This window comes from Lygodium microphyllum, chromosome 20 (genome assembly GCF_053477565.2).
Source record: "Lygodium microphyllum isolate KBCC chromosome 20, Lygodium_microphyllum_v1.1.10, whole genome shotgun sequence".
Taxonomy (NCBI): Eukaryota; Viridiplantae; Streptophyta; class Polypodiopsida; order Schizaeales; family Lygodiaceae; genus Lygodium; species Lygodium microphyllum.
This window is the reverse complement of record NC_141154.1, coordinates 64,257,681-64,329,769: the sequence shown is the minus strand read 5'-3', so window position 1 is coordinate 64,329,769 and position 72,089 is coordinate 64,257,681.

Here is a 72,089-nt window from a genome sequence, read left to right as displayed (position 1 = left end):
TACATTGATAATGATGATGAATTTATATTAATGAAATTCTATTAACAAGTAATTTTCAAATGTACAAGAGTAAATGTTTATTTTATCCATAAATATTCTAGAAAAGTAGCTCCAAGTTGCTACCTACATCTATACAAAAGAAGAAGGTTAGAACCTTGCAACTATATTATAGGGTGTCAATGAAGGAAGGCAATTCTTGTACATGCCACTTCTGCTAAGAACCTAGCAAACTCAATCTAAAGTACATAAATTAAAGTATCTTAAGTTACTAAAGCTCTATCATGAGTATATGCTATTAATAATCCACCATAACACACAAATTGATAACTCTCTCTTCACAAGATTGAAATTGCATGAACACAAGAAAATGCAAAAAGCAAGGCACTGCACGAATTGGGTACAATGCTTCCCCCATGCATTGGGAAGGCTCTCTCCAATGTATGTATTTATATATTTTTATTGATCTTGTGCCCAAAATAGCATGTTGCATCCATGATTTATTCTATTTTTGTGAATGGCAACCCTTTTGCTAATACCTAAAGAATATCTAAAATCCTATATAATATATTTGGGCTAAAAGATAATAACAATGCCCAACTTTAGAAGCATACAATAAAATTGCACTCCAAGTGCACAAGTAATAAATTTTTGTAAAAATTCCAAGAATAATTATCCATTTTCCATCCAATGCTTCATAACTTTCTCCAATTCTTGAATTAAATATGTCCACCACCAACACAAAACAATAGACCTTTACTCAACTAGGAAAGGGTTACTGATATCAAAGCATCAAGTCTATCATTCATATATAAGAACATCTAGGGTCTAAGCTCAATCCATATGTATGTTATTTCTTTAATAATTTCTAAAAAACAATGTTAGTTGATTGATAATCAAAAGACCAAATTGTTATGATATTAATATGGTTTTTCTAATGGAAACAAGCTAGAGTTTAATGGATTTATTTATGTGGATTATATTGCTAATTTACTATTCATTGCTACAAGATCTTGATTCTTTGTACATGTTTAGGTTCATCATTAGTCACATGATCATAGATGGAGAGATTAGATTTAATATGTATGTGTTTTTGGTGAGCAGGTTCATAATAGCAAGAGGAGTATAATTATATTGATTTTTACTTTTACCAGTTTGGGACTATCAATGTGTGAATTATTAATTATTAATATGCTTGTCACTTTGAAGATTAGGACTAATTATTTGTAACCTTTATATACATTATTCTTAGACCATGGCTTTTTGGCAAGACAAATATCTTGTAATGTTAGACACATGTTTTAGACCTTAAAATTATTAGAGAAAGTAAGACATACAAGCCAAAAAAAGAAAAAAAGGCCAAAATGGATGCAAATTGCCATTTTGAACACAAAAGCAATAATACAACACAGTAAATCCATGCATGAGGGAGGTGCTTGCTCATGCATGGGGGGACATTGTAAATCTTGTGATATGCCTTCTTATCTATTTTGCCTTTTGTGAGATCATTCAAATTTTAATTCATTATTATTAAGTTATGGTGAAAGAGGTTAAAAAAAGTAAGCTTATCTAATAAAAGATCACATAGAAGGAGAATACTACAATCTTAATGTCAAGAGTTAGCTCATCAAAGTTAGAAGATCACTAAGTTGAGAAGTTAAGAAGCATCCACAAGGACACTGTAATGATACCAAAAAATCTACATAAGTGGAAGAATTATAAAGACTAATTAAGCAGTGTGGTAAGAGAGCATGGACTAAAAGCCACAATTAAGTTTTAAGGTTAAAAAAATGAAGTGCAAAAAGAAGATATTTACCAAAGAATACAATCCTAGCAATGGGGTTTCTCGTAAATATTAATTAGTTATATAAGATAGCATTTTTGAGTGATTGACAAAGGTTTTACTACATTGATGAAAATAATAACTAGCATAATTTAACATCAAGGGGATTGTACACTACTCATTAATAATTAGGATTTTCAAGGATTAAATACAACAATTACTATGCATGTAGAGACCATCGATGACCAATCTCTAGAAGCCATTCATCTATTTGCAGAAGAGGTGGACCAAAAGTATAAACCCCTCAATATAAGATTAATATACATGGGGTACTTGGAAAGCATGTTGTCCACTTTGAATATATGTGTCTTAATGCAAGAATAGTATCTTCTGTCGATGGAAAAAAGCATTTCACATGACAAATGACCTAGTTGAAGATGAACCAAGAATGAGTTAGTATAATTGTTTGAGAAAGGATGTAAACATCACAATGGGTTGTTTTGTTAACACACTCTAGATTATTGGCGACTTGAATATTGTGAAGTCTCCCTCACATTAACCAAGTCAAAGAATCAATACCCATAACCGATAGCAAGAAGCAATAGTAAGAAATAGGCACACTATGTGAGGCTACATTATATATTGACAATAGTACCATCCTTTCTAATGCTTTAAGTATGCAGGAATGGATGGATGGATAGTATCATCCTTTCTCATGCTTATAAGTATGTAGTAATGGATGGATGGATAGGTCATGGGATCAATTGACTATATGCCAACACAAGAATAGAAAAGGAAGGGTGAAAGCTGTTATACCCTTGATTATAGTACATGGGGCTTGATAACAATGCTGATGGTCAAAATCATGATAAGAATGAGCCTAACAAAGTGGGCAAAGTTGTTGACGCCCTAACCATAGTAAAAGTGCTAACATGATGATAAAATTACCATGATAAGTGATTAGAGGGGTGATGAACGTTTGCCTATTTAATGATGTAGCTTAATGAAATTGGAAAGAAAGGACACCAAATTGGCATAATAAATAATGGATGTAAATGAGAAAGATGCCCATGATAGTGAGGATGATGCTAATAATAATTAGTGACTATGACAAGATAACATGATGATAGTGAAAATATCTTGGCAATTGACACCATAAAGAATGGGTTGTAAAACTAAAAACGAGGCTAATGATAATGAAAATCATTCTAATAAAAAATGTAAAAAACATGATAATGATGGTGAAAAACCTCAACCTACTTTTTGAGTTTAGATTGAAACATCTTTGTTATATGAATCAAAATATGTAATGCATGTATGCATTTGTGCTATTAGAACTCATAATTTAAAGCTAGATTAAGGATGAATTTTTCTTATCTAGGCTATTGTAATATCACCTAGGCTAGACACGGGGATATTCGGATGCAAAAGCCTATATTTGGATAGTATACATAAGTGAACTAATTGCCATTGAATCCAAGAGCATGACATATTTGTTCAATATTGGAGAATACATCAGTTGAAATAATTTTGTTAAGGCATCCAAAAAATATCATGCATCCAAATATAGTCTCTACTTAAACAATTTGGTCATACATGTCAATGCATCATAGCCTATATCATCATTAAGAAGAGGAGAACATAGGTCCAACACTACAAATCTAATTGAGCCTTATTATTGAAGAACATTTCTCATGCTTGCTATCACAACCAAACTCATTGTGATTGTATATGCCACAAGTATGAGGGAGTTTATGATCAACTCAATTTGCACCATCTCATCAGCTTGACTACTTATTTGAAGCTATGTTTCTCAAGATCTCACTCTTTGAGGTAGAAACATATTACATGATACTTAGAGGATGAGTTCTAACTGTAGTGAATAAATCGAGGTATTAGGCATTGCCTTTAGCCACTTTCAAAAAACCTCAATTCATTAGCTTGATTGGCACCTTGACTAACTAGTCTTTGTGCCACCTTGAAACTCACTTATGCAATCATAGTAGCATCTAAGAGACAAGGTTGACAAGTATATCCATGGAGGCATTACACGATTTTTTGAGCACAAATGGAAGGCCTTTAGCCATCACCTCCATTAACATATAACATCACCTCGAATGCTAGCTTTTATGGTCAAAAACCTAGAATTGCATGCCTTTCTGGTTGATATAATCAAGGGGAGTATTTAAAGGACAAAATTCATGCATTGCATAGTCACCAGGATCATTGCAAACTATTCAAGCACATACGAGGACTCCTATCCATCATCTCCAGTTGGGATTCACTTTGCATTTGCAAGGAAGGTCCTTCTTCTCACGAAACTCCAATGAATTGCTCTCATCATAGCTTGTAGCTAAGGTTGATTGAGGTTTAGGCTATTGATTTATTGCATTAGCATTGCTAATAGGCTCCAAGATAACTTATTGATTTATTGCATTAGCATTGCTAATAGGCTCCAAGATAACTTATTGTAGTGAGTGTGGTTGAACTCTTTCATTTTGACTACACCAAGTAGAATTTAGTGCATTTTTCTTTTCAAACCATTATTCTTTAACAAAAGAATTTATGCAATCTCTACACAAGCTCTAATATCTTCATTTATAAATGCAAAGATTGACAAGTATAATTGCAACATGTTCCCTAGCCTTAGTAGAACTCGTCTCTTGTGACTAATGGAGGGATGCCATCTATAGTTGCTATTGCCCATGGCCACTGGTTAGCATCAACCTCTTTAGTAAGAATGACGATTAGGGCTACAACATATTCTTGTTGTTGTTGTTGTTGTGACAGTCCTAGTCAAGATATGAGTAGGTGAACTCAATCTTTACCTCTAAAAGGCTTCCAAATATTTGTGTCATTGCCTCGTCATTGCTGCACCAATTTCTCAACAAATTCCACAAGTATTTTTGAATTGTTGTATTAGCCATGGTTATCAAGTCAACCTTACTTTGATGAGAGCCTCTATAATACATTGGTGTACAAACTGAGAAGCACAAGATGTTAGGTGCCTTACAAGTACTTGTTCAATCATGATTGCATCTAATATATTTTCCCTCACCATGGTAGCATAAAAAAGTATAAGTGCATATGCTAATACACCAATTAGATAAGCCATTTTAGCATTTGGCTTGCTCGAACGATTTTTGTGTGTAATACTTATGATTACAAGAGGCATATCACCAAGAATATTTGCCAAAGCACCCACTGGATTTTCTTGTAATGCTTCAACAATGTTTCCTCGGATAGATTCACATGAGGGTTCTACTATGGCACTTACCAGAAGAGGTATTCCACCATGATTCTTTTGCAGACATAGTTGGAGATATTTTAGCTATGTTGAAAACAACACAAAGTATTGGATCCATAATCATACATGTGAAAATTTTTAGATATGTTTCAAGCTAAATTTGAAATACATGAAGAGTCATATGGGGAAAAAGGGTTAAAGTTAAAATTGAGACAAAGTACAAAATAGTGGATAAAAAGGTGAAGATGGTTGTAGTACCATTGCTTTCGAGGAGTGAAGAATTAAGTTTTTGAATAGCCAAGCCTAAGAGATCCAAGAAAAAATTTCCATAAATTTAAAGAGGAATCTCTTAAAAAACTAAAGATTGGTAGTAAAGAATTTCTCTTACTTATAAAGAGATAGAGTTTTGTAAGATATTATCAAAGTATGACATGACATTCACATTTCAAGCATAAGAAATAGGTTGTGTGGATCCAAGAGTGATAGCATCCATGGTGATTTCTACCATATTATACACACCTAGAAATATATGAATTTGTTATTAAAAATAGAATTCTTTTATTATTTTGTGAGTTTTTGTATGTTATAAGGCTAACAATGTGATAAGAATCAACTTATATTGTGGGATCGTGCAATAGATATTATAAAAAACTATAATAGTAAGATGATTTTAGATCTATTTATTTGTAGATTCTCATAGTATATTTATTACATAATCATGACTTATTACATGTAAGCCTAGTGTATGATGGTGCTCACATTATGTTTGGTAGATAGATAGCAAGAAACTAATATTTTTAGTATTACAATAAGTAAATTATTAGAAAAAGTAGATAAATTAATATAAATTATATTTAGGTGAATCCATATAGTAAGCATAATATAATAAAATGCACTCATATGATATTACATTTTATAAAAAATATTAGTTATTTGTGAATTACAAGTTTTAAATTTTTGAATGGTAATTTTAAATAAATTATTTCTACCATTAAATTATCTAATTTATTATTCTTCATACAAAGAATATTAAAGAAATAGGTTTAAGATACATTTTTAATACAATAGGATTTTTTGATAGAATGCTTTTCTATTTTCTTTATCTGATTCAAGCTTTCCTAGATTTCTCTACAAAAGTAGGAGGATCACATGCAAAATAGGAGGACATGATAAAAACTTAGCTTTGTTGTTTCTCCCTTCTTTGTTGTCAAAATTTTGAGCTTTTGGAGTTGTTTTGGAGATCTTGGTACATTTTGGACATGATGATTATGTCAAAATATCATGATTCAGCACACAAATTTTTTAGTATCAATGGAAGCAAGCTGCATGGAACCTCTTAATTCATAACACTCTATACTTGGATTGATATTTGTGTTTTATTTGCAAATAGATATATGATATGAATGAAAATAGCCATGTAATCAACATTCCATACTATAGGAAGGCAAACCATGACTTTTGTCATGGGGGACTTTGGGCCTTATGGTATCTTTTCCTCTTGCTCTTTGTGAATTTGTTAACTTATTTAATTATGTTATATTTCATAATGTTGCAAGTATTCTTATTTGGGATGCTAGACTTGCCACATGGTCTTCTTTGCAACAATGGTATCAGAGCTTGGCTATGCTCCCACTTTCGATCGTTTAGCATCCTATATGAAAGCAAGTATTATAACATAATTAAGGTCTACAAGGTAGACCATTACAAGAAAAATATATGGTTGCACAAGCTATGATCATGTTTCTCATTCAATTTCATTACTTAGCTATGTTGATTGGTTTATAATTCTCATCTCTAGTTTTTGAATTTTGAATGATTATATGGGTTTTCCAAACATCAAAATCTCAAAGTTGTTATCATGACTATACTTTGGTCTAAAATCCTCTTTCGGAGCAATTTTCCAAGTACTATAACTTTCTATCTTTTTAGAATTTGAGAGTGATTTAAAGATTAAAAAGATCTATAAAAGGTATACGAGACAAGTTTTATAAAATTTGAATACTTCATGAGATGTTTCAATCTCAAAGTAATCATATTTCATAGTAGTAAGCAAAATTTTCATGTTTTGGTAAATCTTTGGCTCTATTTTCTCACCTTGATCTTATGAATGAGCAAGTCATTAATATGAGATGATTTATGAAGCTCTTTGTTATCTACAACTATTTAGTTATGATCTTGAATTGCATATGAATACTTAGAAAGTTATTTATCTTTAAAGTAGATTGAGGTAGAGTTTGCTAACTTTTTCGCTCCTCAAACCTATATAGTAACCTAGTTTCTCCTCAAAATAAGTTTTTATTTATTTTAAATTTATATGTACCATAAAAATCAAATCTATAGCTGATGAAAAGAACCATCAATTTGTATTAGAGATGGTTTTGACTGAATATGAATAGTTTTTAAGTTAATACTAGTCAAACACAATATGTCAATTTTCTACTTTTTTCTAAAAGTGTGTTGCAAACTATTAATGCCATGTAACCCTCTTTTAAATTTCGACTTTAGTTAGAATTTGGATATGATGATTTATGATCTCTTTAAGTATTTCTTTTGTCCATTGATAATCATAGTATAGATTCACCAATTTATCCATATATATTTGCTACATGAGAGAACACGAATGATTTGTGGTGTAGATTACTTGCATCAGGCATCATTCGTGTATGGTTGATCACCCACATCTATTATGGAGTTTAAAAGTGCAAATTTGTTGCATGAGGCAACATTAATATATTAAAGAAAAATTGTATTGCATCTGCTTAATCAGTGATATTTTCATTTATCAAAATATGGCACATATTCTAGTGGTGTAGGATACTAGAATGTGTAATATGTGGGCGAGAGAGTATTTGAGTTGTTTATGCTTTTGTCATGAGCATCTTAAATTTGTAGTACTTTTTGTGTGAGTATTGATTATCATTCTTATTTCTTTTAGTAGGAGTATATGCAACTGAGAATATTTCTTCTCAATAAGAGAGTGTGTTATGAAAAATAGACTTTACTTGTCACTTTGTGAGTCTTTTGTAGGTTATAAGGCTAACAATATGATATCAACTTGTAGCGTGTGATGGCACAATAGATATCATAGAAAGACTATCATCAAAAGATGATTTTAGATTTATTTATTTGTAGATATTCATTATCTATTTGCCACATTGTCATGCCACTATGTAGACACAGTGTGAAAAACCATAGACTGCATCATCATTCGACTTTCTTATTGATCTAGAGCGTCAATGCCATATTAGTCATTAGTATGAGTGTCCATAGTATGGATGGCTCAAAAATATAGGATTTTTGGATAATTTTAACCTATTTTTGATATTATTTCTTGGAAATATCCTAAAAAGGTGTAGAAAACTTCTAGAATAGGGTGACATGCAAAAAAGCAAGTGGCTTTTTAACCAACTTGAGAGATCTCATGAAAAGAGAGGGGCTTCTGAATTCGCCTAGCACGTGATCACAATTTTCAAGTAGCAAACAACACTTTGAATAAGAAGAAGAAGAAAGAGTGATCTAGGAGGATTCTGACTAGGTGTCTTGGCAAGTGTCTCAAGGTTTTATCCCCCTTTCAAAGCCAACAGAACCATCAGATTTCTTGTCTGAGTAGTGGAGAAGCCCTGGAGAAGAAGCTAATGTTTGGTACACATTTTTTGTCTACCAAGGAGCCCCAAGAGATCTAATGCTTGGAAATTGCTTCCAAGTAGTCCTAGACAAGGATTTTATTTATCCTTTTCTCTGGTTCTATCAATGCATAGTGCTTTGAATCATTGAGCTTTGTCTTTATATTGTGTAAAGGCTTTGGCAAATTTGCATCCCTTGCCTATTCTTTTTCTTCTCTTCTATCTCATATTCTCAACTTCCTTCTCTCTCTGATCTTCGATGGATACAACCTTTCGACTAAAACCCCTCTGACAATGTGATCATGAATTATTGGACATAAGCATTGTATATGACAATCGTCGCATTGTGCTTAGTAGATAGATGGTAAGGAACTAATATGTTTAGTGTTATGGTGAATAGATTATTAAGAAAAATTAGGTAAATAAATATTTATGAAGAGTTATTGAGTATAACTAATCTTTAGGTGAATCTATGTGGTAAGCATAATATTAATAATACACATTCATATGATATTGTATATTATTATAATTATTAGTTTATTTGTGAATTAAAAGTTAAAAATTTCTTGGTGGTAATTTTAAATGAATAATTAGTTTTTATAGTTTAATATAGATAATATATTTGTGATAATTTTTATTAAAATATCTTTTTAAATCCTTGCTATTTTCTTTATATGGTTCAAGCTTTCCTAGGTTTCTTTGTAAAAGCGACAATATTGTATGCAAAAGAAGAATAGAGTAAAAACTTTGTTCTGTTGTTACTCCATCATTTGAAGTTAAAATTTAAAGCTTTTAGAACCCTTTTGGAGATTTTAGCACTTTTTGGATGCAAATGTAATGTCAAAATATCATGATTTGATACATAAAATGTTATGCATCAACTATTACAAGCTACAAGAAACCTCTTAAGTCATAACACTATGTTGTTTGATTGATATTTGTATTTTATTTGCATTTAGACATATGATATGAATGCAAATAGATATATAATCAAAATTTAGTAATATAGGATGGAAAACCATGGCTTTTGTCATATGGGAGGTTGGGCCCTATCGTGTCTTTTTCTCTTACTCTTTGTAAATTTGTTCACTTATTTAATTTTTAAATGTTTCATAACATTGTTTGAATTTATATTTGGGATGCTAGGCTCACAACATGGTCTGCATGGTATTGGAGCTTAGCTTCAACTTTCAATTGTTCAACATCTTATGTGAAAGTGAGTTTTATATCATAATTAAGATCTACAAGGTAGACCATTACAAGCAAAAGCTATGGTTTTAGAAGTTATGGTCATGTTTCTAATGCTTCAAATCCTTCAATTTCATAACTTAGCTACATTGATTGGTTTACAATTATTATCTCTAGTTTTTGGAAATAGATTGAGTTTTGAATCATTATATGGGTGTCCTAAATACCAAAATCTCAAAGTCTTCATCATGGCTATATCTTAGTCCCAAATCCTCTTTTAGAGTTATTTTCCAAGTACTGTAACTTTCTATCTTTTCCAAATTGAAGGTGATACAAAAGAACACGTTTGAGAGATTAAAAAGATTTAAAATTTGTATAAGAGTTAAGTTTTATAAATTCTAAATATTTAATGAGATTTTTCAATCTTAATGTAACCGGGAATCCAATTTCCACAACAGTAAGCAAAAATTTATGTTTTGGTAAAATTTGACCTCTATTTTCTTACTTTTATCTTCTCAATTAGCAAGTCATTAAGAGAAGATGATTTATTAAACTTTTTGTTATCTTCAACTCTCTAGTTATCATCTTGAAATGAATATGAATACTTAAAAAGTTATTTACCTCTAAAGTAGACCTTTAGATGGGCATAGATCACCATATTTCTTAGCTCAAACCTATAAAGTGACCTAGTTTCTCCTCAAAATAACTTTTGATTTATTTAGAAATTCAATATACTATAAAAACCAAAGTTGTATCTTATAAAAAGAACTATAACTTGTATTAGAGATGGTTTTGACTAAATATGCATAGTTTTTAAGTCTTAGTCAAAGTCAATCCCTTAGTCTAATTTTATAATTTTGTCCAAAAGTGTGTTGCAACTTATTTATGTCATGTAACCCTCTTCTAAATTCTAACTTTAGTTAGAATAACATTACTCACTCGTGGTGCAAATTCACAACATAAGTTAGCATCAATATATTTGTCTATGGAGATCCCTTGCATGAGGTAGCACAAATGATTTGTGGTGTAGATTCGCCACATGAGATAGCACTAGTGTGTGGTTGATCAGCCATACCTAGTATAGACTATGAAAATGCATATTTGTCACATGAGGCAACATTAATATGTTAAATTTTATCAAGCCGAGTCGACTAATGATATTTTGATTTATCATAATATTGCACATATTTCATACTCTAATGGTGTCAAACATTGGAATATGTATCATGTTGGTGACAGAGTACTTAAGTTATTTTTTATTTTGTCACGAGTATCTTAAATTTGTAGTACTTTTTTTTTGAGTATTGATGGTAATTCATGTTTCTTTCAATATGAGTATATGCAACTAGAGACAATTGCTTTCAAGAGGAGGGTATGTTATGGAAACTACTCTTGACTTGTCATTTTGTGAGTTTTTTCTAGGTTACAAGGCTAATAATGTGATATGGATTAACTTTTACTACAGGATCATACAATAGATATTATAGAGAAACTATAACCATGGTGATTTTAGATTTATTTATTTTTAGATTCTCATAATCTATTTGCCACTTAATAGTGACTTATTACATGTAAGTGCTGCATGTGACATTGATCACATTGTGCTTGGTAAAAATAGATGGCAAGGAACTAATATGTTTAGTATTATAGTGAGTAGATTATTGGGCAAAATTACACAAATTAGTATTTTTGAAGAACTATTGAGTATAAATAATCTTTAAGTGAATCTATATAGTAAGCATGATATATAATAATAATATGCATTCATATGATATTTATATTATTAAAATTATAACTTTATTTATAAATTACAATTATAAGCTCTTTAAGAATAATTTTAAATGAATCATTATTTTTACTATCAATTTATTTTATTTAATATTTTATATATAAATAATGTAAGATATGTTAAAAAAAAATCTTTATGGAATGCATTGTTCTTTTCTTTATATAGTACAAGTCTTTCTCGCTTTCTTTGGAAAAGCAAGAAGATCACACCCAAAATAGGAGGACAAGGTAAAAGCTTACTTTTATTGTTTATTCCTTATCAAGAGTTCGAATTCATTGCTTTCTATGTTGTTTTGGGAGTTTTGGCACATTTCGTGGATGCAATGGTGATGTTAAAATGTCATTTAGTTTTAAAAAAATTGTATAAACTACAACAAGCTACAAGAAACCTCTTAATTCATAATTTTTTGCCGTTTGATTGATATTTTTATTTTCTTTGAATTAGAAATATAATGTGAATATTAATAGCTATATAATAAACATTTCATAATACAAGATCGCAAACCATGGCCCTTATTATGAGGGAGGTTCGGCCCTATAATGTGATTTTCTCTTGGTCTTTGTGAATTTGACTTATTAGATTCTTTTACATCTCTAACGTTGCTAGTATTTATATTTCAGATGCTAGACTCAACATGTGGTCTACTTTGCAACAAAACTATACCAGTGCTCAAGGCTCACTTGCCCAAACTCATAGATCTATTAAATGAAAGAATAAGAATGGGTATTCTAGAGCCTTCAATTGCAATATATTTTAATAGGCGGTTCACAATGCCTAAGAAGAACGATACACTTAGGTTTATATAGAATCTTTAGCCCCAATGAACAAGAATGAGCTTCTCATTCACTTTTCAACTTTATATACAAAACCCTAAATCCCTTTTGGGTGGTCATCCCCTTATCCCCCTTTTTACAAGGCATAGGCCCTTTTTCCCATTGTCCTCTTATCTTCCTAGCTTCCTTCCTGCCATCCATCTGCCTTAACAATTTGCATAGCCCAATGCTCTTAAAATAAATCATGGTGCGCCTTGCCCTCTTTTACAAAAGTATTGACTTGCACTTTTTCTTGTGCGCATCTCTCCTTGATTTAGGACTGTTGCAAACAACGGATGTGCGCGTGTAGTGAATGGAAGCAGCTCCCTCTTTCTCTCTTTTACTCATAAAATTGCATATGACTCATGAGAAATTAAAAATAGACTAAAAGAGAGGGTAAAGTAAGATGAACGACACAAGATTGGGTACAATCTCCCCCCGACATGAAGTGGGCAGCTCCATTCATACCGTATTTATAATAATATTATGAAATCTTATTTGCCCAAGATTTAGGCCCTTTACGATCACTCTTTGCATAAAGAGTTTGAGTGTATGTTAATTCACAAAGACGTTAATACTCATGTGGATAAAATGGCATCACCCATGTTCACACTTGCATCGATGCCCAAAAAGGATAGGCGTCCCTATCGACCTTCCGCCTAAGATAATTCTTAGGAACGTGCCCCGCATTGATGGAGAACCATTTAAGGCGCTCATCCCGCCAACGTACACACAAAGGAGAACCATTTAAGGCGCTCATCCCTTTGTGTAGGTGCCACCTGGCAACATACCCTCGGGGTGGGATAGCAATTGTCCTCAATTGCTATTGGCTGGATGTGGAGAAAATAAATTGGAAAAAGGTCGCAAATCACGAGTATGCATCCATTGAGCTTCCTCAACAGGGTGATTGTGGAATTTGACAAGATAACAAGGATAAGTATTTCCAGTTCTAGTGGTCATATAGTCAACATCAAATTGTTTCAGGGATTAGGATTTCAAGGTCATCTGCAATCAAGGGTGGTGAGTCATAAACAGGGTGAACAGGAAGGGAACCTTTAAAGGGACACAAAAGACTAATGTGAAAAGTGTTGTGGATTTTCCAATGATGAGGCAACTCTAATTTATAAGCAATAGGATTAATACAATGGAGAATTTTAAAAGGTCCATAGAAACGAGGAGCTAATTTTACATTCGGGTTCTTTTCTACACTATGGAGTCTACATTTTTCAATACGTAACCAAACATAATCTCCTTCTTTATAAATCATGGTTTGCCTCTTTTTATTTACTTGTTTCACATATGATTATTGGGCCTTTGCTAGCATTTGTTTAACTTGCTTATAAATACTTGAATGATTTTGAATCCAATCGTTAATAGAAGGTATTTTCTATGTTATATGAAATGTGGGAGTTGGCAATTTGTGACCATAAACAATTTCAAAAGGTGCCTTTTGCGTAGCAGTGTGAGTGGTATTATTGTAAGCAAACTGTAGAAGGTGCAAATGATTATCCCATGTGGCTGGAGAAGAAATTGTGTAAGCATGGATTAAATCCAAAATTGTGCTATTTGTGGCCTCTGTTTCACCGTTAGTCTCCGGATGAAATGCAGAGCTAAAATCAATCTTAGTTCCTAAGTTAGAAAAAAATGTAATCCAAAAATTATTACAGAATCGAGGATCTCGGTCGGACACAATAATTTTCAGCAATCCATGGTGCACAAAAATATGCTTGAGAAATAAGTTAGCGGCTTGTGCAACACTTAAGGTCTTTTTACAAGCAATGAAGTAAGCATGTTTACTAAATGTATCAACTATGGTCCATATCATATTATTCTGTGAAGAAGTTTGTGGTAAACCTGTAATGAGTCCATAGAAATCTTCTCCCAAGGTGAATTAGGGATAGGTAATGGAAGTAATAAACCATTTGACTTACCATGATGTCTTTTTATGCGTTGACATACAATGCAGTCATAAACAAAATTAGAGACATCACGTTGCATATTTGGCCAGAAAAAATCTTCGTATAAATTTCTAAGTGTGGAGATAATATCACAATGTCCCATATAAGGAGGCTCATGTACTTCTTGCATAATGAAATGATGAAAAGGATTAGTAATACATGACCTTTTTTCATAAAATAGAAAACCATCGGAAACAGAAAAGTTATTAGTAGGGATCCATTGATTGTTAGATAAATTTACCCAAACATCATGAAAATCGGGATCTTGAAGATAAGTATTTTTCATTGTGTCTAACAAAGAAGTAGAAATGACAGAAATATTGTTTAATGATGGCCTACGGTTAAGTGCATCGGCTACTACATTTTCCTTACTTGGTTGATATTGGATGAGTGGATGAAAGGATTGAATAAATGATGCCCACTATATGTGTCTATCAGATATTTGTGGTTGTGACAATAAATGTTTAATACTCTGGTGATCGGTTTTAATCATAAAATCCAAACCCATTAAATAGTGCTTCCATATGCACAATGCATGAACTATGGCTAATAATTCTTTGTCATATGTACTATATTTAACTTCAGAAGGTTTCAGTTTACAACTAGAGTATGCTATAGGGTGATTGTCTTGCATCAATACTGCATCGATGCTAGAACCACTTGCATAAGTAACCACAAGAAAGAATGGTCGATTGAAATCAGGTAGTTGCAAAACTGGTGCGTGTGTGAGTGCATGCTTAAGTATTTCAAACAATCGTTGTTGGCTGTCGCCCTAATGATAAACAAGACCTTTCTTTAACAAAAGTGTTAACGGTAAAGCAAGCAATGAAAAGTTTCTAACAAATTTTCGATAAAAGCTAGCTAGTCCTAGAAATGAACGAACTTCATGTACATTTTTAGGTGTTGGCCAAGACTTAATTGCTTCAATTTTACGTGGATCTACGTGTATGCCTTTGGCAGACACGATATGACCTACATATTCTATTTTAGATTGAAAGAAAGAATTTTTTTTAGGGTTAGCATCTAGATGGTTTTGTTTTAATAAACTAAACACTAAAGATAAATGTTCTTCGTGTTTTTTTTCATTTTGCTGAAAACAAGAATGTCATTGAAAAAGACTATTACACAATGCTAAAAATGCAAAAATATTCTATTCATCATTCTACTAAATGTAGCTGGTGTGTTAGTAAGTCCAAAGGGTTACTAAGAATTCATAAAGTCCAAATTGTGTACGAAAAGCTGTCTTAAAAATGTCAGGAGTAAGGATACGAACTTGGTGATATCCTGATTTAAATCAATTTTACTAAACACTATTGCTCCTTGTAATTTATCTAGAAGGTTGTCTACTCTAGGTATTGGATACTTATTTTTAACCATTATTTTATTAAGTGCTCTATAATCTATACACATGCGGTAAGTTTGATTTTTCTTTTTAACTAATAACACAAGAGCTCCAAAAGGCGAACTACTTGGACGAATTAATTTTCTACTTTGAAGTTCTTCAATTTGCTTCTGAATCTCTTTTTGTTCTAATTGGTTATGGCGATAGGGAGCTTTGCAAGGTGGTTGACTACCACGAAGTAAATCAATTTGGTGGTCTTCGGGTCGTGATGGAGGAAGTTGTAAAGGTAGATCATTAGAAAAACAATAAAAAAATTTAGCAATAAAATGCTGTTGCTTTGGAGTTAGTTCAGTTTTTGTAACATCAACTTCATTAATCCATACTAAGAAAGCTTTTGATTGTTTACGCAAAGCTTGCTTCGCTTGTGTATGACTAATAATTGGAAATAATTTGGTTTTTGTTAACCCTTCGAGTAAAATTTGTTTACCTTTGTGCTCAATGTGCATTGAGTGTGTGTTGTAATCTATATTGGGGTTGAATTGGTGATGCCACTGCATTCCTAGAATTACATCAGCAGATTGCAAAGGTGCTACCAAAAAAATTTGATTTTCCTTATAAGATCCAATACAAATTTTTGAATTATGAACTTCTTTAGTACCATTATATCGTTGTCCTAGAAATGCAGCCTTAATTTTATAGGCAGATGAAACAATTTTAAATTGTAATTTTCTAACTACTTTTTCTGAAACAAAATCATGAGTACTACCATCATCATGCAAAATAGTCATATCATTATTATTGATTTTACATCGCATCTTTAACAAGGCATGCATAGAAATTTTACCAGCAAGGTCTTCAGGTTCATTAGAATTTTCGCCCATAAGTGTAGCCTCATCGAAGTCGGGCATTGCTTCAAGGTCTTCGTTGGATTCTTCAGCTCCAAGAAAATTCAGATGCGCCATGGGTTTCTTCCAATCATGGGTGTTGCCCATGGGACAACGACTCGCAATATGACCAGGATGCTTACAATTATAACAAATTACATTTTTGGAAATGGCATTGGAGACACTTGGGTTAACATTTTTAGGTTCACCAGATTTAGGCAAATTTGAAGGTAGATTGGGAGGTTTAGAATTGGAAACTGATTGATCATGATTATTAAGAACATTTCGCATCCATGGCCATTGGTTAAAACGATTCCTTCCATATTGAGAATTGAAATTACGGAAAGAATTAAAATGAAAGTTGTTACCCATGTTGTTACTATTGGATGCTTGAAATTGCCTTCGGTCTTTAGATGGCTTCGTCCAGATTATTGGGCTTGAACATGTTGACTTCGACTTGGATGGACGGAATTAAGCCGGCGGACATATACTTTCTCTTGAAGGTAGACTCGGCCACCACTGGCTCCACCATTTGGAGCTGCAAGAGAGTGCTCCAAAATCTTTTTGTGTATTGAGGGATAGACTTACATTCCCATTGCATGAATAGGTCTCATTGTTGTTGCATGCGGAGCTTGAATTGTGCAGGGAGAAAATTTGCAAGAACCTTCTTGCGAAAGTCATTCCATGTGAGAGGACGATTAATGCTTTTACGCATGACATCCCACCATAATGCAGCTTTCTCAATAAAATAATGAGATGCACATTTAATTTTATTACTTTCTGAGTATTTCTCATTGTCAAAATAAGCTTTGAACTGACTTAACCATGACAGAATTTTGCGACCATATTTAAGACCATCAAAAGAATTAAATTTGAATGTACGCTTGCTTATCTTGGACTCCTTTCGACTAGCGTGGACATCCAAAGTAGCGTTGATGGCACGAACTAGGTTGTCGTTGTTGGTAGAAATTTCAGTGGCAAGACGCTTGAGGGACTTCAGTTCTTGCTCTAGTTTTGGCGTGTGAGACCAAAATTTTAAGCGGCCTTTGGACAAGAAATTATGGATGGAAGTAGGCAAGAAAGGAGGGAAATTTTGATGGGAATTTTGTGTAATTTATGAAGTTGGAAAGAATTGCACGAGAACTGCCTCTATGGAAGAGATAATCAGCTGTGACTTGTGAAGATTTGAAAAACTTGACAATTTAGGACAAGAGGACATCGTGGATGCTATTGTGGTGGCAAAAAACGCCCCCCCACAAAATCAAAATTGAGCTTAAGCTCTTGATTAAGATTAAGCAAAGCTTTTAAATAAGATTTAATTAAGCTTGCTAATCACCTTGAAGCTCCAGTTCTTCACGAAACATGGCGCCATGATATGGGAGTGGGTCTTCTTCAATGTTTGGGAAAATAATGGCATTTCTTGACTGCGATAGAGAGGTTGGGGGTTTTGAAGGCTTGGGAATCCAATCGTATAGTCGATTCGTGACGAGATGGACTGTAGAGCCCGTTTGTAGCAGAGGGCTTGCCTTCACGCCAGAGGATAGGCAACTGGAAGCCCAAGAGGTAGGCTGGGCTTTGATACCACTGTTGCGAACAATGGATGTGTGGTTTGCGTGTAGCGAATGGAAGAAGCTTCGTCTTTCTCTCTTTTACTCATAAAATTGCATACAACTCATGAGAAATTAAAAATAGACTAAAAGAGAGGGTAAAGTAAGATGAACAACACAAGATTAGGTACATTCTCCCCCCGACATGAAGTGGGTAGCTCCCTTCATACCGTATTTATAATAATATTATGAAATCTCCCCCCGACATGAAGTGGGTAGCTCCCTTCATATCGTATTTATAATAATATTATGAAATCTTCTTTGCCCAAGATTTAGGCCCTTTATAATCACTCTTTGCATAAAGAGTTTGAGTGTACTGAAAAAGAGATAGAGTAATCTGAATTAATGGATGCTAGCAGTTGTGCATCCCACAGCTCTCTAGAACCATTAATATTTTATTGGACATATCTTCTAAAAATATATTTTGCTAATAAATATTTACATAAAGGCTATGCGCACGCTTGATAAGAAATACGGTGCATCTTATACAATAATCCAATAATTGCCAAATAAAATTTTGAGGAAATAATCTTTAAAATGCTTGCGCATGGTGTGCATTTCCAATTCTCCTTGCTGCAAAAAATTCAAAAAATCATGTTAGAATAATTAACCAACTAAATAATTGCAGCTAGCCACATAAAACAATTAATTTGGAATTCCATACAATAATTAATTCACGAAGACGTTAATACTCGTGTGGATAAAATGGTATCACCCACGTTCACACTTGCATCGACGCCCGGAAAGGATAGGCGTCCCCATTAACCTTCCGCCTAAGACAATTCTTAGGAATGTGTCCCGCATTGACGGAGAACCATTTAAGGCGCTCATCCCGCCAATGTACACACAAAGGAGAACCATTTAAGGCGCTCATCCCTTTGCATAGGTGCCACCTGGCAACAATGACTTTTTTGCACTTCTTGTGTTTTCGAATTTTTCTTGGTGCACCTTCGTCTTCCGTTTCACTTTTTCCTTGGCCTTGTATTCTGCTTTAGATTTTTCGGATTCTCCACCTTGTTCATATGAGGGTTAATAATATGGGAGTAGTCCCGATGCCATTCCTACTGTGTCAAAGGAATATATGTGTTAAAAACCAGAGAATAATTGCTAAAAGCATTGATCCTATTGAGATGACAAGCTCAACACACGCGGACATTAATGATGGACCGCCTGGTTAGATGGGTCCACACATCTACACTTAGCATGTTGGTGGTCATTATGACTCTCACATAGCCACTGACTCATTACTTATTATATTCTTGTTGTTACACCTATTTACAGTTGGCATAGTTATACAACCAGCAAAACAGATTGAATCAGCAATTTGGCAATATGTAGGTTTCAGGAGGTTGTGGTAACTTTAGAGGCAGGGGAAGCTTTAGAGGAAGAGGTGGATGGCAAAACAGAGGTTCCAACAACTCTGGAATTGTGTGTCACTACTGTGGCAAAACAAGTCATATTGTAGCCCAATGTTATGCTAAGAAAGATGATATTCGTAGTGGTAAGTTGCAGCGAGGAAACTATGCATCGTCTTCACGACAGAATGAAGATAAAAATGAATGTCTGTTTTTTATGCAGCATATGCTGAATGCTGTTACAGGAAAGGAAACACATGATGATGTTTGGTATGTTGATTCAGGTGCATCCAGTCATATGACCAGCCATGCAAAATGGTTTGAAGAGATGCAGGATTTGCAAAATGCAGGTTATGTGCAGAGGGGTGATGATTCATGCCACCCAATTTCACATATTGGAAAAGTTCCCTTGTCCTTGCATGATGGTAAGATAAAGAGTCTTTTAGATGTATTTTATGTGCCATCTATTACAAAGAACTTGGTGTTAGTCGGTCAGATGGTATAAAGCAAGGGCTATAAGTCAGATTTAATGCAAAGGGCTGCTTTGTAGAAGACTTCAATGACAAGTGCAGGTTGGTAGCAAAGGGAAGTAGAGTTGGACGTATGTTTACTCTCGATGCTGGAATTCCTACTATGAATGCTAAAGGAAAATGTGTTGTTGTAGATATTGAAATTTGGCACAAACACATTGGACATGCAAATATACAAAGACTGAAATTAATGCAATCCAAAGGGTTGGTTACAGGTTTGCCTACATTTAGAGTTGCAGAATTTCATAAGGTATGCGAAGCATGTCAGTTTGGTAAGTAGGCAATATAACCCTTTTCACATGATAGAGATGTAAGCAGAAATATCCTTGATATTGTGTATACAGAAATTTGGGGGCCTACACAAAATATATCTCTTGGAGGCAGTTCATACTTTGTCACATTCATTGATGATTGTTTTAGAAAGTTATGGGTATATTTTATGAAGGAAAAGAGTGAAGCGTTTGAGCACTTTAGAACTTTCAAGGCTGCAGTTGAAAGAGAAACAGGCTTGAAAGTAAAGTGCTTGAGGTCAGATGGAGGGGGAGAGTACCTCTCGAATGAGTTCAGTGATTTTCTGAGGTCTCATGGGATAAAGAGACGGTTCACATGCAGATATACCCCACAGCAAAATGGGGTTGCAGAAAGGAAAAACAGGCATATTGCAGAAGTTGCACGTGCTTTGATGGCTGAAAAGAATATGCCTAAGCATTTTTGGTCTGAGGCTATTCATACTGCTATTTATATTATGAACAGAACTCCCATAGCTGTAGTTCATGGGATGACTCCTGAAGAATACTTTACTGACAAGAAGCCTGATGTATCGCACTTGAAGGTATTTGGATGTGTTGTATATGTTCATGTACGAGATGAGCTACGGAAGAAGTTTGATCCAAAGGCAGAAAAATCTGTTTTTATTGGATACTCTTTAGAGTAGAAAGGGCATCGTTGTTATAACCCTGTCACATATAAATTCAGAGTGAGCAGGGATGTCATCTTTGATGAAATGAGCAGTTGGTATGCATCTAGTGGTGATGCATTGGATGATGATGATGATCATGACACTCATGTGCAGGCTGAAAAGCAAGAATCACGGACTCTTAGTGGACCAAAGACATCATTTGGTAGTCCTTGGTCTAGGAGACTAAGGAGTAGCTCTACATCTTCAAGTGCATCTAGTAGCACTACAGGTAAAGACAAAGGAAAGAATAAAGTGTCAGATGGCATTGATGCAGTTCTTGATGGAGACTCCAATGGCTCAGAGAGCTTAGATGATGAGCTTGGTATTCCTTCTGTCAAGATACCAGGTGTACAGAGAGCTCATAATAATGTAAAGGCTCCATTGAGTGATCCGGTGGTACACAAATCTATCACGGTCAGATACCCTGTTGAAAGATTTGGTTTTGAAGGTTATGCAGCTCACCATTATGCTTATATAGTGAAACTAATTGAGGATGTTGAACCCACTTGTTTTGAGGATGCTGTTGGTCATACTCATTGGGATGCAACAATGGATGAGGAGATGGCTGCATTAGAGGCCAATAAGACTTGGAATCTAGTATCATTGCCGAAAGGCAAGAAAGCTATTGGATGTAAGTGGGTTTAGAAGATTAAGCACAATGCTGATGGTTCTATTAGTAGATACAAAGCTAAGCTAGTTGCAAAAGGCTATGCCCAGACATATGGCATAGATTATGAAGAAACCTTCAGTCCAGTTGCTAGGATGGCAACTGTTAGATGTGTGATTGCTTTGGCAACAGCCAAAGGTTGGAGGTTGCAACAAATGGATGTGAAGAACGCCTTCTTGCATGGTGATTTGTAGGAAGAAGTGTATATGGATCAACTAGCAGGTTATGAAGATTTAGAGCATCCCACATATGTGTGCAGGTTGAAGAAGGCGTTCTATGGGCTCAAGCAAGCACCTAGAGCATGGTCTGACAAGATCAGCGAGTATCTTGTCAATATTGGCTTTTATGTTTCTAATGCTGATCACGCACTTTATGTGAGAAAGGGAGATGCAGGTTTGGTCATCATAGTTATCTATGTGGATGACTTGATTATTACAGGTGATAGTGATAGTGGGATTGCTGAAGTCAAGGATTTTTTGAAGAAGAAGTTTGAGGTGAAGGATTTAGGTGAGCTAAGGTACTTCCTTGGCATTGAGGTGATCAGATGTGATGATGGTATATGGCTGTCCCAAAGACAGTACTGCTTGGATATGTTGTCCAAGTGTGGTATGACAGCATGCAAACCACTTTCAATCCCCTTGGAGCAGAATGTAAAGTTGAGTGTTGATGTTGGGGATGAGATAGAAGACCCTACTATGTTCAGGAGGATAGTGGGGAGTTTGATCTACATGACCATTATAAGACTAGACTTGAGCTACGCTGTTGGTCTTGTGAGTCATTTTATGCAAGTACCTAGAAAGCCACATTTGGATGTAGTCAGACGCATATTGAGATATGTGAAGTCCACATTACATTATGGAATTTTCTATGAGGCAGGTACAGATGTACATGTGTTTGGATACACAGATGTAGATTGGGCTAGTAGTATGTCTGATAGAAGATCTACTAGCGGATACATGTTCTCTCTTGGTAGTGCAGCAGTTGCTTGGAGCAGCAAAAAGCAATCCAACAGTTGCTTGTCGAGTACATAGGCTAAGTATAGAGGTGCTGCTGTTGCAGCATGTGAGGTAGTATGGCTATAAAAGTTAATGGCTGATTTGGATGTGCAGGTGGAAGGTCCAGTTGTCATTTATTGTGACAACATGAGCAGTATACAGTTGGCTAGGAACCCTGTGTTCCATGCCAGGACAAAAAATATTGAGGTACACTACCACTTTGTGAGAGAGAAAGTACTAGCAGGTGAGATTGAATTGGTGTATGTCAGCACACAGGATCAGATAGCTGACATCTTCATGAAGGCATTGGGTACAGAGAAGCTTCAAAAGTTTCGAAGCTTACTTGGAGTTGCAGAGATGCAGCTGAGCTTGAGGGGGAGTGTTGAGATGACAAGCTCAACACATGCAGACATTGATGATGGACCACCTGGTTAGATGGGTCCACACGTCTACACTTAGCACGTCAGTGGTCGTTATGACTCTCAAATGGCCACTGACTCATTACTTATTATATTCAGGTTGTTACACCTATTTACAACTGGCATAGTTATAGCGCCAGTCAACTAGTGTAGTCGGTTATGCATTGTTTGACTTAGTAGGCCACTTTCCTTTATGTTGTATCTTATCTATACTTTGTGTACATTGTAAAGAGTGTGGAAGAAGAAGAAGAAACCAGCAAGAAAACGTTTTGGTCCCCATCTCTCTTCTTGTCTCTTGAGTGAGCTTCTCCTTGTGCATTCTGTGTGTGTTCCGCGTAGCATCTTGAGCAAGTCCCCCCACCACGTGATTCTTGACATGTATATATGTTGAGATCATCGATAAATGACACATAATACATGGCACCACAAAAAGATGCATTATGGGTAGGACCCCATACATTTGAATGTATGAGTTGCAAAGGTGGAGAACTATTTTTGACATGCCACATAAACAAAAACCTTACTTGTTTCCCAAATTGACAAGCGGAATAGACATGCCCTAGATTAGTGTACTTAAACCTTTGACAGCAGACCAAGTACATCCTTCTTTTGCTGCATATTTTTTAGCCTCTAAATATTGACATGACCAATGCATTTGTGCTAGATTTCTACATCCCGAACAGTTCCATTATCATGAGCAAACAAGGCTCCTTTCAAATCAGGGATAGATGCATCCAAAGTGAACATTCTGCCATCTCTCTTGCCTTTAGCAATCAATTTGTAGCCATTTTCATATTCCTCAATAAAGCAACTATATTTTTTGAATCCAACTTGCAAATTTTGTTCTACCATCTGTCCAAACGACAATAAATTCTTAGTAATATGAGGCACATGTAGTACATAAGATAGACTCTTCTTTCTTCCATCAAACATGATTAGTGGAACCACACATATATGCTTAATATTATATTGTGTGTCATCACTACTGCATACATATTCATGGGAACCTACTGTCATCTCATCAAACCAATCACCATGCGGAGTCATATGATTAGATACTTATGAGTCTATATACCACTTAGCATCCTTGCCTTGCTTAGTTGTATACTTAGAAACAAGTTACTACATAGCAAACAACCTATATTCCTAATCATCTTGTGTACCATTGGAAGATGCATAATTTCCATGTTGTCTGCCTTTTGCTTGCATATCTGCTTGCTTTTTATGATAGTCCTTTGCTATGTGTCCATATCTTCCACAATAATGACAGTCTTTATCCCTATTAGATTGCTCATGTGATTGCTAAGAGCCACCTCTACATCTAGGTGATCTCCCCTTTCCTGCCTCTAAAGGCGCCAACAAATCCTCGCTGCATGTCCTTATGCATTTGAGCTTTGCCATGCATTCTATTGCTACGTTCCATATATATTCTGAGTGTCCCCATGACCTTGAAAAGCTCCATAAGTTTTGCCACCTCTAGCTCACTTACTAGAGTAAAATACAATATCTTTGCTACTCTGAGAGATACTTGAACCTATATTCAAGCCAAGCTTGACTTCCTCATGTAGTAGCAATGCGAGTAATTCATCCCAATCAGGGGGATTTTCTCTCATAGAAATTGAAGTGTCAAATGCTTTGTACTCCTTGCCTAATCCATTCAATGTACCTACAACCATGTAATCCTCTACTGAGACTTTAGAACCAATAGTAGCAAGCTATTTTGCTATGGTTTTTATCTCTGTCATATAAGCTTGAATGCTTTTGCCATTTCTAGACATATTATTAAACTGTTGCTTCAGCTATATCTTCCTTGAATGAGTAACATTACCATAATTCTTCATGAGAATATCCTAAGCATCTTTTGGGGACCGACAACTTGTAATTTTCATAGCCATTGCCTCAGAAAACCTAAAGAGAACCAATGTAGCACTTTGCTTGCTCTTTCCCACCAATGTCGATGAACCAATGTAGCACTTTGCTTGCTCTTTCCCACCAATGTCGATGAGCTCTCCACTGATCAGATTCCGTTCAGGTGTTCTGTTTCAACCCTTGTACACAAATCCCAGTAACCTCCTTTGTCAATCAAGAAATTTTGCATCTTGAACTTCCACAAAAGCAAAGTTTTTATTATCAAGCTTCTCTCCCGCAATTTGAGCGATATTGTCAGTGCCTTGAGCATTTGCCATATCTGGCAACCATAGTATTCAGTGCCATATACAAACTGTAAGTACTTGACTCTCTACAAACCACTCAATTGCGTATGATAGTTTCAGTCCAAGAACTTGTAGTAGTAAATATCTATAGTAACTAGTGTGTTTTAGCTTACATGCATGCCAAATACATCCCTAATCATGTAGTGGAATATCTAAATGCAATAGCATGCCAAGTAGATAGCATTTGCAGCATACAATTGTAGGTATCTTTCCAAAAATTATGACAGACAATAGTCTATGAACAACTAGCAATAAATTCTTTGCATAAATTGAAGTATTTTTAGCTCAAGTTAGCCTCAAAACATCCTAGACATACATCATAACTTCTAGGGTTCATTATTGCAGGTGCATAGGAACATAAACAATGATTCATATGAGCAATAGCAATGTCAGACACACTCTTCACAAGCTCTAAACAGGCAGCTCACTACAAAACTACTAGTTAAAAACTATCCAAATTTGAGCATTCCATGCTCACTTCAATTTATAAGCCTTTTGAAATATATGTATCAACATCCAAGCACCTATAGGTGCCAACCAATGCTCCAAGTAGCTTCATGACAACCATTAAATATGTGCTGCCCAATTTCAAGATAGATTTTAAGTGTTTATACTTCTCAGATTTAAGCATTAAGCACTCCAAAACCATGCCAAAATGTATGAGAATAAGGGTATATACATTGTCAACCATTGGTAGGCACACTAGAGTTTAATATAGTTCCCGATGAGCTATAGCCAAGTAGTTGTATGCTATTCATGTGTAACTACAACATACCTGCCCTGTTTTATAGCCAATATTTGACTCCATCATTCCACAAATGAGTTGAGAGCCTCAATACCAATGTTATGGGGTCTTCTTTAATCCCTAACAAGTTGTTTGTTAGCTAGTGGAATGTGTTGGTGGCTATCTTGAGAAGAAGTAAATGGCCAGCATGTACATGTGCAATTTAGGCTTGATCACACAGCCTCTTAATGTCTTCAAATCTAGTTTTCAACCAGCAACCACAATGTTTTAATACTTAGATAATGATTGTCTAGCCTTACATAACATTGCTCTTCATTCTTAAGCATTAAAGTATGGCGTTTGATGGTTGATGCTGCCCATTACACCCTCAAGAGAAATAGACGCAATCTGTGAGCATCACATTTTCTAATCTACTGAAAATGCTGGTCATTATTGAGTTCATTAACAAGCTCTAACACATGCCATTGATCCTGGTAGATGATGATAGCTAAGACTACAATTGTTAATATAGAGTTAGTAATGGTGATCATGAGCTTGAATCTCAACACTGCCTACATTGCTTCGACCTTGCCTCTGCCATGATTCTTGTGCTTTCTACTAGGCCAAGGCATTCGACGAAGTCCCTGACTCTTTCAAGGTTCCTCTCTTACCAGGCTGCCTTAGCCTTCTCCTCCATCTTTCCTTGACTCTGCCACCTCAGCTCTTGTTATAGCATTGTCACTAGCTCCTCTTGTTCTTTCCAGATTACCAGCATCTTCTCCTTGTCTTGTTTGTGATGATTCAACTCTTCTTTCAGTCATTCTTGCTCTTGGAGGTCCCAAGGAGTTGTTTCTCCACCTCTAGTAGCTTTTTAGTTGACTCCTTGTCCTTCTGGGCCCTAACCTCTTGGAGTTCCTTCTCAGTAGATGTTCCTTTTGCCTTCTCTCCTTATGGAACTCTGCATGGGCTTGTGTCTTCACCCTTTTTAGCTCCTCAATGAGCTCCTCTTCGAGGTTCTTTAGTTGTTCAAATTGCTCCTCCATATCCTTTTGCCCCTGTATGAGGCTTAAGAAGTCCTATTTCTAGCCCCATTTCTCCCTCTACCTTTTCCACTTGTAGCTCTTTTGCACTTTCTTCTTCCTTCTCTGCCTCCACTTTCTTTCTTGCCTCTAGTTCCTTCTTTAGGTCATTCACCTGCCTCCAATAGCCGGTTATCTACTTTGTCTTCTCTAGTTGGTAGGCAACGAACACATCCTTCTCAATATCTAACTCTGCCATAGCGGCCTTCATGTCTTCCTTCATCTTTTCAAGTTGGCCTGGGAGCTCATGCACATACTTAATTGTAGTTGGTTGTTTTGCCGGTACATGGCTAGTGAGATGGATGTTGTTGATGCTTCGACCTTGGACTTCTTTGGGTCCTTTCTAGATTTTGCATCCATGAAAGTAGGCCTCTTTGTCCTATTATTGGGGCTTTGCCCACTAGGCACTGGGCCAAGATATTTCACTGAGTTTAATAGAGGTACTGCACCCACGCCACCACATTGCTTTGGTCCACTCCCCCTTCTAGGGTCTACTGGGTGGTGGCTGGCATGGCAATCAGGGTTGATGGTAGTGGGTTCATGGGGGCCTTTCCCTTGCCTGACAGAATGGGCCCTTGAGCTCTTTCTTACCACAAGGCTAGGGCCACTTGCTCGTCTTCTTCTCCTTTTAGCATTTTCTTGTTTTCTATTTTCTTCCTTTTTCATTCCTCTTTCTCCCTTCTTGACTCCTCTTCCATCTTTCTTAATTGCTCCTCATCCTCTTCCTACTTTTTTCTTCATTCATCTTCCAATTCTCTTGACTCCTTTTGTGCGGCTTCTACTCCCTTGTCTCCTTCTACCATGGTTTTCTTCTTTTTCCCTAGGATGTTCAACTTGACTTTCCTTTTTTGGCCTTTGCTTGATGGGATTGGACCTCTCTTCCCTTCCCCATTGATGGTTCTCTCACTCAAAGCCTCTTGTTGCTGCTGGATGTCTCGGGACCTAAAATGGACCCTGACACTGGGTATAGGCACTAGTTGGGCCTCTATAACTCTCACAAGAGAACCCTACACGGCCTCGCGGCTAGGAACGTCTAAGGGACACACTGCCCTAATCGCTACTATAGATATTGCGTTTGTAGTAGAACGTAGTCCAATGATTGCCCTTCCTTACTCCTCAAAGGGAGGTCCCACACATCTTGGTAAAATATACCATGTAACACAAACATACAAGGTAACCCCTCCGGTTGAATGCCGTGGCCCCACTGCAGCTCTCCTTTATTGAGAGGATTGGCCCCTTGATGCGTTGCTCTAACACAAAGAACATATGAACAGTCTCCACTCTTATATTTTTTGAACGATCCAAGAGATAAAATTTCCTCACTTGACAATTTTCCAAAGATTCAATCTTCTAGCCTATAGCTTTGGTTTCCTCGCAACTCGGCGTAGGTCATGTAATTGGCAATCAATTGCTATGCATCTAGGAGTTACCATGTCATGCTCAATGCAAATGTAGATGATCATTGTACTCAAGCATTTTATGATAAAAAACCCAACCACGTGAGGTGCCAAACCAATCCTTTAATGATTTCCAAGCTACTCGTAATTGCAGCGTTGCTAGAGACTAGCAATGAGTTTCCTTGTGCTATTAGTCTCCTTAATTCAAACGATAATCCATCCTATATGTTATGCATAGATAAAAAGATTAGAATTGAAATCATTTTTAGCAACTAACCACTTCCACAAACCCTCGTCTCTCTACCGTTTAGGTTTTGCTTTTGTTGGGTAGGTGTAGGTTTAATTTTCATGTAATTTTCTATATAAAAATCGATAAAAATACACTATAACATAGAAACAAGGCTTGATGATTCTCATGCTCCAACCTTGTTATACACTCACGGACATAAAATGTATTTTCCCTAAATTTTTTGGTGTTAAAACTAAAATTTTCCTATTTTTTCCATTTATTTCTTCATAAAAATGTGATATTTTAGAATTATGAGTTCTCACTGATTAAGGATACTCAGCATCATTTTCATATCCATTTTCATCCCATATGACCCCAAAACACTCAACAAAATCCCAAATTCCATTATTTTCATAAAAATTGTAACTTGCGAGTTTTGTGAGAAATTATTATATCATTGTATTTTCTGATTTTCTTTCATATTTAAGAGAGAATGCAACATGGAAAATCAAGAACAAACAAAATCAAACACTTTCTCCAACCATTTTTCATAAAAGAAAGAACCTCTCACTTACTCATAGAAACTGCAGTTTCGAGGCTTGTATCTCGTAGATAGGAGGCTGCTGACACTTCTTCTTTGCTGCTGACACACTCTCTAAGCCTGATCTACATCCTCCATCACTCTAGTATCATCATTTGCTCCTGATTTGTCATCACAACCCTCCCCCTTCTCTCTTGAATTGATACATATGAATAGTCGCAAAGAGGAGAGAGGAGAGAGGAGAGAGGAGAGAGGAGAGAGGAGAGAGGAGAGAGAAATACTAGAAAATCAGATTTTTAAATCCTCCATAAAAACCAACCAAATTACAGTCATCTCCTTTCTCTCTCTGTCCTGATCGAGAATCTTCCTCTCTCTCTCTCCAAATGAGTCAAGATTGGAGTGGTACCGAGTAGATTTGGAAGGGGCGCAAATCCCCCCTCCTGTTCATCAAATTTTTGTTAGTTTTAGGCCTTTATTAAGCCTAAGGTTAAAGCTTTGAAATAATCAATTTGGTTTTTTTGTGTTCACATTGTTTCGCAAGTTGTTGATTTTGGATGGGCAAACGGATTCGGATTCGAGATTTGTCTGGACAAGCGACTTTGCAACATGGAAATCTATAAACCTGGATTTCATGGTGCACTTTTCGGCTCTCGAATCTAGTAGGCTGCTTTATAACGCCAAACCTTACGGGGATTAAATGGGGGGTCAAACGACCTTCGATCGATAAACTGAGACTTGCGTTGGATTCCTGACGTCGAAATGCATCTAGAAAAACTCTAGCTTGGCCATTTTTCACTGTTTGATTTTTCATGAAAATTTGGTCTTTGGCACTTCTCGGGCACTTATTGCTCCAAAAACGGTGTCAAATGCTTCAAGCCGGCTCCTAAAATCCAGTTCTCATTGCCAACCAACAGGATAGGGCGATTCAGCCTGTCGAATCCCACGAAGAGATTTGCACATGCATAACCACAAATAGCATCAAGTTGATACAAAAAAATACACAACAAAACATTCCACACCTCACCCCCTACCCCCCATACAAAATCAAGGTAGGAAAATTCATAAGGGATAGGCCTAGCATTGACATAAATTCAGAGCGAGTCTCTAACCAAGTGCTTGAACATGGACTAGCTAAAAAGCCTATAAAAAAGGTCATCCTAGTGGTGGTCTGAACTACCTATCTAACTTAGAACAACTAGACCAGGGCCTCCTACTAGGCGAGGATTCCTATAGCCTGGGCATCATATTTTTCTTGTAACACACTTTTTGATCAGGGTTTCCATACTCAGGCATGTAAAAAGAAGGGAGCTGAGCTTAGAGTGACCCAATGAGAACATGGCATCAGTCTTATGTCGTCCTGACTCAGTACCCAAGCACCTACCAAGCTCTTGTGAGGCGACACTTAATCCTTTTTTAATGCTCACTTTTATTTTCTCTCCAACCTTCCTTTCTTTTCTTTTTAGCTAGTTGCTACCCCTAGGAAGACAAGGCATCAACTCGTCCCCAGAAACCTACCAAGCCTTCACAAGGCGATAATCAACTGCTTGAGGAATTATTTTTTCATTTTTCCATTTTTTTCTTATTGAGGGGTTAGAACCCCTTCTTACACACCTCTGTAATTCTTATTTTTAGATAGATTCAGAACTTGCTCTTCTCTTGATACTTAAGTGCAAGCTTCTCTAGTTGCCTCACACTAGCAAGGACTCGTAGGACACCTGCTTAGCAAAAGCAGGAAGGAGAGGGTCACAAGGACTATCCTCTATCACAGGTCTTTATTGCTTGACAATGTCCTAACAAGAGGTAGACAACTAATCAAATCGCCCCTAGATATACCTAACCAAACCCTAGGACTTCATGCCTTGATTGTCGGTCCCCAACAAATGGAAAGAAAGTAACCCCTACATACACATATATCATTATCTACTTAAGGGATAAACTCAAAAAAGGGGACGAAACCACCTGGAATGGCTACAAGAAGCTCCTTTGTAGCAAAGGCTCCCTCCAGTGACTTTGGCAACATGTGTGATGCAATCACTAAAACAGAAAACCATTAAACGTACATGCACCAAAGAGACATATGGCCCTCTTGGCCTAAAGAAATAAAGCATTTAACACCCAACAAATTGGGCCCTCATAGCCTAAAACAATAAATCATTTTAAATCGAAAAAAATTGTCCCTCTTGGCCTAAAGAAATAAAACACAATAGCTCATATATATCCTCCCTTGTGGATCCTTGCTAATAGATAACAAGATGCTCCTTCCCAAGGAGAAAATAGGGCTCCTATCCTAAACTAAATGCATCAAATTGTGACCTATGCCTCCTGCATAAATAGCAAGGGTTGTACACATAACGTGTCATCTGACCAACCTATGAGTCCAAGATAACAAAGGCAAATGAGTCTCAACCACTCTTTGCATCACCCATACTAATCATTGCTTGCCATATAGGGCGTGTTCTGACAAAAGGCCCCATAATCGAATGGGTCCTATCTCATCATTGATAGAGATATCCAAACTAGGACCATAGTTGAAGAAAAGGTCTTCTTCATAAGCAAATTTTGCTAATGAGCCCGCAAACCGATTCCAATATTGTGGAACTAGCTGAAAAGACACTCTCTCAAACGTGTTGAACATGGTCATGGCAGTGCGATAATACATAGAAAGAATGGGATTTTGTTCTGTGTAAGTCCCATTTAGTTGGTTTAATATCAGTTGGGAATCCCCCTTCTCTAACAACTGTCGAATACCGCCCTTCTTAGCAATATTCATGCCCATGATTAACCATGTTATTGGTAAATCCAACCCTGATATAAATAGCTAATTTCATAACGACTCTACATCAGGGATCTCTGATAACTACCTCTATACTCCCTTTCTTGTTGGGACCCTGGGACACTCCATCAAAATACAATGTGTATGTCCACAAAGGGTTCACACAGCCAACCATCGTTACCTCTACTCGTAGTTATGCTAATCAAAATTTAGCATATTTAGAGAATGTACCGAAGGCTCCATCCCACCATCTTCGTTGAATATAATAGGGATGCTTGTCAGAATTTGAAAGCAGTGATGACAGAAGGTTTTGATTTCCTAGAAAAATGATCCGTCCTCTTATTCAATCACTTTATATCCTTTACTTCACCAGATAAGCTTTCCTTGATGATATCTCTACTCTAAGTATGGGTGTTCCAGATAAGGAATCAGCCGCCTCATCAACCAATATTTTCTCTTGCAGGTTTCTGATCATCCCTGCATTGATCTCTAAGGAATTTATTTTGTTAGTGCATTTAGAGATAATAAGGTTTAATCTTATTAAGATTAACCTTACTTTTAAACTCCACTCCCTCAAGATCAGCCAAAATACCGTGGACTTATTCTTTCCTATTCTTACGATCTTGTAGGGATCGTCCCATTTGGGCTCAAGTTTTCATGGAAACAGTTCTCTGCGTGCATTGTAATATAGAAAAATGTCCCTTCTTAAAGGTATAGTTCTTCGCTTTTAAATCGTGCAGCTGCTTCATCCGATGCTTAGCCATATCTTGGTGCAATAGACTTTGTAATTTGAGCTCATCCAAGTGAGCCAGAGTCGTAAAGCACTCGAAGAGGGCATCCTCATCACCCAAAGAATGGTTGATTGCAAATCTTATAGTCAGCAATTCAATCTCTAAGGGAAAAATACACTCCTCCCCATAGACTAGCTTGAACGAGGTGTGACCAATGGCTCGTTTAAACGTCGTGTTATATGCCTACACCACCACAAATAACTTCTTATCCTAGTCTCGCTTATTTTCGAATACTATTTTTGATAAAATTTGCACAAGTTGCTTGTTTTAGTACTTTCAACTTGCCCATTTGCCTGCGGGTTATAAGGAGTCATCTTATTGTGCTTAATTTGCCACATGTCAGTCAGGCTTTTAATCACCTTGTTTAGGAAATGGGTCCCATGGTTTGATACAATTCTTTTGGCAGACCAAATTGGCATATAATATGCTCTAGTAGGAAACTAGCAGTTTCTTTTGCGTCGTTCTTCCTTATCCCTCATGCTTCTGACCACTTTGTAAAATAGTCAGTCGCCCCACAATGATGTATCTCATCTATGTAGAAGACGATGGGGTAAAAGGACCCACAAAGTCAATGCCCCACTTCTTGAAGGGAAGTATAACCGTAATCGGAGTAAGTAGTCACTTCTTATTCTCCCTACTGTCATGTTGTTGACAAGTATTGCATCTCTTAACATACTTGAATGCATCTTAGAAAATGGAATGCCACCAATATTCGACTCTTAAATATTTTTGGGCCGTCGGCAAAATGCCCTCCGCAAGTGGAGTCATGGCACTCTTCCAAAATGAATGGAACTTTGTCAAGCATCACATATTGGCGATAGATATCATCAACCCCCTGCTGATATAGTATTCCTGCGATCAAGGAAAATTTTAAAGCCTACTATCTAATTTTCGTCTTTTTTTGATTTTAATAAACCAACTCCAACCTCTCTTGTGGATAGGTAATGCATGATAGTAGCATACCAAGATTGGATAGAGGCCGTATCAATTTTAAACATTTCCTCGATATCACTTCCTTCAACTAAAGTCTCTTTCGGCTCCTCAAAATCCACAAGGCATTCCACAATACCCTATAACTTTGGTGTCTTACTTCTAATCTCATAGTTGAATTCCTGCAAAGTGATTAACCACTTTGCTAAACAATTACGTGGTTGTAGCTTTTTCATAAGCAATCCAAGCCCCTCCTCTTTGGTATAAAAAACTACATTCTCATAGAGAATGAGAATGTAGTGCCTGAAATTTTTTATTGCAAACACCATTGCAAGGCACAACTTCTGCATGTAGGTGTAGTTGGTTTCTGATATGCCTAACTTTTGACTAGCAAAAGCAATCGGATGGTACCATTTTTCCTCCCAGATTTGGGATAAGCAGAGCTGATACTATGCATGGTGGCTGCTAAAAATATATAGAATACTTTGCCCCTTTTAGGTGCTTTTAAAACTGGTGCTTTTACTAGGTCTTGTTTTCACATAATCGAAAGCTACCTTACAAGGGTCACTCCATTTGAATAGATAGCTAAAGGGTAATAGATTTTTTAGTGGCAACGTTCTTTCTACCAGGGCATTTATGAACCTCTTGTAGTACCCTACAGAGATGATAGAAAGTTGTGTACTTCTTTTGGAGTGGGTGGCAGACTCATGGCAACTATGGCCTTGAGTTTTTCAGGGTTAGTCGGATCTCTACTAAAATGACCACATGGCCTAGCAATAGCCCATAAGGTATCCCAAAGACACACTTCCGTGGGTTAAGAGCTATACAAAATTATTTGCAGTCCTCAAAACACTTTCTTAAAATAATCAACTACCTTTCTCTTATGGTGGCTACCCCCATACTTTCAACTTCTCTGGGGAGATGTCCCCAAAGGTCTTGTTTGTTGTTCGGTCTGCTGTCCATTGCCATGAACCGAGTGCATTGCATAAACCAAAGGCCATCACATGGTACGCAAAGGTACCAAAGACAGTAATAAAAGTTGTTTTCAGCTTATCTTCTTCAGTATATTTCCCTACCCGCTAACTGGTCAATAAAGGGCAACATGTAGTAGTCCTTAACTGTCTGCTTATTCAGCTCTCTAAAGTCTACGCAAAGTCGGATTTGATTATTTTTCTTCTTCTTGATAACAACAGGTGAACACCATTTAGTGTGTTGAATAGGGAAGATCAAACCATATTGTCACAATTTTTGTAACTCAAATAGCTCGATGTCCCTCAATTTGAAAGGCATATGCCTTACCTTCTGATGCACATGATGACTACCTTCCTTTAGAGGAATGGTATGAACAGCCAACAGGTTGGGAGAAATACCTCTTAGCTCATCATAACTCCAGGAAAAATGTCGCGAAACTCTTGGATAAGGGACATATAGTCCTCCCTTTCTTCCACAACTGAGCATGGGCCCTAATTTAATTGGCCACGGATCATTTGGTATACCAAGATCCAGCTCAATCACATCCATGTCTCTTATTCAATGGTAAGGCTCTATTGGCTCATTCAAAGTTATTTGATAGATCAGATACATCTTCTAATGTCTCTAATTCTTAGAGGATAGAGGAGCTCTCTCGCTTTGAGGAGACTCAGGATATGCATCTACTACCACATGATTGGCACCTCTACCAAATATAGATCGACTAGTAGGTATAGCCACAATGCATTCCACATTAGCAATGGCCATGAGGACTTTGGTAATACAACCTTTAAGTTACCTTAAACTCTCATTAGCCATTTGCAGAATTATGGAGGCATCTTTTTGGATTGCTAAACCTAGCCTCTCCATCAATTTTGAACTCATGATGTTAACCAATGATCATGTATCTATGATAGCATGATCTACTAGTATACCATCAACATAGGCTGCAACCCTGGCATGCTCCCACCAATCATCTCCTAATCGTGCTATATCTAAAGGTTCCACGATGTAACCAGTACGTAGGATGTTTTTAAATTCCTTGTGCACTCCTAGAGACAACTTAATTAGCTGCAATAGATTTATGTCTGGTTTAACTTCACAAAGAGAGCTTGTCAAATCAAATTCGTGATAATTTGCTAGAGCTCTCTTCTCTCACCAGACCATTCTCTCTTTTGGTTGTTGAGTTGGCTTTGGTGCTTCCTTCTTAGCTTTCGCCTTTCTCCTTGATAATTCTTTATCCTTCTTGGTATTAGCTTTACTCTCTACAAGTTTTAAAGGTCCCCCTTCCATGTTGGGGTTAGGACTTATGTCCCTTTGTCGTCTTGCTTAGGGTTTCCATCGATATGTTTTACGTTACCTTTGTCACCTTCTCTACCCATTTGACCTCTCGTAAAATGGCCATTAGGTTAAAAGCTTCGGTGCCATTAACCTATACAACATCGATGAGGCTAAATCCACTGCCACTAGGCAGCTCCTCTATAGTAGCCTTACCTCTTTGAAGTATTTGTTTTTGTCCATCATCTTGTTGAATATTGTTCCCTTGTGCACGATGGTTAACATGACCTAGCTATCAACTACCTTGTTGGAGAGAGCTAATCTTACTCCAACAGGTGGCAGCCAAATGGTCGGACTTTCCACAAATATGACATTTGATGTTTGGACAATGTCTAGGGTAGTGTTGGCCACCAGACCATTTACAACTAAATCTTGATGGGCCATCCTCTTCAGGGCATCGACTCCCTATCAGATTATGTTGTTTTTTAAGAAAATTAACATCAACGGCTATTTGTCTATATTGTTTGGAAATCATGTCAGTGTAATGCTTCATCATATCCTTAACTTCACTAAGGACATTTGATGCACTTGACTCATAGCCATGATCATCTATTGGTTGTTCCATTGGCCTAAAAATTTTATTGGGCATTGGTAGTTTCCAACTCACATGAAAAACGTTAGGATTTGATGCTTGGCCTCCAACATTTGGTGGAGCCATTTGACTAGCCATAGGCATAGTCACAATGGGAGGAGTTGGCAATAAAGGAACATTTTGGACCATGCTTCCTCTTACATTTGGGTTAGTCATAGCTATCACTTGGCTTCCATTGCCATTGGTGGTCAATGCCAAATTTTTTCCCGAAACTAGACCTATATTAAGATTGGTTCGAGAAGCATAGGCCACTTGTAGTTCGGATTTTACTTGTGCTTGTTTGATGGCAGTGTCTACATCCGGCAAAGTGAAACTACGCAACTGCACTTGAATATTGAAATCTAGGCCATGCAAAAAATATTGTAGTTGGGCAGCTACTACTGGGATAGGGATAAAGGCTTGCAATTTGTGAAAGACCTCTTTTAACTTCTTGGCATATGCTCGGATATCCTCATGTGGCTCTTGACATGTCACATTTAGTACAAATAGCCAATATTGGCCACCCCTTTTAGGGAAAAAATCCCTTCAAAAGACATAAAAAAATAAATCAATTGTGGTTATGGTTCCGATCTCTGGGTCGTGATACCATATGGCAGCTCTTCCTTTGAGAGTCATGTTAAAAAACATCATTAAATGTCCATCTTGAATTCGATAGTTGAACATCAACTTTTGGAATTTGTTTACGTGCAGTTCCGTATCTTCTTTCGCTAAACCATTAAAGATGGGCAGGGGATAACCTAAAGCTGAAAAATCAGCCATTCCAACAGGTATAACAATAGGTTGTGCCGCCATGGTAACAATTGGATTCACTGTTGGGGTTCAAAAAACCAGAACTATAGCTCCACTCAAGGTGGAGTGACTAACTGGAAGGGGGGGGGGGGGGGGGGGGACTAGAGCTTCCTCCCCCTAGTGGATCATGTGCCGAGCTAGGGTTATTGAAACACTACCCTTGCAAAGATATCGGGCCACTCCTGTGCAGATAGTATCTTCTATTTATCTCAGCCCATCCTCTAGGTTGTTTAGTCCTTTCTTCCTTTTGGAGCTCTGCTTGATGGTCTGGTGAGTCTAGCTCACTAATTTCTGGCATACACTTGAAAATAGATCCCAATCGACCAAGGCATGTAAACTGCCACTTGTAGGGAGCTCCCAGCAAATGCACCACCTACTATCGAGACTTAAAATAGGTCCGACATTGGCTATAGGCACTAGCCAGTGGGCCTTTGTAACTCTCATAAGAGAACCCCACACAGCCTCGCTGCCAGGAGTGTCTAAGGGGCACATTGCCCTAATCACTACTGTAGATATTGTGCTTGTAGTAGAATGTAGTCCAACGATTTCCCTTCCTTACTCCTCAGAGGGAGATCCCACACATCTTGGTAAATTATACCACACGCAACACAAACATACGAGGCAACCCTTCCAACTGAATGTTGTGTCCCCACTACAGCTCTCCTATATCGAGAGGATTGGCCCCTCGATGCGCTGCTCTAACACAAAGAACATATGAATAGTCTCCACTCTTATATATTTCGAATGACATTCCAGGAGATAAAATTTCCTCACTTGACAATTTCCCAAAGATTCAATCGTCTAGCCTACAGCTTGGGTTTCCTCACAACTCGGCGTAGGTCATGTAATTGGCAATCAATTACTATGCATCCAAGAGTTACCATGTCACGCTCAATGAAAATATAGACGATCATTGTGCTCAAGCATTTTATGATAAAAAACCCATCTATAGGAGGTGCAAAACCAATCCTTTAATGATTTTCAAGCTACTCGTAATTGCGGCGTTGCTAGAGACTAGCATCGAGTTTCCTTGTGCTGCTAGTCTCCTTAATTCAAATGATAATCTGTCCTATATGTTATGCATAGATAAAAATATCAGAATTGAAATCATTTTTAGCAACTAACCACTCCCACAAACCCTCATCTCTCTACCGTTTAGGTTTTGCTTTCGTTGGGTAGGTGTAGGGTTCATTTTCATGTAATTTTTCTATATTAAAATCGATAAAAACCCACTATAACATGGAAACAAGGCTTGAGGCTTGATCCTTATGATCTAGCCTTGTTATACACTCATGAACATAAAATGTATTTTTTCCTAAATTTTTAAGCGTAAAAACTAAAATTTCCTATTTTTTTCCATTTATTTCTTCATAAAAATGTAATATTTTAGAATTATGAGTTCTCACTGATCAAGGACACTCGGTATCATTTTCATATCCATTTGCATCCCATATGACCCCAAAATACTCAACAAAAAACCCAAATTCCATTATTTTCATAAAAATTGCAACTTGTGGGTTTTGCGAGAAATTATTATATTATTGTATTTTTTAATTTTGTTTCATATTTCAGAGAGAATGCGACATGGGAAATCAAGAACAAAAAAAATCAAACACTTTCTTCAACCATTTTCTGTAAAACAAAAGAACCACTCACTTACGCATATAAACTGCAATTTCGAGGCTTGTATCTTGTAGGTGGGGGACTAGATGAATCCAACTTATGAGCGTCAGCCTTCTACTCAAGTTGCTTATACCAGGTTTGTTCAACCACCTTAACCGTGCTGACAAGAACATTAGGATGATACATGGGGCATTCATGCAAGTAATGTCTTGGGGAGTAATACTTCTTAATGTGGCTACCATTGAATTGTCCAATGCCTTCCCCCTCCAAGGTTTCAAGCTCAACATTGCACGTCCTACTAATTTGATCTACATGATACGTTCCTACGCCGTAAAGTTTCAATTTCTGCTTATGGGCCCTTAAGAGTGTTGAGATTCAAGCTCATGTACCTTTGGTGTGGTTTGATTACCTTGGTTGAATAAGGTTTGGGTCACACTAACTCAACCATGGTTACATCTAGGGTACTTACTTTTGTATGTTTGGTTGTATACATTGTAAGTGTGTGGAATATAATGGAATTATATAGGGAGCATGGCTGCTTCCCTTCTTGCATGACCTTTGTCCCTCTCTCCCTCTAGTTTCTTTCATGGTATTAGAGCTCTCAATCTGTCATAGCATCCCATCTATTTCCCATCTATTTGTTCATAGTAATTCCTCCAGTAGGAACATAGAGTCCTCAATCTGTCATAGCATTCCATCTATTTCTCAATCTGTCATAGCATCCCATCGATTTATTCATAGTAATTCCTCTAGTAGGAACACAGAGTTTTTGGCCCACCCACATCCCAAATATTGAGCAAATAACTCTTACAATTCTCACCATTAGGATCCACATTTCCATGTATGCATGATTGTCAACACTTGCTTTAGTATAGTATAGCAAGCTAGAACAAAAGGAGAAGTTTAAAGGAATGCATGACTCTACCGTCAGCACAGGGATCTAACAGTTGACTTGGCCATTTCCAGACTTTCACTCCCATCCCTTTCGTGGATATATGGGGCACTTATTGGTCTTGTTAGGGTAGTAAAGGGGAGGCTTATGATCAGGCTGTGATGATCATACAAGATCTGGCTTGCAGGTATTGGAATGAGTTGTAGTAATAAAAGGAGTCATGACTTGCTTCTGTTTTTGGTATTGCCAGTCCATTTGGGTTGTTTGCCCGTTGCTAATAATCATTATGGGATCGCGCTTGCATTTGAAGCTAAGCTGTAGCTTCCTCTGAGAGCCTGTTTGCAGGCGGCCTTGACTTCACAAGCCTCTAAAAGTGGTTGATGTTCTGAGATGTACAAAGCAAAAACGACATCAAGACGGGTATGTAGAAGGCGAGCTGTTTTGTCTTGCTTCTATAAAGGGAAAGAGAGATTTAGAAGATGTGGAATATGAAGCTTCATTTGACAAAGTAGATAGTGCTACTGAGATTTTAAATGGCTCTCATGTCACCAAGTCACAGGAGCTAGAAGAAAGTGATATTGACTTTGATGCTAAGAGGCAAAGGTATGATGGTGAGCTTGAAGAGTATTTGGATCAGACATATCAACAATATAGAAGCTCTATCAATTCATTTTGGCCCTAGCCTATGATTAGTTGAGAATACCAATATTTTGCATGTTGGACAAGTACAAGTGGTCAGATATATGTATATCTCATACATATACTTGGAAACAAAGCACATGTATTGGTTGAGAATGAAATAGTGTTTATTGCTACAAACTTTTAGTAAAAATTGGTTGCACTACGTCATTGAAGTGCATTTCTTGTTGCATTTTGGGGTAATCGACTCTACACATCAAATCTTGTTTTGCAAAGCTGAAGACATTGGAATGGCAAACATAAGGGAGAAGGATACTATCACACACATAGTAGTGAGAAGCTAGACTACAACAACTTTGTTTTATGGAAGTTCAGGATGCCAAACTTCTTAATTGGAAGAGCCTATTGGGATCTAGCCATCACATGTCTTGAAGATGAGCCCAAGCTACTGGAGGATAGACCTCCAACATATGATCAATTGAAGATACATAAGACATGGTTAGAAAAAGCTAGCAAGGTCTTGCATTGGTTGTCCTTATGTGTGTCACACACAAAAGCTATGCAAATTGAAAATTGTACATCACCAAAAGCCGCTTGGAACTTGTTGATGAAGAATTATGGCCATGTCACTCATGCAAGAAAGACACAATTGAAGCAAAAATTCAGCCACATATCCAAGAATGGAAGGTCTATTGAAGACTATGTGAGTGAGATAGGAACCATTATAGAACAGCTAGGCTCAATTGGAGCTAAAGTTGAGGATGATGATTTGGTGGCCACTACCCTCCATGGTCTTGGAGAGGAGTACAACCAGTTTGACACTTCAATATCAGTGCGTTAGGAGTAGCCTGACTTTGATGAACTTGTGGCACTTCTTTTTCATGAAGAAGTGAAGCTTGGACTCAATACAAGTTCCATTGGGTTTAAGAACAATATGACAATGTCTGAATCTACACAAATCAAAGGGGTAGAGGTGGAAGAGGAAGGTAAAAGTTTAGATGAAGAGGGACTGGAAATGCATATGCAACCTATGGACAACAAGGTAGTGGATGGAAAAATAGGCAACCTCAAGCAAATAGAGGTGCCTCTAATGCTCATGGAAGAGGGGGTTGCTAATCTAGAGGAAGAGGTACTTGGCAGAAGCCCCAAATGGACCATGGATTATAGCAATCAAATGCACATAAGGATTGCCATTATTGTGGCAAATATGTGCATGTAGCTAAAGATTGCTACAAGAAGCAGAATGATCAGAGAGCAAGAGGAAGGAAACATGGTAATTATGCCTCTTCTAGTGGTATGCAAGAGGATGCCAAGTTGTTTGCTATGCAACATGTGAAGAAGGGGTTTGCCTACATAAGGCAAAGCAAATGATGTATAGGATATAGACTTAGGGGCATCTAACCACATGGCTCCTCATGAAGAGTGGTTTGACACATTGGTAGAAAGTGCTCATGGATATATTTGCACAGGGGATGATACACAACATGACATTAAGCATACAGGTACCATTCCCTTGATGATGCATGATGACAAGAAAAAGAGTCTATATGATGTGTTACATATACCCTCAATTACCAAAAACTTGCTTTCTATGGGACAAATGGCTACACAGAATCTACAAGTTAGATTCAATAGACATGGATGCTACATTAAAGAGTATAGTCAAGGATGCAAACTCATTGCTAAAGGCAAAAGAAATGCCATGATGTTTACATTGGATGCAAAAATTCCAGTCTTGAATGCTACTATGTATTCACATGAAAATGTTGCAATAAGGGACATTGAGATATGGCATAAAAGGATTGGTCATGTAAATGTTCAAAAGTTGAAAAATATGTAGCATAAGCAAGTTGTACTTGGACTCCCTAAGTTCAAGCATGTGGAATTGGGATATGTATGTCAATCATGTCAATTTGGGAAGCAATCAAGGCTTCCATTTATGAGGCATGTAAGCACCACTACTAGACCATTACAGATTGTACATTCTGATGTATGGGGACCCTCACAGAATGCATCTCTTGGGGTATCATGCTACTATGTGTCATTCATAGATGACTATAGTAGGTACACATGGTTGTATGTGTTGAAGTATAAGAGTGGGGCCGTGCATGATTTTCAAGACTTCAAGAGACATGTGGAGAAAGAATTGGCTTGTTACATCTTATGCTTGAGATCTGATAGTGGTGGAGAATATGTCTTTAAAGACTTTGATCACTTCTTGGCAGCCCATGGGATAAAGAAGCAATCGACATGCAGATATACACCTTAACAAAATGGTCTGGCAGAAAGGAAAAACAAGATGATCATGGAATCAACTAGAGCCATGTTGAATGAGAAGAGCCTACCAAATGCATATTGGATAGAGGCTGTAATGACTGCTGTGTATGTCATGAATCGTACACCAACAACAGGGATACATGAGGTGAATCCTCATGAGTGGCTTTATGGGATAAAACCTGATATTATCCATCTTAAGGTCTTTGGATGTTTGGTATATGTACACGTTTTAGGTGAGAAGAGGAAGAAGCTTGATCCAAAGGCAAAAAGGGCCATCTTTATTGGGTATGCACAAGATATAGGAAGGCTTACTAATGCTACAATCCTTCTACTCATGAGACATTGGTCTCAAGAGATGTAGTATTTGATGAGATGAATTCATGGCATGAGAAGAAGACCATCTTGATGGATGATGATGATGTTTGTTAGGAGACTTATGTACATGTAGGTACAAATGAGAGTGCAGAAATTTTTGGGCCTTCTTAAGATGCTACTACATTAGTTAGTTTAGGTAGATTGAGGAGATGAGCATCTTTATCCATTGACATGGATATGTCAGTGAGGGGAAGAAATGTGGATAAAGGAAAAGGCAAACTTGATGATGTTACAGGGCCACTCACTTGTGGTTATGTTTTACCTAGCATTGATAGATTGGATAGTAAATTTGGCATTCCATTAGTTGTTGTGACTCTTGGTGTGAGACATAGATATGTAGCACCTCATGAGAGAGGAGAGTCTCATACTACACCTTAGTTGAGAAAATCAGAAAGAGTAAAAAAGACTTTGGATAGGCTTACATACAGTGGTGGCCACACAGTGAGGCACTATGCATATATGGCAAAAGTCACTAGCTTCAAGGAACCCACAAAGTTTTTTGAAGCTATTCTAGATGATCATTGGTGTGAGGCAATGGATGAGAAATATTCAGCATTGGTTGAAAATGACACTTGGGATTTGGTTGATAAGCTTGAAGGAAAAATTCATATTGGTTGCAAATGGGTATATAAGGTGAAGTGTGAATCAGATGGCACATTGGAAATATATAAGGCAAGACTTGTGGCAAAAGGGTATGCACAACAATATGGTCTTGATTATGAGGAGACATTCAACCCTGTTGCTAAAATGGTAACTCCAAGAATAGTGATTGCACTGGTAGCATATAGAGGATGGAGTATGTATCAGATGGATGTGAAGAATGCTTTTCTCAATGGTGATTTGGTTGAGGAAGTATGCATGGATTAGCCCGAGGGCTATGTACATCCTAATTTTCCTACATGTGTGTTAGATTGAAAAAAGCATTGTAAGAGTTGAAGCAAGCACCTAGAGCGTGGAATGCTAAGATAAGTACATGCTTATAGAAGCTTGGTTTCACTATGGGCAAGGCTATTCATAAAGAAGAAAAGGATTGGTTATGTGATATTAGTCATCTATGTGGATGACTTGATCATTACATGTGATGATGTCGTGGGAATTGGAGAGATCAAGGAAATGTTACATGCTGAATTTCAAGTCAAAGATTTGGGTGAACTGAAGTATTTCCTTGGGATTGAGGTTGTTTCTACACCTCATGGTACTTGGTTGTTGCAAAAGCAATGTGCACAAGACATGTTAACCAAGTATGGTATGTTGGATTGCAAATCTTTGAGTGCTCCATTGGAGCAAAATGTTAAGCTATTTGCAGATGTTGGGCATGAGATTGAGAATGTCAATATGTATAGACAGATGGTGGGTAGCCTAATTTACCTTACCATTACTAGACTGGCGGACCTTAGCTATTCAATTGGACTAATTAGCTAATTCATGCAGAAGCCTAAGAAGCCTCACTTGGATGTAGTGAGGAAGATCTTGAGATATGTGAAGGCTACATTAGATTATGGTCTATTCTATGAGCATGGTAAGCCTTTGGAGCTTACAGGATATACAAATGTTGACTGGACAGGAAGTACCTATCATAGGAGATCTACTAGTGGATATGCATTTTCCCTTGGTAGTAGTATGATCAGTTGGAGCAGTAAGAAGCAGCAACCTATAGCTTCACTCTCTAGTACTGAGGCAGAGTATAGAGGTGTTGTACTTGCTACATGTGAGCTCATGAAGCTTCTTGATGATTTGGGCATGCACGAAGTCAGGCCTATCACACTCTATTGTGACAACGTGAGTAGTGTGCTCCTAGCCAGTAATCCTGCCTATCATGCTCCTAGGACTAAGCACATTGAGGTACATTATCACTTTATGAGAGAAATATTGATTCAAGGTGACATTGATTTAGTCCATTGAGGATAGAAGACCAAGTTGCAGATATCTTTACCAAGTCATTAGGTTAAGATAAGTTTGTGCATTTCAGAGAGCTACTTGGAGTAAAGTACCATACTTGAGCTTGAGGGGGAGTGTTGGGATTCAAGCTCATGTACCTTTGGTGTGGTTTTGTTACCTTAGTTGAATAAGGTTTGGGTCACACTAACTCAACCATGGTTACATCTAGGTTATGTACTTCTATATGTTTGGTTGTATACACTATAAGTGTGTGGAAGATAATGGAACTATATAGGGATCATGACTACTTCCCTTTGTTGAGAATCAAGCTTGTGATTAGTATCACCAACATGATTGACCTTATCTAGACAGCTATTATCTTAGTTGTTTCTCTACATGTGTGGTGCAATAACTGAGTCGGTCAAACTCAACCATAGTTAGTGGTACGGTCAGTTAGTGACCTAGTGTGTTTTTCAGTTATGTATGATTAGACTTTAGTAAGCATTATGGAAGAATGAGAAGAAAAGAACAATGAGAGTTCATTACTCTCTGTTACAACTCCATGTCTTTGTCTCTCTCTCCCTCTAAATCTTGAACATGGTATCAGAGCCTAAATGTCTGAAGCTTGAAGGCTTGGTAGTGGCTATTTGACATCAAGACATCAAATTTGAAAAAAATGTCATAAAAGGAGTGTGCATGCAACCCCTTTTTTGTAGAAGCCATATCTTGCTACAAAAATGGATTTTGGAGAAATGGCATGCTATACTTGACCATTTCGACATGCTCTACAACTTTGCAAAAGAATTTTTTTTCAAATTCCTCACAAATTTTGAGATATTAAGCACAAATTTGTGCAGACAGGCTATTTACTGCAATAAACAATAGGTGGTTCCAAGGCATTGGTGGCTTTCATCCTAACAATGTATATTGCTGTCTTGAATTTGGAAACAATATACCTATAGGGTTGAAGTATCTGTGATGCTTACTTGCTAACTGACAAATGCTTGGATCATACCACTTGAGTGGTAGATGCTTTTTGGGATACTCTGAGTGCTAAAAGTACAAAGTTTGGATTGATTTGTTGCTGCTTATATTGGGTACTGACTGGTTATTGTCTACAGGAAGGATACCTATCAACTTCACTTGACATACATGCAATATATTCTGACCGGTTGGACATGTATCAACTCATGCATAGAGTGAAAACTAAATGAGATGTTTTGGGGTTGTTTTGAGGACTAACTACTCTTTTTTTAATAGAGAAAATATTGCTGGTTATAGCAGTGGACTGGTTGTATTTGGTATTGCTACTTACATACAATATAAACATTGATGCTTGTTTGGTCACATATTGAATCCCCAATCTACTGGGACATGTCTATGGTGGTTTAAGGATATTTTTGAGCCGAGAATACCCTGATTATTGTAGAGTTTATGCTGTTGGTCATAACAATAGGTTGCTTGCTTGTCATCAACTGTGGAAAAGTCTAGTGAATGTCAACATTAGTTCTATGCATCTATTGATGCTTGTATGGACATAGTTTCTTTCTGGGATATTTTGCCACTACCATAGAATGTTTTGAACTAATTTGAGCTTGGTTTATGCTCAGTTGGCTATTTTTTTAATTGCTTAACTATAGTTTATAGCAAGCAGGTTGTTAAGAAAACTAGTCACGAACTGTAGGGAGTTAAGCACTCATAGATTACATATAGCATTGAATACCTTAGTTGCAATTATGGCAAATTCTCAAGGCACTGACAATATCGCTCAAATTGTGGGAGAGAAGCTTGATAATAAAAACTTTGCTCTATGGAAGTTCATGATGCAAAATTTTTTGATTGGCAAAGGCTATTGGGATTTATGTACGGGGAACTGAAGCTGAACCCGAATTGCTTGAACAGAATCCTACACAAGAGCAACGGAGAGCTCACCGATAGTGGTCGAAAAGAGCTAGTAAAGTATTGCATTGGTTTACTTTATGCATTTTTGATGTGATGGCTATGCAGATTACCATTTCTATTCCCCAAAGGATGCTTGGGATGCACTCATGAAGAATTATGGTAATGTTACGCATGCAAGAAAGATACAACTGAAGTAGTAGTTCAACAACATGTTTAGGAATGGCAGGAGCATTCAAGCATACACAACTAAAATAAAGACCATAGTTGATGAGTTGGCTACTATTGGATATTGTGTTTCATAGGATGATATGATTGTAGTGACATTGAATGGGCTAGGCAAGAGTATAAGGCATTTGATACGTCTATTTCTGTGAGAACAAAACCCTTTGATTGGGATGAGTTACTTGCACTACTGCTACATGAAGAAGTAAAGCTTGGCTTAAATACAAGTTCAAGCACATCTCAAGGTAGAGACAATCTCTTTTACTCTAGTCAGCAAGCTAGAGGTGGTAGAGCTTGTGGAGCTTTTCGGGGTCGAGGAGACACTCGAAACACATACGGACAACAACAACAAAATGCTTGGCATAGCTCAAATACACAAGGACAATGAGGATCTAGAGCCTTGGCAGAGGTGGTTCCTGGCAGTTGCATGAGTAGTCTAACATGGATAAAGATTGTCATTATTATGGAAGATATGGGCATATTGCAAAGGATTTCCCTAAAAAGCAAGGTGATATGAATGCAAAAGGTAGGCAACATGGACATTATGCATCTTCCAGTGGTACTCAGGATGACCAAGGAGATAGACTGTTTGCTATGCAACATGTATCTAAGAATACGCCTAAGCAAGGCAAAAATGAGAAGTGGTACATAGACTCAAGAGCATCCAATCATATGACTCATCATGGTGAATGGTTTGATGAGTTAGTAGCAGGGTCTCATGGATTTGTATGTGCTGGTGATGATAACAGCATGATATTCAGCATACAGGTGTGGTTCCATTGCTCATGCCCAATGGCAGAAAGAAGAGCCTACATGATGTACTACACATACCTTCTATTACCAATAATTTACTGTCAGTTGGACAGATGGCTAGAATAGAATGTCCAAGTCAGATTCAATAGGGATGGTTGTTTTATTGAAGAATATGGCAATGGTTGTAAATAATTACTAAAGGCAAGAGAGATGGTAGAATATTTACTTTGGATGCATCTATCCCAGAATTGAAGGTAGCCATGTTTGCCCATGACAATGGAGTAGTTTGGGATGTAGAAATCTAGCACAAATGCATCACTCATGTTAATGTATAGAAGCTAAAAAATATGTAGCAGAAAGAGGTTGTACTTGGCTTGCTGAAGTTCAAGTACACTGATCTTGGACATGTATGCTCTGCTTGTTAGTTTGGGAAACAGGTGAGATTCCCATTCATGAGATATGTCAGAAATAGTTCTCTGCCTTTGCAGTTGATACATTCGGATGTATGGGATCTTGCCCATAATGCATCTTTTGGTGATGCTAGGTATTATGTATCCTTCATTGATGATTTCAGCTGATACACATGGCTATATATTCTAAAGGACAAGGATGAGGTGCTTGATGTGTTTAAGGACTTTAAGAAGTATGCTAAAAATGAACTTGGATGTTATATCTCATGTTTGAGATGTGATGGAGGTGGAGAAAATGTATCTAGAGAATTTAATAGGTACCTTGCTAAATATGGCATTAAAAGACAGCTTACATGTAGTTACACACCTCAACAGAATGGTGTGGTAGAGAGAAAAAATTGAGTGCTTATGGAAGTTGCTAGGGCAATTCTTAATGAAAAGAATTTGCCATGTTAGATTTCATGGAAGCAGGAAGGAGAGCAACACGGAGTGAAGCAACATGCTTACACTCTCTATTCTTCTTATTATTAATTTAGCACACACCCATAGTGCATATACAACCTAAGGTCATAAAGACCATTCACACTAGAAGTAACACCAACTTATTTAATACACCTAACTGATCTAGCCAGACTAGCTATGTCGGTCAACACACAAGTACGAGCTTGATATTCTAACACTCCCCCTCAAGCTCAAGATAACATATGTACTCCAAGTAGCTGTCTAAAACCACAAAACTTATCTTTACCCAGAGACTTGGTAAAGATATCTGCTACATGCTCATCAGTCCTCACATGCATAAGATCAACCTTTCCTGCAAGGACCATCTCACGAATAAAGTGGTAGTGTACCTCTATGTGTTTTGTCCTGGCATGGTAAACTGGATTCATGGCCAGGAGTACACTACTCAGATTATCACATAACAGTTTCACTAGAGCATCAACCTGAATATCCAAGTCAGCCATAAGCTTGAGCAGCCAAGGAATCTCACATGCTGCCAATGCAGCCCCCCTGTACTCTGCCTCAGTACTAGATAAAGCAACTGTAGGCTGCTTCTTGCTGCTCCAACTGATCATGCCGCTACCAAAGCCAAAGGCATAGCCACTCGTAGATCGTCTGTCAGTTGAGCATCCTGCCCAATCTGCATCTGTGTATCCAATCAGTGTCAAGGGCTTATCTCTGACATAGAACAGCCCATAGTCTACAGTGGACTTAACATACCTCATGATGCGTCTAACTGCATCCAAGTGCGGCTTTCTCGGCTTCTGCATAAACTGGCTTATCAGCCCTACTGCATAGCTCAAGTCAGGCCTAGTGATGGTCAAGTAAATTAGACTGCCGACCATCTGCCTGTACATAGTCACATCCTCTTCTTCAGCCCCAGTGTTCATGTCTAGCTTGACATTCTGATCAAGAGGTGTATCCAGCGGTTTGCATTCAACCATGCCATACTTCTTCAGCATCTCTATGGCATAGTGCTTCTGCATCAGCCATAACCCATTGTCAGCTGGAATTACCTCAATGCCTAAGAAATACTTTAGTTCTCCCAGGTCTTTCATGTCAAATTCAGATTTCAGCATCTTCATTGCATGTTGTATGTCCAAGTCATCATCACCAGTGATTATCAAATCATTAACATATATGACCAGCACTACTAAACCACTGTCTGTCTTCTTTGTAAATAGGCTATGATCAGCCCTACCAACAGCAAAACCCAATCTCTGCAAGTAGTTACTGATCCTAGCATGCCAAGCTCTCAGAGCCTGTTTCAGCCCGTATAATGCATTTTTCAGCCTGCATACATAATGCTGAAAATCAGGGTGCACATACCCTTCCGGCTGAACCATATAGACATCCTCTGCTAGGTCACCGTTAAGAAATGCATTCTTAACATCCATCTGCTGCAATTTCCAGCCTTTAGCAGCAGCCAAGGCAATCACAGTGCGTATAGTTGCCATCTTGGCAATAGGGCTGAATATTTCCTCATAATCAAGTCCATACTGGTGGGCATACCCCTTTGCAACCAGCCTGGCTTTGTATCTCTCCACACTGCCATCTGACTTGCATTTGATTTTATAGACCCATTTGCAGCCAATGGTCTTTTTCCCTTCAGGCAGTGGTACTAAATCCCATGTTTTATTTTTAGCCAAGGCATTCATTTCTTCATCCATGGCTACACACCAATTCTCATCTTTCACTGCTTCAGCATATGTACTTGGTTCTTTGACCTCCATCACTTTTGTCATGTACACATAATGCTTTGCAGAGTAGCCACTGTATGTCAACCTATCAACAGGGTATCTGACCCTCTGCGAGCGTCTAAGCTGTGGTGCACTACTAGATTCACCTCTCTCATGAGGCGGAATGTACCTGTTCTGCCTTGTGCCAGGCGTATAGACAATACCAAGCTCGCTGTCTAAAGTGTCATCATACCAGATGCATCCTCAATAACTTTCTCTTTTCCTTTGCTGTCCAAGACATCATGTCTCCCCCTCACTGACATACCCGTGTCAGTGGACGGTGAGCTCCGCAATCTCCCTGTCCATGGGGATACTGTCTGACTGATAGGTCCTGTCATAGCAGTGCTCTGCTGCAAATCAACTCTAGAGACATGAGTGGAAGGCATATCGGATGGCACTTCAACTAGTGATACATACCAAGAACCCATCTCATCAAAGATAGCATCCCTACTTACCAAAGTCTCCCTGGTAGAGGGATTATAACATTTGTATGCCTTCTTCTCCTGCGAGTATCCAATGAACACACTCTTATGCGCTTTGGGATCGAGCTTTTTCCTTTTCTCATCTGGAATGTGTACATAAGCAAGACAACCAAAGACCTTCATGTGTCTTACATCCGGCTTATAGCCATAGAGCCTCTCAAAAGGTGTCATGTCATGAATGCCTGCAGTGGGAGTCCTGTTCAGAATATATGCAGCTGTCACAACAGCCTCTGCCCAATAGTAAAGCGGCATATGCTTCTCATTCATCATGGCCCTAGCAGCTTCCATCAGAACCTTGTTCTTCCTTTCAGCTACTCCGTTTTGGTGCGGAGTGTAGCTGCAGGTTAGCTGCCTACGAATGCCATTTTCAGCCAAAAAATCAGCAAATTCATTGGAGACATACTCCCCACCGCTATCAGATCTCAAGCAAGAGATGTAACATTCAAATTCCTTCTCAACCTATGCTTTAAATTTTTGAAAAACAGTAAAGACCTCATCTTTTGTTTTCAATATGTAAAGCCAGGTATATCGACTGTAGTCATCAATGAAAGATACATAGTATCTGGAACCCCCCATAGATGCATTATGAGCTGGTTCCCAAACATCAGAGTGTACTAACTACAGTGGTCATGTACTCTGTCTTACATGCGTGACAAACGGCAATCGTGACTGCTTACCAAACTGGCAAGCCTCACATACATGACCAATATCTGAATATTGGAATCTAGGTAACCTTGTACCAGCTGTTTCTTTTGCATAATTTGCAGCCTTTGCAAATTTACATGCCCCACTCTCTTGTGCCATATTTCCAAATCCCTAACAGTGCCAGAACCATGAGCAAACATAGCTGAATTCAGCTCTGGCAAAGAAGCATCAAGAGTAAACATTCTACCATTCCTGTGACCACGAGCTATCAACTTGCAGCCATTGCCAAATTCTTCAATAAAGCAGCCATTCTTATTGAATCTAACCTGCAAGTTCAGCTCCGTCAACTGACCAACAGATAACAAGTTCTTCGTAATTGAAGGGACATGCAATACATCATGCAAATTTTTCTTTCTGCTATTATGGACCACAAGGGGCACTTTGCCTTTATGCCCAATGCTATGCTGAGTGTCATCACCTGTGCATACATAACCATGCTTTTCAGCCACCATATCTGTGAACCAATCACCATGAGGGGTCATGTGATTCGAAGCCCCCGAGTCAATGTACCACACTGCATCATCAAATGATTTTTCAGCAGCCTTATCTTTGACATACTACATGGCAAACAGTCTATCACCAGAGTCATCTGCCTGACTGGACGTAGCATAATGTCCATGCTGCTTGCCCTTCTGATTTCCCTGCTTCTTCCATCAATCCTTTGCAATATGCCCATACTTTCCGCAGTAGTGACAATCCTTATCTTTATTTGGATTGTCTGACTGACGCTGCTGCTGCCATGAGCCTCTGCCACGGGAGTTAGATCTCCCCCTGCCTCGAAAGTTTCCACCACCTCTTGCATTTGATGAGTGCTGATTGCTATTACTATAGGATGCATTCTGTTGGCCTCCTCTGCCAGATCCATAGCCTCTACCACAGCTACCACGACCACGCTGATTCGAATAAAAAACTGCATCCTTATTCTTTGAGCTACTTGACCCTGTAGCTAAGCCAAGCTTCACCTCTTCATGAATCAATAATGCAACCAACTCATTAAAGTCAGGCATCTCAGCCCGCACAGATACTGAAGTGTCAAAAGACTTGTACTCTGGACCCAAGCCATTTAAGGTCACTGCAACCATATCCTCATCTTCTACCTGTGATCCAACAGATGCCAGCTGATCTGCTATGGTCTTAACCTCTGTGACATAATCTTGTATGGATCTATTCTTCCTCTCCATGTTATTGAATTTCTGCTTTAGTTGTATCTTCCTTGCACTTGTAGTTGTGCCATAGTATTTGACCAATACATTCCATGCATCTGCTGGGTATTTACAGTTCATGATCTGCATCACCATAGCATCCGAGATACATAATGACAACCAATGTAAAACTCTGTAAGCTCTTTTCGTCCAAGCTCGATGCGCTCGTCTTTGATCAGCTGTAGGATTCCTATCTGGAACTTCAGGTTCAGCCTCAACACCTGTCACTAAGTCCCAGTATCCTTTGCCTATCAGAAAGTTCTCCATGCGGAACTCCCATATTGCATAATTGTTTCTATCAAGCTTTTCTCCCACAATCTGGGTTACATTATCAGTTCTATCAGCATTTGCCATGTTGTAGACCTTGCCTGACTACCTGCAAACCAAGATCTTCTTAATAGTTCAACTTCAGCCCGGAACTGTTTATGACAGTTTTCCGCAATTAATTGCAGTAAAAAACCAGGGCATTTCAGCCCACTAACAGTCCAAAATAGCTCACACCAAGTGGCTTAACTTGTGAGTAAAGTAGTCAATGCAAATACTATGTATTCACTTCGGTTTGAACTCCTGCAACCTCACTGCCAGGGTACATATATGCAGTCTAAAAACTGTAATTCTGTGAGTGACCAGCAGTGATTTCAAGCCCAAAACTGAGTAGTATACATGCCATATATGTCCCAAACTTCCATAGATTGCTGCTAGTACATGTGTCAAGCCATGCATAGGCATAGAACCTCAAAACAGTATATAACTAGCATATATGAATATTGTAAATAAATTCCCAGATTTCAAATAGCCAATGCACTGGCAACAGGGATTAATTTCAGTCCCAAAAACCCATAAACCATTTGCATTACTCCCGTTTCCAATGCTCAAGCATTCAACAGTCATAGACCAAGTCTTTAAGTACCTGTGGAACAAACCCAGCCAACTAGTTCTTCAGAAATAACCAATTTGTGCTTTATGTCTGCAAATTTTTTTTCAGTTTTCAGCCTATCACAGGCTCTCAGATCAGGCCATTTCAAGCTCCAAGTTTATGTCAAAATACCCAAGAAATATGACATGTCTTCTACCAAGCATCAAGTGCTACATCCAAGTTCAATGTACATGCCAAAGAGCATCCAAAAATGCAGACTTCCCAAGTGTATAATGTCACTGTAAGTTCACTGACAGTTCAGCCCTGTGTATTCAGATCTGTACACCTCTATTACAGCTCCCACATGAGCTCCCACAAGAGCAATAGTAAGGTATACCCTTCAAGAACCTTCCTTGGTATGCATCCAAGCTCTATGCCACCTGACAAGTGCTATACTCCTTGAATCTCAGCCAATGAGAGCAGCCTGTTCATAGACACAGTCCACACAGACTATTCAGAGTATATTCAGATCAGATTTTCCCACTTGTTGATGCTCAATGGAGCTTTGGTGAATCTCCAGACAAGCCACACTCCTGGTGATGCTCAATAGAGCCTTGGTAAGCAATCCATGTGCTGAATCTTAGCCATGGAGTTCAGCCTGAAAACAGGCGCAAACACGCTGGCTGGGCAGATCTGTGCTGCTGCACATCTTGCTCATTACTGTAGTAATAATGCACTCACTGGTGCTCAATCAGTCCTTGGAAGACTCCTCAGCAAGCCACAGCTCTTGCTTCAAGCAATGAGACTCCAATGCTTCACAGTACATACCTCTGTGTGACCATTGATGGAAATGACAGTCAGTCCTCTTCTTTTTCCAGCTCTTCAGTTCACTCTTCAAGTCTTCTTCTTGAGTGCATTCCACCAGTGAGCCCATTCATGGCTCTGATACCATGTTAGATTTCATGGAAGCAGGAAGGAGAGAAACACGGAGTGAAGCAACATGCTTACACTCTCTATTCTTCTTATTATTCATTTAGCACACACCCATAGTGCATATACAACCTAAGGTCATAAAGACCATTCACACTAGAAGTAACACCGACTTATTTAATACACCTAACTGATCTAGCCAGACTAGCTGTGTCCAGCTCATGTCGGTCAACACACAAGTACGAGCTTGATATTCTAACAGCCAAATGCTTATTGGGCTGAAGTAGTGGTTATTGTAGTTTATGGTTTGAACCAAACACCTACAGCTGGGATTCATGATTTGACTCCTTATGAGAAACTATATGAGCACAAGCCAGATAGTAGTCACCTAAAAGTATTTGGGTGCATTGCCTACGTACATGTACGTGATGAAAAGAGGAAGAAGTTAGACCCAAAAGCTGTCAAAAGTGTTTTTCTTGGCTATGCACAGGGGAGAAAGACTTACAAATGCTATGATCCGTCCACTCGAAAAACCCTAATTAGTAGGGATGTAGTTTTTAATGATCTGGCCTCATGATATGGTAATCCGAATGCAATAGTCTTTGATGGACTAGCCAGCCCTACTTATGCTAAAAATTATCCTTCACCTAGTACATCTATGAGTGGTGGATCGACATGTGATGGTTCATCTATTGTTAGTCCTTGGATAGGACAACTTCACAGTCATGCTACTGCATCCACTAACACATATATGTTAGTGAGGGGGAGATTGGATAAAGGCAAAGAAAAGATGTTTGATGATGTGACTAACCCACTTACATTTGGATATGAGTCACCTGGCAGTGATAGTCTTGATAGTGAATTGGGCATACCATTAGTTATGACACCTGGTGCGAGGCAAAGCAGGTATATACCACCTCATGAAAGGCAAGCCCAGAGTGCACCGCAATTGAGGAGGCTTGAAAGGGTCAAAAAACTAGTTGATAGGCTAACATACAATGGGTATTCAACTAGACAGTATGCATATATGACTAAAGTGTCAGGCTGCAAAGAGCCTACGAAGTTCAGTGAGGCAGTTACATATGAGAATTGGTGTGCCACCATGGATGAGGAATACGCAGCATGGCTCCACCATCTCTAGCCTTTTCTCTCCATGGAGGTTAGCCATTGTAAAAAAATTCCATTTGCACATGAGTTATTGTATGCTTCTTGTCTCTTTTGTTTCTATTTTTAAAAGCAAGAGTAATGTTGAGTTTTGGCAAGTCCTTTTTGCTTCTTCTAATCTCATTCCATGCCAAATTAACCTATAAAACAATTGGAAAACTTTTAATAGGATGTTTGCCTTTTGTGCACCACCACTATGTCTTATATGCCTAAAGTATCTAGTTCTTGCTTAGTAATGTGACTTCTCCATTCCTTGGGTAGTGCAAATCAACAAAGTCCCATATTGCCTTAGAGACTAGGGATCATGACTATAAATAATATGGTATACATAAGAAAATAGATGGAATTAATTAAGTGCTAGATAGTAAGTTCAAGGCTTATTGAAGCTCCAAATGAAGTTTAAAAAAACTTAAGCGCTATATCAAAGGAGCTTTCTTATCATATAATGCATGAAATTGCTTTCTCCTCATGCATCTTTCATGGAGGTTTTGAATTTTTCGAGGCTCTTCTTAAAGGTCAAGAGATCCTGAATGAATCAAGGTGTTTTGTCACCATATAGAAACCTCCCACTGGCCTTCCTTTTCCTTTCTCTTCCATCATCCCCATGGCCTTTGATTGCATTGTTTAGTGCTTTCCATTAGTTTTGATGAATGTAAGAATAACCTTTTTTGAGCTTGCTATGAAAGCCCAAAAACCTTCTTTTCTTAAACCCACCTATCGAGGGTTTCCTGGGGAACACTATTTCCATTTTTGGATCTCTAAGGATATGTCTTGATCACAACATTCCCCCCATGGAGACAAATGTCTAATAAAACCCTCTCAATAGCCCTCGTAGCACCATCCCTAGCCTTTTGGGGTTGCAACTTCCATGCAAATCCAATGTATAGATGCACAATTTTCTCAATTGTTTTGCACAAGGTATATAATGTGCATAGGTGGACATTTGTTAAAGGGATATCTAGAATGAATTGAAAGTTTGATTCTTTGGTATGTCCATTGGGCACCCTATAACGTACTTTAATATCTTTAAACTTGCATCCATGTGTCACTCCATAATATGTTGTCCAAACTCTTCAATGCTTAGTTCCTCCACTTAACATTGAACTCTCGTCACCTCGAGTATAGAAGTTTGTTGAAAGACCTAGTTCAACACGTCAAAATCTTCCGTATCAATGTGAAATGCTCCCACTAGATATCTTGCTTTGATTTCATGCTAAAGTGCATTGAGTCCTTAGAGCCTTCACCCCTTTGGTACGTGGTTGAAGAGCCCTATTTACCAAGGTGATAGAAACTCTCTCCATTTTCTTGCCATTCACAATCTCAATTTCATCTAGCTTGATAATAAATGGCAATTCCATTTGTATTTGCATACTCTAATATGTAAAACCTAATTATTTCTCTTTGTAATGTCCTCAAGTCAAAGAATATGTTGTTATAGCTGTCATAGTTTAGCATTCTTTTCTTTCCAAGATGGCTCTTTATGATGTGAAATGGCTTGCTAAGGACATCAAAAACTCATTGATTGATGTTGCATCTTGTTTGTTGAATTGAAGATGGCTTTGGAAGCAAAGACCCCATTGACCCTTTTCTTCTTGAATGTCTCTTGCCTAACTTTAAAGAGTTGGATGTAGCTTTGTCTACTAGTCCTCACCCTATCCAGGGTGCTTTAGATATCCTCTTTATCTAGGCAAGAGCCTTGTAGGAACTTTTCAACACACTGCTCGTTGGATTTCTTAAACCTCTCCTCAATCAACATGGTTCTTATAACTTTGGGGGAAATGATGTTGTTGTAGGCTTTTGATGCTTTCTCCACATTCCTCATTGCTTTATTTGGATGGAGAATGGGCATGTCAATTAGAATAACCACATCATAAATATGTGAGTGGATTCATAACACATTCAAAGAATGACCATTGAATTTGGACTTAACACTCCCTCCTGACACAAAATAGAATAATACAAGTAGTTTAGGGTGAGTGACCAATTGTTACCATATTGCTGTTATCCTTCTCTTGCAATCTCTACTTCTAGGCTTGAGAGTGTCAATGTTTGTTTAGACTTTTCTACCTCTCCCACCACCAAAGCATCATTTCCTTTCACCAGGCTACGTGTAGCTAGTTTCAAGCCTCCTTATTTTTTTCTTGGCTCTCCATTTGTTTCATAATTATAGCTCTCTCTTGGAGTGACCATTGGATTTATAGCTTCAAAATGTTTGAATGGTCTCTCTTACACTTTAGTAGCTCCACGATCCTTGCGGCAAGCTCAAGCAACCTCAAGCCCTCTCCGTCAAGCTCCATCCATGTAAAAAAGGGGATAAGGGGATGACCACCCAAAATGGATTTAGGGTTTTGTATATAAAATTAAAAAGTGAATGAGTAGCTCATTCTTATGTGTGACCAAAATTAGCTCTCCTCCTCCTCTTCTTCTTCTTCTTCTTGCTTGCTTGAGCTTGTGTTTGAGAGAGGGAGTGTGAGAGTGTGAGGGAGTGAGTGTGTGAGGGTGAGGGACCGTGGTGGAGAAGCTCTCCATCTTCTCCACTCTTCTTCTCTTCTCTTCTCTTCTCTTCTCTTCTCTTCTCTTCTCTTCTCTTCTCTTCTCTTCTCTTGCTCGCAACAATGGAGCTTGGAGTGTGGAGCTTGAGGATGGAGCTCGCTTGAAGCTTGCACTTAGATTGTGGAGCTATCGAAGTGCTTGGGAGAGGAGGCAACTCGATCGGGCATGGAGGTAAGCTCACTATACTCGTAGAGATAGATAGCGCATCAGCTACGTGAGAGGTAGCCCTTAGTGCTTGGCTTGGAACGCTTGAACAATAAGCGGTTTGTGGGTCTTGGCGGTTAAGCGTGAGCTCTCGCCTTTACATTTTGGTTCCATTGCCGAGACCAACGGATTCAAGCCTTGAGTGCTTGCATGCTTCGAATCGAGGAGATTGAAGTAGGGTTTCTGCCAAATTAGTGCTTGAGGTAGATAGGAGATTTTGGCATTTTAATCATCAATACAAGTAAGTATTTTGGGTTTCTAATGTGTAGATGAGTAGGCTAAAGAAGTAGGAATATTGTCTTGTGATTTTTGTTTACATTTAGGTAGGATGAGAGCAAAACAAGGTGAGCAGACAATAGGGTTTCTGCTGCTGTACAATAGGATGAAACATGGAAAAGAAGGGCAAAAAATGAAATCTTGGATTAAATGCTAGTAAGAGGAGAAAGGGTAAGGTGAATGCAGACATGGGCAGGGCAATAAGAGGCTAGGAGTGGTAAGGGAGACCTCATTTTGCATTTGAGAGATTAAGAAGAACTTGAGAGAGAGAGAGAGACCTGCTGATCATAAGGGAGATCACATGTTTTGAAACTGGTGTTTTCGACTCATCCAGGTATGTAAGGATCTTTATAGGCCATTGATGTGATCTGGAAGGTATGATAAGGGCCATGACAAGCGCTAGGAGAAATCGGCCAAAAATCAGCACGTCACGTGGTCAGGTTGTTAAAAGAGTAGAGAGAGAGAAAGGGAAAAACTCCATATCCATGAGCCTTCAGGCTCTCAAGCTCATTCCTTCATTTCCACACACTCTACTCTTTTAACATGGTATCAGAGCAACTGTGTATGACAATTTTCAGCCTGTCATTGATTTTCAGATCTGAGTATTCTGAGCAACTATGTATGACAGTTTTCAGCCTGTCATTGATTTTCAGATCTGAGTATTCTGAGAAACTGTGTATGACAGTTTTCAGCCTGTCATTGATTTTCAGATCTGAGTATTCTGAGCAAAAGATCTCAGCTCCAAGACATTTGATCCAATGTATACATGCTTTGACCCATTCTTGTGCTCCAAAGATGCCTTCTAAGTGTAGTACAAGGCTCCTATGTGTCAGTAATGACTGAATGCATGCTGTCCATTCATGTTTACATTAATTCAGAAATGATTACAGGTCTGTGTCTGTCACTCCAGCTCATAATAGAGCTCCCACACAATTATTTACTTCTTGCACACTTCAAATACCTTCAATAGTGAGCATACATGCTCTATGAACCTTGTCTAGGTGCCCCACTGAAGATTGACAGGTTGCTGTCCACTCAGATCAACAGGCGCAGATTTTTAGGCACAGGTTGCTGTCCACTCAGATTAGCAGGCAGGCACAGATTTTCAGATACAGGTTGCTATCCATTCAGATCAGTAGGCGCAGATTTTCAGATACAGGTTGCTGTTTTTCAGGAGGCAGTCCACAATTTTCAGACACAAGTTGCTGATTTGCAGGAGGCAGTCCACGATTTTCAGAAGGTAGTCCACGCTGATTCCTTCCTTTGACTATGGCTTCATTTGCAAGTGTCCAGCTTCTTCCTCATTCCTTACTTCCATCTCCTTCGCACTACAAGTTGTCATGCCCATTCTCCCACAGCCTCATGGATGAGGCTGTGATACCATGTTAAAAGAGTAGAGAGAGAGAAAGGGAAAAACTCCATATCCATGAGCCTTCAGGCTCTCAAGCTCATTCCTTCATTTCCACACACTCAACTGAAAAGCACACTCACTCTACAAGATAAAGTGACCTAGTGTAAATGTAGACTAGACTGACTAACTCTAGTCAGGTCACTCACTGACTACTAACCTGACTTATTTAATGTAGTCACATGTAGACAACTGTACACACTAGCTGTCATAGATGTTGGTCATAGATGAAGACACATTGACGGTGAGCTTGATTTCTAACATGGTGGAGAGGAATGGATGATTGCAGTAGGTGAAGCAGCTATCATTCATGTTCTCTAGTAGAGTTAAGAAAAATGAAGGGAATGGAGTGGCTTGCATCATTGCGCAACTATCTATAGCATTAGGATCAAAATGGAGCACTAGGAGGCCGCGCTCCTACGAGGTTGTCTAAGGAGTAGCCTAAGAAATCTAAGGTAATTACAAGTGGTAATAAAGGCTAGGTTAGGGCATGAAGAGAATTGGTTAGTGAATTGGATTAGAGTATCATACAAGTTTTCTGACGTGAAGTCGAGGGCATCTCATATGTAGTACAATGAGGATTATAGATTACAGGGAAGTCATAACAGTTGTGGACACTGGAGTCAATATCCACTCCCACCCTTCAAGGATAAGGCATAAAGGTTGGGTCATTCCGCTCGAAGGGTTGAGTGTTGCAAAAGGCCATCCAAGTGTCCAGGTTGGTGTTGCAAACCCTTCTTCTCCATGTAGGTTGGCATTCGTAGCCGGGCAGAGACCATGGTACTTCAAGGACTTTATTTTGCAAAAATTCGGCATCTTCTGTGGCCCATAATGTGGGGTTCTTCTCTCTCTCCTCCAACCATCTTTGTATGAGCCTACTTCCGATGTTAATCACCTCCTCCACCAACTTGATAGGTAACACTCTACGCAGGGGGTGGTGAATCAGAAGTTGAGGTCAAAGGGGCTCCTAGTCATTTCTTGCCTCTCCCAGATTATGAGGTCAGTGTGAAAGCTTGCTGGGGTGTCATTTGCACATGATGGGATAGGTGCATGGGGTTCCCTCACTCCCCTAGCATTCCATTTTATCATTGCCTCCTCCATCATTTTCTTTTTTCTTTCTCTTAGTGCCACCTTTCTACTGCGAAGGTGTCCGCGTGTTGTTGCTCTTCAGGCCTCAGGGGAAAGGTGGTGGTGGGACAAGCTCGTCTTCATGTGGTCCCATTTTAAAGCTCATGTCCACCTCCCTTTCCCAGCTTGGCTTTTGCTTCTCCTCTTCAAGGAACCTGATTGCATCCACTTCCTGTAAGGTTAGCCCTAGCAATAGGAGATAATGGCATTGTTCTTCCAAGCTTGGGCCAACTCCACAAGGTTGTGGTGGCATCTACAGTCTAGCCTTTAGTGCCCTATGGGCCATTTCCAGTTTCTTTTTCATTGCCTCCATGGACTCTCCCTCTTTTGCCTAGGTGACGTCCAATAGGGTTTCTAGGAAGGTGCATTAATGGGTGTGGAAGCTCACTTGGGCAGCCTCCGCTCTACTTTCACCAAGTATCTTTTCTTTTTCGGCTTGAGTGTGGTGATGTGCCAAAGCTTCGACCCTTTTTTCATTCTGATTGGCCCATTCCTCCACCCCACTTGTTCATGTCTTTGAGGCTTTCCCTTGCCTCTGGGGCAAGTACTGTCAGCCTTCGTTCTTGGTCTTCCATTTCTGCCCTTAGCTGTTGCTGCTCTTCCTGTGCCATGGTAGCCTCTTGGGTTAGTCTCTCCATCTCTGTTTTACACCGGTGAGCTCTTTCCTCCCTCAGCTTCTCAAGCTCTTTTGTGGCTTTAGTGAGCTTCTCCATTTGAGCTTGCAGACCTTTGTAGAGTACCACAATCTCTTCATTGTGCTGCCATAGGCTTTGTGTGGCCTCGGTTTCTCCGTTCAAGCACACATGTCAGTGAGCTTCTGTCTCTTCCTTAGCTTGTAGCTGCTCTTTCAGCTCACTAACTTCCCTTTGGGCCATGGCCATTTGGCATGTTCTCTCCAATTGGAATGCTGCCATGGCCTCCTTTTCAGCTTAAAGCTCTATTATTGCAGTTCTCTTCTCCTCTTTGGATCTCTCTAGTTGAGAGAGGAGCTCTTTGATACTCATCGTATTCTTCGGGAAGCCTCTCTGTTGTCCGGACGGAGGTTGTAGAGCTTGCCACCTTTTACTTCTTAGGGTCTCGCCTTGACTAGCCGGTCTTTTGGTCCCTACCAGGGGGTTCCTTCTCTTGCTCCTTGGCCCATTTCCCTACTTACAAAGTATTGGACCCAAGCCATTAAGTTGTTGGTATCCACCTGGGTCGTAGAACCAGGAGTGGAGATGGCGGTGGTGATGGCGGCTGTCGAGAGGGTGGGGATGGGGGTGATCGGGGCCTTGCCCTTGCCCTCTTTCACTGCAAGTGGCACACACTCAGGCACACAGGCACTTGAGCTAGGCCCCTCGTCTCTAATGGTGCTCGCGGGTTCTGGCTCATTGTGCATGGATTGTTGCTCAACGGACCCATGCGTGGCAAGGGCTATGTCTTCCTCATTTTTTTCCTCAGCTTCTCCTCCTCCTCCTCCTCTTCCTGCTTTCTCTTCCTTTCCTCCTTGGTCTTTCTAGACTCCCTGCGGGCCTTTTGCAAGTCTGCCTTTTCTTTTTTCCTCTTCTTGCTATTCTTATGCAGTTTTCTTTTTCATTTTCCTAGCCTTTCCCCAGCTAGTTTGCTCTTCTTATTCTTTGCTTTCCTCTTCTTCGCTCACCGTGGACTGTGCCTCTCGTTCCTGGTGAGGTGGTGACCTGCTTGGTGTTTCATCCACCCCCTCTCCTCCCTCTTCGTGCCCCTATCCCAAGGCTTCCTTGATGCTTGGTGAGGACCCCACCAAATCCAATGGTTGAAGCATTTGAAGACGAAGCTTTCCTTTTAGCTTTGGTGGTGGGATGTTCTCCTTCAACAGGGTGCCCTCTTGTTGCCAAGGCTTTTGTTGAGGTCTCAATGGTTTTTCTCACAAAACCATTGAGGTTGACCTCATCCAGCAACTTTTCTACGACACTCTCTAGTAGGGGGACATTGATGTGGCTCATGATGGAGTTGTGTCTTTGGCTAGAAAATAACACGTGCACCATCTTGTCTTGGAGTTGGATTTCGGGATCAGGAATGTCCGCCAAGCTAATGCCATCATTGGTGTGGACTTTTACCTTGTCCATCCCCAGTAAGGCATATATGTCTCTTTTTGGCTTTCTTTCTATTTTTTTTGCCAGGCCCCATGCCTTTTCCACCAGCTCCAAGGACAATTCAATTTGCACTTGGCGAGTTCCCTCCCCCTCATGCACAGTTATGGTGCCGCAGTTTTTGTGGAAAGTCCTCAGGAAATCTGCACAGTGGAAGTAGTCTATCCCCTAGCTCATTGCTTCCACGTATTTTTGCAGATTGCATTGCTCAATAATCTGCCTTACTGCCCGTTCTTCAATTACCACATCATCTACGTTAAAGATATGCTGGAATTTAAAGTGGTTGAAGGCTTGCGTTTCCATTGAAAGTCCATACTTTGCTTGTTTTTCCCCCGAAAAAGGCAATTTGCTAGCCTTGTCTTGGTCTGCCATGATGGGTGTTTGTCATGAAGCCATATTCACCATTAGTGGTTTTTATAATAAGTAAGAGGAAACGACTACATGCTTGTTGAATTGAAATGCTTGCATGTAGAAGTAGACTTTTCCTTCCAGTAGTCTATTGATTTTAACTTTTATCGATATTTTTCTTAATCACACGTTGTTGCATTTTACCCTTGCAATGTGTGCTTTTCCTTTATTGTTTTCTTTATGTGTTTGGTTTGATATTGTGTGTGGGATCTTTCGCTCAACTACCAAGACCCTTGGACCGCTTATTGTTCAAGCGTTCCAAGCCGATCACTAATGGCTACCTCTCACATAGCCGACGCACCATCCATATCTACGAGTGTAGTGAGCTTACCTCCATGCCATTCGAGTTACCTCCTCTCCCGCGCACTCTGGTAGCTCCACGATCCAAGTGCAAGCTTTAAGCAAGCTCCATCCTCAAACTCCACGCTCCAAGCTCCATTGCCGCGAGCAAGACAAGAGAAGAGAAGAGAAGAGAAGAAGAGAGGAGAAGATGGAGAGCTTCTCCTCCTCGGTCCCTCACCCTCACACACTCATGTCCTCACACTCTGACACTCCCTCTCTCAAGCACAAGCTCAAGCAAGCAAGAAGAAGAAGAAGAAGAAGAAGAAGAAGAAGAAGAAGAAGAAGAAGAAGAAGAAGAAGAAGAGGAGAGCTACTTTTGGCCACACAAAAGAATGAGCTTCTCATTCACTTTTCAACTTTATATACAAAACTCTAAATCCCTTTTGGGCGGTCATCCCCTTTTCCCCTTTTTTACATGGCCGGCCGTAGCCTAGGCCCTTTTTCCCATTGTCCTTCTATCTTCCTAGCTTCCTTTCCACTGCCCATCTACATTTACAATTTGCATGGGTGAGAGCCCGGCGCTCCTTGAATTAAACGATGGTGCGCTTGCGCTCTTTTTACACAAGTTTTATCTTGCGCTTTTCCTGGTGCGCCTTTGCCTTCCATTTCTCTTGCCTTGGCCTTTGTCTTTGTCTTTGTCTTTTATTTTGGCTTTCCGGCTTTTCCACTGCCTGCTGGCACTCTTATACAAGATTTCAGGGTGCGCCTTTGTATTTTCAAATGCACCTTTCCCCTTTTGCATTTGCCTTGGACTTTTAAGGTTGCCCTTGCGCTTTTGACCTTTTCTTCTTTCTTCAGTCGGGCTACCTTTTTTTTTCCTTTCCCCCGCGTCTTTTTTATTTCCTTTTGCTTTCTTTGTATTGGGGTTAACATTACCCCCTCCTAGACGAGTGCCAATCCCATGGCACTCACCGTCGTAGGTAGCAAGCATTAGCATGTACCAAAGACGTGGGTGGCAAGGACATTTGTGGTTTCCATGGCAGAGTGTTGATAGTGGTGGGGAGGAAGGTCATTGGGGGCACATTGGTGGGTTAAGTGGTAGGTGGTAGGGCAATGGGAGTTGGTGGTACGACTGTTCTTTGAGGGGGTTGCACTGATGGAGTACAAGCGGAAGTTTATTTGGGGATTTTGTACATGATGATTCTTGGCAGGCTTACAGGGTGATAAGGATAGGAATTCAGAGTTGAGTGTTGATGAAGAGCGAACAACACCTTATACCTGCAATTGGAAAACCTCTCATGTGGTCTCTCCTTAAGGGGTAGTGCTAGTCTTCTTATTGTGCACAAGCCATATTTTGATTAGTTTGGGAGATAGGTCAAACTCTAAGCAAGCCTGGAGTATTGTCCTGCACTTGAGGACCCAAACTGTGTATATACTTTGATGCAGATATTATGTGAGTGCTCGTGCATACTTAGATATTACGTAGTTAGAAGACCGCGGGCTAGTTTCTTGTAACAATGTGTGGATGAAGCAAAGTTGTCCATGTGGAGAAGAAGTACACGTGAAGATATATGAGACATCCTTTGCATTGTGACTACATGACGTAGCGTAATTGAATATAGGGACACCGTACTTTTGGTAGCTAGAAGCTATTGGACTCGCTTGATGAGGACGGTGTACTTTTCATGGCCAATCAGTGCTTACCACCACTGATTGCAATGGTACTAAGGCAGAGTGCAAGAGAGAATTGTGCAAGTGGGTCAGGGTGACAGGTCTAACCATAGGCGAGACAAGCTCCCTAGGTCTGTCTTGCCCTTGATGTGCCTTGAGCAATTGTGGGTGATGCTAAAGGGCCAGGGGACTAGGGACGGAGCCAGTCGACCAAGGTCACCGGACGTACCTAATTTGAGGACCCCTAGGTGTTGTGCTGTGATCGTGGGTGCTTCTTATCTTTTCGTTCGTTTCTTTTCTTTTCTTTTTTTTTTATGTTTTCTTTTTTGTTTCTTTTTCTTGTGCTTTTTTTTTTGGACTTGCCTGAGTACAACCATTACAATACGTTGAGGCTATCAGCCTTTCAATGGGTTGGAAAATGTCAAGCCTCAAAGGCTCAGGAAATGGATATTACAGTGATGATTGTGCCCTAGCCTCGTTGTTAGAGAAGCAGTTGTTGAGATGGGGAGATACACTTGAGATATTGCAAACCTCCTTGCGACACACGCGATGTTGATACAATTGAGGTAACGACTGCCGTGAGCCAACTATAGAGCTTGACCTAGAAAGAGAGCGTAGCCCATGAATATGCTTTGGGCCATGCGATGTGGGCGGTCGGCAAGGGTGATTTTTGCTTTCGACAGTGTGGCTTTGCCGCGGCTCTGTGTGCAATGGTCTTGCGGTGATCGGCATTGAACACTTTCGTACAAAGACCTGCAATCATCCTGCATCCACTCGTCACTTCATGAGAGTACATGCATGGTATATGCCGCAACTATAATAAACCAATGTAACACAAGGAGATATCACTTATTTGAATTCTATGGTGTCGACTTAGATATTTATCACCTGCGCTTGATTAGATTTTTCTTTTTCTAAAGACGTGAAATACATTAAATGAAGATATGAAAAGTTCATCAATTGGGAAACATGTCAATACTTAACCATTTGCAGACAAATAGTCATGGCCAGGTAGCTTTTAATAAGCCTTTATACAACATGGGGCTACTCTATTTGTGCGAGGCGGGGCGAGTTTGGGTGGTCGGGCAATTGGGGCTCTGTTGGTGCGGGGCTCTTGTGGGGTTGGGCAGGGAACATGTCGGCCGGGACATGAATGGTGTAGTCTTGGGCCACCACCATTTCCAAAATGCCTCTAAATAGTTCATTGAATTCTTCCGTGTCCCGAGCTGCCCTTTCTGCCCTTGAGCATCTGGTGCTGAGTGTACGTTGGGGGTCCGTGCCACTGGTGTTGCCACATTGTGTGTGCCTCCTTGAGCGTCCGCTCCCCTGGCCCGGCGGTTTCTTCGGCCTTCGTCTGGGGCAGTGTTGATTAGGGTCGCGTTTCTTGGTGCACCTTTTAAGAGTGGGCATGTAGCACACTGGTGGAGGGGTGTGTGCTATATGTTCTCGTTGGCTCGGAGAGTGTCCTTGCAAGCTAGCTGCCCTTGGTTCTCCATGTTTTCCTCGCGGGGGGGATTTAATTAGATCCTAGTGTAGTAATGGCTCTACACAAGCATAGATTCTCACTTATAAAAAAATAACCAAAAGTCCATACTTGAACAAAACAGAGACCCTAGAACCTCAATGGGCCAATCTAGCCAACAAGGAAAAAAGGCCACACCACAAAAACATGTATATGTTGCATTTGGGTTGCATCTAGTCAAAGTGCAATGCAACAACATTAAGCTACAATTGTGAGGATGACTAGACATGACAGTCTTGATACATGTACCTTGAATGGCACTGCACAGACTACCCAAGACATTAGTAGAGAATCCACATTTGGCTATGCAGTTGGGGACAAAAGGGTATGTATCAAAAGACTTAAATTTATAATCCAAGACCCGGAAGATGAAGACATAGTATCGCTTACTTATCTTAGGGTCGAACTCACTGCAAAAAAAGAGCATAGTGTTGGTTCTCTCGTCAATGAAGAAGTAGATTTTAATATCTTGACCTATGAAGCATTGACCATACTAGGCCAACCAAAGCTCACATCGACTAATGCAACTCTTAATCCTTACAGCAACACCCACAAGCCCTTATAGGGAAGTGCAAAATCCTTGTAACAATTGAAACATAAAGCTTGCCTATCCTATTCCATGTTCCTCCAAATAGTGCAAATTGTGAAAAGGAAACCCTCTTAGGAAGACCCATCAAAAGGGCAATGAAGTGTGAGGTTGATTATGTAACATAGAGGATACACTTGACACTACCGAGTGTGAGGATAATCATAACCTTTAGTAATGGTAACCTCATCAAACCTCAGGCGAAAGACAAGGAAAGCCTAGTAATGAGAGCAAGGACTTGTTGAAAGAGTTGATACAAGCGCATGTTGAGCAGAGAGAACTAGTGAGCAAGGCCATGCTTGAAACAAGAAGGTTAGGAGACAATGCCAAGAATAGGCTTTGGACTTACAAATATCGTAGAAGACCACAAAAGAAGTCCAAGCCTTATAGATGAAGACATTGATGGAGAGCTAGTGCAACATCGCAATGGATATCCAAAGCGTTGCTATGTACTCAAGGGTATTACGTGGGTAACCGATGGATTTGGGTGCCAGAATCCCTTGCTAAACCACCTTTGTCAGTTGAGGGCCAGATCATATCGAAAGCAAAGAAGCGCAGGAGAAAATCTAAGCGAAAATCCAAGTATTTGCTCAACAAGGTTGGAGTGACTGATCCCCTCACGATTGAAATTAAGAAAACAAACATGACTATTCAAAAGGTAGATCCTCATCCTAGCATGCTTAACAAGTGGATATCGGATTCAACTGTCAAGTGTGCACAAAGACCACTAGTTCCAAAGAAGCCTTTGACTTCCCAAAAGGATAATGAGCACCATAGGCACAACGTTGCACATGGTAAGGCTAATTTCTCAACAAAGCAAATGACAGAATCGTCAAACAATAATGAGCAAATCTTCCAGCCAGTGCCAAGTCCACCTAGGAGTCCTAAATATCCTTCACCCTCTTTTCCTAAACGAACACAGGAGGCACAACATCAGTCGTCAAGTGCAGCTGCTCAATCCCAATCTCTATCTCCATTTGAGCTTCCAAATGTCCAAAGTGCGGGGACATGAGATAATTCTCAACCTAGGGATAAGCCTGTGCAATCCACCATGGCTAGCTCGATCTGCAGAAGTGAATGCTCAAAGGGCAACAAAATACACGACCAGTTGTGATCTGCCTAAGGGCTTGACACCACAGTCTACCAATAGTAGCTAGTCCACTGAACTAGCCGCTACTACTCCCAATCAAGAATCACAGCAATCACAGCCTTTGGCCGTGATGACGATGCCCCTTGAATAATGTATCCTTAGCAATTCATCTACAGAAGAGATGATGCAACCAATATCCTTGACACCTCCAGCACTTCCAAAGCACTAAAGCCTAGGCTTGAGGAGAAATCTCTTGGAGATTTGGCCAAGGAGATGGCGCATTTGACCAATGAACAAGAGATGATGTACATGATGAAGCTTGATCACAAGCTGACAGCCATCACACATGTGTACATCCATGTGGATATCGGAAGGCCAACACCAGGGCACAAAAAGCTTATAGTCAAACCCCTAACTTGGGAGGATGAGCAAAAACATGTTTGCTCTCGCTATGTAGCTGTCATTGAAGAAGTCATAAAGGACATCCCAAAAGCCACAGCTAGAGAATTGCACTTGATACCCTCACTCTATACTGCTCAATGTGTGATAAACAAGGAAAAGCTCAAAGCAATCAAACGAAAAGGGAAAGGACAAGGTGACTTTGTGTAGAAATGGTACTCCAATCACAGTTTGGAAGCCAAAATTGGCCACCGACTAATGACACTCGCTCAGCAAAGGAAAGCCCTTTAGACAACATCATGGGATTCAGGTAATTGATGTTTCTTTGAGCTACACCTGTTAATTATGCTTGAAGCATATGACTTGCATGTACTCTAATGAGTTGCCAAGTGGATGCAGGATGACAGAGGTCCAAGTCACCCACAAGACCACCAACCCCACAAAGAACCATTATGGAGAAAGCGACATAAATACCAAGAACAAAGAGCCATGACAGAATCCCCATGGGAAGAGAAAATCAACCCTGCAAAAAGCACACATTGCATTTGAGCATGGCCCACAAGACCACCAACTCCACAAAGAACCATTGTGGAGAAAGTGACAGAGATACCAAGAATAAAGAGCCATTATGGAATCCCCACGGGAAGAGAAAATCACCCCTGTAGAAAGCACACATTGCATTTGAGCATGGTCCAAAGCATAGTCATTGACTACTCTCTTTTTCTTGGCCAAAATCTACATCTAGCTCAGTGTAGTTGCTGCCTTAATTGTACCAATGTGTCACATATTACAAAGAGGTTTGCAAAATCTCAAGTGTATCTCTCCATCTCAACAATTGTTCCTCTAGCATCGAGGCTAATAACACAATCATCTTTATAATATCCATTTTTCACAGCCTTTGGACCTTAACATTTCCCAATCCAAATGAAAGGCTGATATTCTTAATGTATTGCAATGGTTGTATTCATTTTATATAAAAAAGAGAAAATAAAAAAAGAAAAGAAAAAGAAAAGAAAAGAAAAAAGCACCCACAATCATAGTATAGCACCTAGGGGTCCTCAAATTAGGTATGTCTATGACCTTGGTTGGCTGGCTCCTGTCCCTAATCCCCTAGCCTTTTTACACACCCCCACAATTATTCATGGCACCTCAAGGGTAGGGCATACCTAGGGAGCTTGTCTCGCCTACGGTTAGACTTGTCATCCTAAACCATTTGCACAATTCTTTTTCGCACTCCATCTCAGTGCCATTGCAATCAACATTGGTAAGCAGGGCATGAAAGACCATGCAAAGTACATTATAATCTTCAATCACTACAAGTAGCCACCAACTACCAAAGCTAAGATATCAATGAGCTAAATTATGCTACATCGTGTTGTCAAAATCACAAATGATGTCTCAAGAAGCCTTCAAGTGTACTTCTTCTCAACATCGATAATTTTTCCCACCCCATCGAACCCTTGCTTCATCCACCCATTGCTACAAGGAACTAGACCAATAGTCTTCTAACTATGTAATATCTAAGTATGCACATGCACTCACATAATATCTATATCACAATATATATACAGTTTGGGTCCTCAAGTGCAGGACAATACTGTTAGCTTGACCTGTCTCCCAAACTAATCAAACTATGTCTCGTGTATGATAAGAAGACTAGCACTACCCCCATGGAGAGACCACATATAAGAGGTTTTCAATTGCAAGTATTGCAGACTCCAATGAAAGTACCATAAGCTCTTCATCAACACTGAACTCTGAATTCTTATCCTTTATCATCCTACAAGCCCACCAAAGAATCGTCGGCCATCGTAGAATTCCTAGAACATCAACACCTGTGCCAACCCATGAGTGCAATTCCCAACAAAAACCAACTCTATCACTAATTTCAACAACCTTATCACCAACCAACTAGGCCAAAAAAGTGCCAACAACCACCTTCATCCACACCACCACCAAAACTCCTCTAAGGCAGTAGTCCCCTCCACCCATGTCTTCGGTGCATGCCAAAGCCTGCTACCTACGATGGTGAGTGCCATGGGATTGGCAGTCGTCTAGGAGGAGGGTAATGTTAATCCTTAGACAAAAAAGGTGAAAAATCCAAAAAATCTAAAGCAAAAGGCAAGGCCAAGGCAAAAGTAAGACAGAAGACTAAGCCGCACCAAGAAAAATATGGAAGCACAGGAAGTGCAGAAAAGTCCTAAATAAAGGATAAAGACGCACAAGAAAAAGCACAAGTCAATACTTTTGTAAAAGAGTGCAAGGCGCATCATGATTTATTTTAAGAGCACCAGCGTGCAAATTGTAAAGGTAGATGGGTGATAGGAAGGAAGCTAGGAAGATAGGAGGACAATGAGAAAAAGGGCCTAGGTCAAGGCCTCCCAT